Consider the following 72,089-nt stretch of genomic DNA (forward strand, 5'->3'; position numbering starts at 1 on the left):
TAAGCTTGCAGACATTGGCATTAAAATTCTATGATATTATATTAAATAACTGGGAATTGTTCCACAGATAATTAATAGAGCCATATTTAATATTCATGTCATACATATTTTACAGTTGTTATTAAATGTATATTCTCATTCATGCTTTTACATTCATCTAAGGGCTATTAGGGTCTATTAATTTTTATTTTTTTTCATATTGATTACATTTTTCAAACTATTAATTATATTAATGTATTAGTTTTCAAATTCATATCTATTGTGATTAAAATAGAATTAATTATACCGATATTGTGTAACATCATAGATTGGTTATAACTTGACAAAATTAATGTTATTTTCCTCTAAATATACCTATTATGTTTGGGATCCAAAGCTTCTTAGATCATTTAGTTATCATATAGATTGCCACATCATTTATATTATTATAATTCATTTACTAAGTGAAAAAGATAAAATTAAATATTAAAAGGGATGAGTGTTCAAATAAAGTGATTATTGAGTGTAATATTAGTGATTTGGTGAATAATCATAATGTTAATAATATAAATAATTATGATAACCATAGTCTGATAAATACTGTGACGTGAAAAAAATTATTGTGTTTGTCCAATGCAGAGTACTTCTAGTGATCAAAAGTGTCTAATTAAAAAAGTGTGTAAAATATAAATTATACCATAGTGTAACTCCTTATATAGTGATATTATCAATTTAATATGCTAATTGATAGTTTGTTATTCTCTCGAAATCTTTATTTTGTTGTTATTTTAAATTAAGTTAGAATAGGGCATTCATATACGGTTGACTTTAATCCCATCTATGATAAATACAATAAGCACTCAATTCAATGGACTCCATTTCATCATTCCGAACCCTCAGGGATGCAGAGGAACTATCCATCAATCTTCCGGTAAGTATTTGTTCTAACCATTTATTAATCATAATCCATATTTCAAATGTTCACTGTAGCTTTTGTTGAATTAGGTATTCTCAAAGAAAAACAGCATAATTAATATTTTTCGTTGAGACCATATGGTGCTACACTCCCCAAAAGGAATGTCCAATGGCATTCCCGTTTTAGAAGTTCTACTTTAATATTACCTCCTCTGATGTCAAAAGGTATTTTATGAATTCCAAAGGAATTCCAATATTGGTATGTCAGTTTGTATATATTTTAAAAAAATATAAATAAATACAGTTGTTTAAAAAATAAAGAGGACTTATTATATGATGGCAGTGTTTTAGTTACATGAAATTATATACATTTTAAGCTAGCTAAACCACTTGAAACCTAAAATGCTTGAAATTGTAAGCATGTTGGGGCAGTTCAGTCTGTCAAACTAATGTTGCCATAATATACTAGTTCCCCATGTGTGTTCTTTTTTTCAGTACTGTATGCTGTTGTTGACATTGAGTGGTATCAAATTAAACATTTCATAAACATTTATCATCATCATTTATTTATATAGCGCCACTGATTCCGCAGCGCTGAACTCATTCACATCAGTCCCTGCCCTATTGGAGCTTACAGTCTAAATTCCCTAACATACACACAGACAGAGACTAGGGTCAACTTTAATAGCACCCAATTAACCCACTAGTATGTTTTTGTAGTGTGGGTGGAAACCAGAGCACCCGGAGGAAACCCACGGAAACACAGGGAGAACATACAAACGCCACACAGATAAGGCCATGGTCGGGAATTGAACTCATGACCCCAGCGCTGTGAGCCAGAAGTGCTAACCACTAGGCCACCGTGCATGTAGACATAAACTTGTAATAGTAAATTCAAAACCTTTCTTATTTCTGTGTTACTACCTGTAGCTTCCTTCCTATAAGACTTCCTACTTGTCAAATGACAGCAATGACTCCCAGTTACACCTATGTAGCCAGAAGACATCTGTTAACCCAGATACATTACTACCTCTCGGGCAGTGCTTGATAGGTGGCTCCCCTTTTCAAGCCTATCCAGATGTTGGTTTTCAAAAACTTATCCTGCCTCTTGTGCTGATAGAATCCAATGGCAGGATTCACTTAGAAACTGCTTGGACTATGCTGCAGAAGACACAGCAGCCAGGACTTACTGTGATATATGGATAGACAGGATCCATGTGTAGGGATCAAAAAAGGATATGTGACTGTGCTGCTGCTTTTGTTAATGGTAACACTTCTGATAACCTTTATATAATATGGAGCCTATTCTGGTGGCAAGTGTACAAAACAAAGATAATTTTGGTAACCACAGCATACAGAGAACATTATGTTAATTAATATATCATAAAAAAACTTACACTATACTGGCTAATATACAATACAGACCCTTTTCTCAGGTGGGTTGTTTACAATATATACCCATTTTCTGGAACTTAATTTAGATTACAGTCCTCATTCTCTGGAGGCTAGAGTATAATACAGAACCATTTATATGATGGTTATAATACAATACAGAACTTATCCCAAGTGGATATTATACAATTCAGACACCCCCCTCCCCCATTCTCTAGTGGCTAGTATACAAAATAGACCTTATTTAGTATGCTTATCATACGGTTGTCATGCTAAAAGTCTGGAATAGAAGGACTCCGCTTTTTTGTTGTACTCAACATTGGCTTAGTCCCGGTTGCACTCATTGCTAGAGGAAGTGCTGGTGCCTTCATCACAATGAATATACATGAGATAATCTACCTTTCCTCCCCTGACCTATCTCCCACCCTCCTCTCTGTGTCCGACTACCTCTCTGCAATCTCCACCTGGATGACTGGACACTACCTCAAGCTCAACATATCCAAAACTGAGCTTATCATCTTTCCACTACCTAGAGTCACAACCCCTTCTCTGATCTCCTTTAAGGTTGATGGTGTCGTCCTCTCCCCTGTTCCCCACATATACTGCCTTGGGGTTGTCATTGACTCTTCTCTCAATTCCACTCCCCACATTCAGTCCCTTACCCATTCCTGTCACCTCCACCTTCGCAACATTGCCAAGATTTGCCCTTTCACTCCACCTCTATTGTTTCCATTGATTACCCTAATCCTCTTAATGTTAACTCTCACATGTTTAGCCATCTCTACCTGCTATCTCATCATCCTCTTTGTAATGTTTCCTTTGTACTAGTTGTGTATTCTTATGTAGTTTCTTTCTCTATACGCTCTTGTATTGATTTTCACTGATTCCATTGTTTCTCTTGTCCTTATCTGTATTTTTTTCTGTTTATTTTGTGTTGATTGTGCACCACTGTGGATTCTGTGGCGCCATATAAATTAATTAATATGATGATGAACTAGTACTTTATTTAACTCATAGCTTCATGCTGGAAACCGATTGTACTGTGGACTAGAATTGCCCCCCCCCCCTCCCAGAGATAATGTATATGTCGTCCAGGGCTCCAGTTCTGTTCACATTTTTATGACAGCACCAGTGCCTTCCTTTGACAGAAGTAGAGAGTAGACAGTTGTCACAGGTGAATTTGAATAAAATAAAAAACAGCTCAATCCATGCTTGGACACAGTCCCTAATATTGCTATAGCATTGCATTCACTGGTTTTCACTGCAATACAGCATACTTACCACCTTTTCTGATGTTCCCCTTTGGGAGGTTATGGGTGGAGGGGTTAGATGTGACTGGATCATTTATAAGGAACATATGGTATAAATTTATTTAAGGGAAATAGAGCAGGGCGCTTATTTATATAATTGCAAATGCACTTATTTTTTATATTATGTATATTTTGGTAAAGGAAATCTTTATTTTTCAGACCAGGGGAAGAAATGTGTTTGTTTTATCTTTGCTAGAGGAAATGCATGATTTCTGAGGTATATATCTGATACAGTAAGCCTTTGTGGAGGAAGTCTTTTGTGTATAGTGATGTGGAGAAATGACTTGTATGGGGTTTTGTACCTTTCTTTGGTAATGTGTATTCGGCGACTGTCTGAAGAAAGGACCCATGTTAATCTCATGTTAATTAGACCTTTTGATGTGTGAAGGGCCAGTACCTGAAGGCACAGGAAGGTTTAATTAAGACTAGATACTAGATTTCCTGCGTCTAAAAAAGAGATGCAGGAAATTACAGCAAGTTTGAGAATATCACAGATGAGTGTAAATATTGTTAGCTTTGCATTGCATGTAAATCCATGTTTGGGTAAACAAATTGCATCCTGAGTCTGAAAATAGCTCAGACCTCAGTGGGGTGGCTTACCCTGTTATGCTGTGTTCAAATCTGTATAAAAAACACTGTCTTGTATTGAAAATTGTTCTTTACGTTCCATCTGACCTGCTCCCCAGTACCTTCAACCAGGGTGAGCAAATAAACATCACTTGCTTCAAAGACGTGCTTGGAAACTTCTCTATCCCTGTGACCTACAGATTAAACTCAAAATCTAATCCGTTCCAGCTGTTTCTGAGGTTTGGATCCAGCATCCAGTACCACCGCTCTGCTGCTACTCAGCATTTCTGGCCAGTGTGATAGACCTGGGGGGATCCATCCACAGCATCCTGATCCATAGGAAGAGGTCAGGAGTACCAGCCCAGATACACCAGTAACGGGGTACACTCGTAGAGTCAGTTACCCAGAAGAAACCCGGTACTGGATGCCTGTAAGGAGTCCAGTGGTGGCAGTATTTGTAAGCCCCTCCTACTGTGGTGAGAGGGCGCGTTTGGGATACCGAAAGGGAACGGTGGCAAAGTAAGACCGGTCGGTTCCCAGCAGCAACAGACAGGGTTGATCTTAGCGAATTGCGTAATTTTTGGTCCTGCCCTGTGATGTTATGAAGTTTACGCGTCATTTTACAGCGGGGGCGTGGCCAAAATTCCCTGAGAATTGTGTCATGGTGGCTCTAATCCTGCCCACTTTATTAGGAAGGATTTCCTACTCTCCCAGGAGGCCTGAAGACCTACCTGGAATTCAGGAGTCGCCCGGACATTCCAGGAGTTGGCAAGTATGCAATACAGTGATGATACACAGTATCTCAGTTAGTAAAACAAACTTATCTAATGACTTTAATAATACAGTAAGCACACACAGAAACAAGATTTAAGTATTTTTTTCACTCTGCTCACACATATAACTAAACAATTGTTTTCAAGTACTGGGCAGACAAACTTGTCAAACTTGAATGACCATATTGCTGATTAAGATTATTAATTGTATGCTACACAATTAGTGACAATTGTGAGATCTAATCCAACATGACTTGAGAAAAAGAAATCTGTGTGTGTGTGATGGAGGGGGGAGGTACAACTCACTGGTGGGCTCATGTACTAACACTCCATTTACACTCTAGCAAATGTCTGATTGGTTATTTTGTATTCTGGTTTAGGCGAATGTTGCACCTATTGTAATTGAGCCCTATAGGCGATATCTACTGTATCTAGTGGGCTCTAGGCTGTAATTAGGGCTGTGCCATAGGGCTCTGAGTGGGCTTCATATGATCTGCATATCCATTTACACTTCAGCAAACGTCTGATTGGTTGTTAGGGTTTACCAGTGATGGCTAACCTGTGACAAGCCAGGTGTTGTGAAACTACAAGCCCCAGCATGCTTTGCCAGCTATCAGCTAGTTATCTACTGGCAAAGCATGCTGGGGCTTGTAGTTTCACAACACCTGGCGTGTCACAGGTTAGCCATCACTGGTTTAGGCGAATGTTGCACCTGTTGCAATTGCGCCCTATTGGCCATATCTACTGGGCCCCATATGATTTGCATACCTATCCCTGCTCAGCAGTGTCCATGAAGCCTGCATGCCCACTTTGACCAGTAATAACCACTGTGTGAGCAGTAAGATGTCTGCTATTACAATGGCAATATGTTGTTGTTGTTGTTGCTTTATTTAAATATCATACTGTGGCGTGGTATCATTGCACATTTATGATTATATGTATTACTATTACTTGAGCTCCCTCCAGGAAACAGATGCATAGGACTGCGCGTTCCCGCATCGCCATGGTAACAGTGGTAGGCCGGGGGCGCGCACGCCGCGTTGTAACGTCACTGGTTACGTAATGCCAAACCCTTAGCAGCGGCTGCACGTCACCGGGAAGCTGCCACCACCATCATCTGTTTCTGCTTGTGTGTGCTCGGCGGCAGTATGGAGGTGTCACCGGGGGGTAATAAGTGTTTACTGGCTGTCCTGCTCCTGTGCTCAGGCTGGTGCACCGCCTTTTATCTTCCGGGTCTGGCTCCTGTAAGTTTCTGTGAAGAAGATAAACAGACAGCTAACTGCAAGGTGAGAATGGAGGAGCACAGTGCTGGGATTACGGGGGGTAGACTCTGCTGCCTGACTCTTACTATAGGGCAGTGATGGCTAACCTGTGACACTCCAGGTGTTGTGAAACTACAAGCCCCAGCATGCTTTGCCAGTAGATAACTAGCTGATAGCTGGCAGAGCATGCTGGGACTTGTAGTTTCACAACACCTTGAGTGTCACAGGTTAGCCAACACTGCTATATTGTTTGTCAGCTGTTGTGGCACTACAAGTTCCTGAAAGCACTGGGAGGTCTGACACTTGTTATTCCACGACAGCTGAACCGTGGGACAGGTTGATGAGGTGGCCAGTCCGCAGGTCAGGTATAACTTAAAGCAGCAATTCCAGTTAGTGTTATATCTTGATAGTAGATCTATGGGAACTGTATCCTGAAACAGGTTTTTCCAGGGCCCCCTATGTTTCTGTAGTACAGCACTTACAAATGTTGCTTGATTACCATTAAAAAAAAAAAAAAAAATTGGTGTGAGCAGGATAGACAAATAAGAACCTGCAAGCACTGTGCTTGCGTCAGCTATTGGTCAACGTGGTCACTGACCAATAGCTGACGCAGACATGGAAGAGTGCTGGGTCAATGTGTTTAAGTTTTCCTGATGCTCCAGTAGGGAAGTCGCATATAGGGAAGCATTACATGATTACTGGGGTTGCAACTTTAAGCAAGTAAAACCATATTTGTCATTTATATATGTTGCTGTGTATTACTGAGCTGAACAACATGTGTGAAATAACTGGAGTGTTAATCCATAACTAAGTGCTATCTCAGTCTTCTGAAGCAGGTTACCATGTTAGGAGGGATGGTACTTCTCTAACTAACCAAGTAGACAGTGATTGACTGCTTCTATAATTCACTATGTGGACTGGTGGGCTTATACACGGGGTTACGGGCAGTAATGTCACAGCAGCTAAGTTGACTGCGTTCTGAACTTTTTGAGCTGCAACAGATCTCATTAGAATGCTTGTAAAGATATAGAAGGTGCTTCAGATGTTTATTGAGGGTGCACATCAAAAATTACTTTTTTTAACAGCTTTAGGAGAAATTTAGGTCAATGCTGAACAATGTATTTTACTATTATGGTTCATATTGGAAAATGTAGTTTTTGTGGTATAATGATCATTTAAACCTAGTGCTGATAGGGGTGATTGAAATTCTCTACAGTGATGTATTTCTACCTTATCTACTGCAAGTATTTACACACACGTCCTATCTGGTGTATTTTAAAGGATCCCAATATTCTGTTTTTACCATTTATATTTCAGTAGTGGTTATCTGTCTTTTTGTTTAATTCAGCACAGTTTACAGCAGCTGTCAAATAACTGTACAATGCATATCCAGAATATTACTACTTTCTTAAATCCTTCACATTGACCGTATTTCATTTCTATACAGCAGTTATATGGGATATGTAGGAATGGCGTGGATTAGCAATGACAATATGAGCCATAGGCAAACTGGTGCAAAGTGCCATAAGGAAGTTATAAGATCAGATAGGCGTAACTGTAAACTGTATCTATTTCAAAAAGTGACTAAAGAATATGGGTAGGCGGTGACTTCATTAACAAGGCAGGTATTTTTTGAACTTTGAGTATATCCTACCTGGATGTAGATAATTTCATGTGTGTGTATTATGGAAAAGAGAGTTGAACTTAGTGGACTGTGATTTAACAGTTAAATTAATTTATGGATCGTCAGTTAAGAGATGTGTAGATAAACTAAGATTAGGAACCAGGAAATACTAACAAGTATGTTGGTTTTATAATCTCTATAGTGTGATTGATTATCTCTGTCATGTTTTCTGTGCAGTTAGACTGGGTACACACTACAGGTTTTTCGCTCTATTGTGCCAATTACATGATAAACGACCGTTAGGTCTGATATTGCATTAGTGTGTATGCTCCCATGATCATGATTTATCGTTCCAAAGCACATCATATTGTTTGATTTTATAAACTAACTAAAAATCTCTATTAATGATGGAACAATGTTGTGCCAATTCTAAAGTGTGTATGCACTCACGACCAGCAGTGTAGGCAGATCTCCATGGAGATTGTGACTCAATCTATTCAGCCAATGGGTATGACAGATGAAGAGCGCAGATCTGAAGGTAAGGCTGGGTACCCACTACAAAATTTCTCCTGATGCAATATCCTTAACTATTTTAGCAATGACTGGGGGGAAAAAAAGCCAGATCAGATCTGTGCTCTTCATCTGTCATCATCATCTGCTGAAAAGATTGACTCTGCACACTCCATAGAGATCTATGGACACTGCCGGTCGTGAGTGCATACTCTCTGCAGAATTCAAACAACTTTGTTCCATTGTTGAACAAGATTTTAATGTGATACCTCATGTAGCATAGCAACTGTAGTTGACAACTTGGTTTATCCTATTATGCAGTTGTTTGCAATGTTTGTTCAGGAAAGCCATTTGATATTTAGTCTATAGTTGTATTTTTTGAGGCACCAAACACTTATGTTGGCTAAACACCCAATGATTTTTAATCATTATTTGATAAGATCATGAAATCCTCTTTTGTGTGGTGAAATGTGATTGAATGAGTTTAATAATTATCAGTTTCCTTTACATGAAAGTAATTGTATTGTTGATTGTGCGCCAGCTAAACAATAATAATTAAAGGGTATTTTTTTGTAGTTTTAATAGAATGTGTGGTTGAAGGTTTAAAAAATAAATAAACAAATGAAGAGTTATTTTTGCCACCCATAGCCTTCCTCTTTAGCAACTTTTCAAAGCCTCCTTGAGGACTCCCTCCATCAGGGGACTCCCTCTCGATGCCATGCAGTAATACGCATGGTATTCTGACAGTCTGGAAGCTGAGTGAAACTAATGCAGAGAGCATGGGCTTGTTGAATTCCCATGCATGCTTCTGCATGACAACCCCCAGTGTATTGGGGCACATGATAGAGAGATCCATAAAGGAGGCAGCTAATAAGCTGCTGAATAGACTGCTAAGAAGAGTAAGGATACTTATATTTATAAATCATTTCACCTATACAATCTGTCAAATAACTGTCTATAGTCATCTCCTTGATTAAGTTTTCATGCCCTCAATGAAGCCTGGTCATAGAAAATAAACATGGGTCCATTTAAAGTATTTTTTTTTTGCCAAGCTGGATAGAAGGATTTGCCGACCATGGACTCCTGGGATTAGCAGAGCGAGGATTGGTTCTATACTATTATGTACAGTATGTTTACTTTGAATTGTGTTTGCAAAGTGTCTGCTAACATAACTATACTATTCTCTTTTTGAGCTTATTATTTATTTATTTTTTTATTCTGATTATTTGCTGAATGGGTCGAGGACTACTGTTACCACTACTAGTAAGTTAGCGGACATTTTACTAAAGCGTGAAGTTGGCAAGTGTATAAGACAAAAAAAGAGAAAAGAAAACTGGTCACAGCACCACAAGCCAGCTGGAAAATTGGCGCTTCAAGTACTGAACTTAAATATTGGATTTCTAATATTTTTGTTTGCCTGCCCCTCTTTTCAGACTTGTGTGACACTATTTGGGCTACCTGTGGCTTTTTAGCTGCTGTAGGACTAGAGGTCCAAGCAAGCCATGTTTGACGCACAATTAGCTTTACTCTGAGCTGTTAGCTGAGGTGTGTAACCTATGGGTCCCAGATTCTCTTTTTGAAGTCCCCTAGTTGTCGGATATACAATGCATTCATTTGGGAACCATCTCTTTTAGCCCCCCAGGACAATGGCACACTTACAATTTGACTTGACATTGTCAGTGTCAAGTCTATAATCATATGTCGGACGGTCTGTACTTCTCGGTCAGCAGATGCTTTGTAGTTTTCACCTTGTGTAAAGTCCTTGGTAAATGCACTGAAGAACCGGAACGCTGGATAGAACTACTTGAACAGTGGCACACAGACAGCCAGCTGGGAAAAAAGAAAAGGTTGGCCCCTGGTGTAAATTAAGTGCCTTGCTCTGTTCTATAAATCCCTTTATTCTGTGTCTATTAAAACTAGCTCACTGGAAGTGATAGAGGCCTGCTTCATTAGCTGTGAGCAGAGAGGGTATTTAGTTACTAGAGAAACATTAAGTATGGAGAGATTTTACTTCACCTAGACCAGTGTAAGACAACTGAAGGACACAGAACGTCTCTGAGAAATGCATTAAATTATCATTACAAAGATAAAACATTGATAAAAGTAAAATAAATTATGATTAGAATTTCTGTGTATCTTCCCTTCTGTTAAAGAAATGTCGGGAGGTATGGTCTTAAAATGTGTTCTGTATTTAAGCTTGTTCTTGCAGGTAGGTGGCACGACATGCTATGGAGATTGTGTACCTTTAATGAAGCTTTGAATGTCTATGGTGCTCTGACAGGGAAGGAATATGTGTGTCCTGTTCTGTGGAGGAAACCTTATGTACATGGGACATATAAAGATCTCGTTGCATACATAACATAGGAAGGTGCAGGCATAAAAGTTGAACTAGTCACTGTAGCCATCCTAGGAGGCAGATTCAATTACCCACGATGTTCCGAGGCACATCGCGGCTGTGCACTTTTACCGTTTATACGGTAAAAAGTAACGCTCACTTTTTCTTGCATCTCTATGGGGCGCAAGTAAAGGTGAGCAGATATTTCACTAAAAAAAAATCGCTGTGTGGGGTGGAAGGAAATCTTTCTTTAAGCATGACATTTTATTAGGCGTAGGCACTTAGGTGGGCTTCAGCTCCCTTACTTTGAGACTTACTATGATTCCAGCATGCTTGGCAGAATACTTGACTAGATAAGGGCAAGAGCAGACAAGCAGTGGGTGTCAATAGAAGAATGGTCTCGCAAAAATCACTCTAATGTCATTCTTTGGCTTATGAGTTTACCAAACATTCAACACCCCATAATAAAACCTACTGTAGTTTGTTGGATCAAACTTTGGAAAGATACATACATCTCATCAAATTTTTCTCCCTTGACCCCACTGCTTGCCAACCAGTTCTTTCCTCCTGGAATTCAGGAAAAGGTCTCTGGTGGGGATCATTCCCACTGGCCCGCTGATGGGTCAATTCCCTTGATGCAGGCCAAGTGGAGCTTACCCAGCTCGGAGTTATAGGTTCTTCTTGAACGGCAGGCCCAGAGAAAGGGGTTTAGCTGTATTTATAAGAATAATCAAGGTGCTATTGGCAAACACCGCTATCTTATGCTCTCTCCTGCCTATGGTGATCCCTTATATGTATTAGTTTTGTCTAATTGATGCTACCAGAGTTGCTATAGCTAAAATAAAGTCTCTACCCAGTTCTAGCTCTAGCATTTCGCTACCAGGCATAAACCTACATAATACTATCAAAAGCAAATGCAGTAAAACATTGGGGCGCATACACTTGGCCATTCTTTTGAACATGGAAATATAAGACTTCATAAAATGACAGTAGAGAGATAGCTGTCAGATGTGACTAGGTGGTTGATTATTGCAACCCAGGCCATTGTAAAAAAATAAAATAAAACATTGATCTCTTATTTGGACAATGCAATAACAGAGTAAAATAACATAAAGATACTTGTATGACTGGAGCTAGTGTGGTTGCCTGATTATCATCTTGTTCTCCATATGGGTTAGAGCTAGAAAGTTTTGTGTCATCATAGTCTCTGGTTTCTGTAGTTTATTTGGTTTCATGTAGTTTTTTTTTTTTTTTTTTTTTAAGAAATTTCTGACTGAATTCTGTCACTCAGGAGACCGCTATAGATTATTTTGAGGGAAAATTTTGTTGATCATGAAACTCCATCTAGTGTCTTTCCTTAATGCGTTACAATTGGCTTGCTATATTAAGACATTTTGCTTTGGGATACAGTGCACCCTGTCAAGCAAGAATTCCATCTCGCTTATTCCTGGGAGTAAAGTTTTAACGAATGTGGTAATCTGTCGTTGGCTCAGCTTCAGCTATTTGTTGTTTGTGAAAAGTACGTACACCTCATGATCTTGTAGAACCACATTTAGCAACAATGACTTCAAGTAATTGTTTTCTGAATGAATGTATGGGTCTCTTTACATCGTATTTGAGAAATTTTAGACAACTTTTCCTTACAGCACTACTTTATTGCATAGATGTATAAGGGCATTTGTTTATGCACAATTCTCTTAAGATCCAATTTCAGCCAATCTTCAGTTGTCTGACAGATGACCTCATATTTCCTCTAGAATACACTGGTATAAAGGGCTGTTTAATGCCAATAAACTGGCCAGTATGAGCATGAGGAGCATCTGGTGGGAAGCTGTAGTAGAGAAGTGTGGCTGGGTAACGTGAAGGCTTTCTATATACATGTTGTTGCATACATTCTGGAAACTGGAAGGTATTGGCAGAGCAGACACTTTCTGGTTTGGTCACTTGAAGCTCAGTTCCAATAACATCTCTTCCCCTCCATTGGCCACCTTTTGAATTTTAATTTGCTTGAATATTGAAACTAGGCCTATGTTTTTTGTTTTGTTTCGCAGGTTTCTTATAAGCTTTTTTTCTCAATCATCCACTCTGGGGGACACTGCAACCATGGGGGTTATATGAGGGCGCATGTAGTTGGCACATAAATAGTTAACTAAACTTGCTGCTGACTCCTCCCCTATGCAACCCCTACAAGCCTCATTTTAATTTAAGTGCCCACGGGCTGCATATGGTACTGTTCTGCAGTATTTGCTGTATTGGATAGGTTTTTCTTTAAAACTTTTATTTTATTTGTAGCTATTTAGGAGTTATAAGTGCTGCTGGCCGCGCTTATATCTATAGGCTAAACAGAGCAGATCTCCGTGGTTTTCTACAAAGGGTCAACTGCAGCTGACATTGAAATCGATGTCGGCGATCCAGGAGGATTGGATGATGGTGACAACTGTGTGGGTCACGGCTCTCAATTACTGCTGGACTGTCGGGTCAGTGCTTCCATGGGCATAGAGTGTTGAGTCACGGTCAGGTGTGCAGTCATGTTGGGAGATACCAAATCCCCCTCTGATGCATAGGGGGGACTTGGATCTCATGCAGCCATTCTAACGAAAAGGAGGAGCGGTGACCAGTGTGTATGTTGGTGAATGCAATATAAGTTTTGACCTATAAGGGTCGATAAAGTGGTGATCCAGAGATGGTACTGGGGACGAGGTACTAAATAGACTTCCCCCACACACCTTGGTATTGTCTGGAGCGGGAGAATTTGCGACACAATCACCTTGTAGTGCAACAGAGATTTGGCACAGAAGCTCATACATGCTGGTACCCTGTCAGACTGGCATTTGTGTCTGACTCCCTTCCTGTCATCCTCCTGCAATTCTTTTGGGGCTTCACTCAGCTAAGTACCCCATGGGGGTTTTAATATTATAGACTACACGCTATATGCATAGATAGTAGTGATCGTCTATTTCATCTTATTAGCACTTAGAATTTTACTAGAATTCTCTACGCACTTTTAGGATAGTTCTTATTACAGAGTGCGAAGTCCTAAATATTCTATAACACATCTTGGTATATTACTGTTTTGGGGCTACTAGCCAGGGGGAAATCTAGTAATTGTATTGTTCTTATTCTCCCTGCGGTGTGATTGAACTATACTCTCTCTTCCTTATAAAAAAAACCAACAAAAAAAACATTTTTGTTTTACAATGTCTGACAAAGGGAAAAGTGCATGATGATGATGGGTTAAGTGTTATACCTGTTCTGTGTGTGCTGGAAAACTTCCTGTGGTTCAGCAGGACCAGGGGGCTGTTTGCATACAGTGTGAGGCGGTGGATGAACAGGCATCTGTATCCTCACTGGCACAGTCTGTATCCATATTCACTCTGCTAATTACTAGACAGGCAGAGTCCACAGTTATGACTGCGAGCCCCTCTACAAGTTCCACCCCGATAGCCTGTGTGGAGGAGACCTGACTCAGTCCGGTTCTCCCTTTTCTCAACCCGCACTTGCGGAACCCGCTTGGTCGTCTTCCCTAGGGAAGCACTTAGACTGCTTAAATAGGTTCCTGGATTCTTCTAGAAGATAAAGTAGTGGGCCACCTAGGGTTAAGAGGCTATGGTCCTCTCACCCATTGCTGGACCTGTCTGAATAAGAGGGTTCCTCTGAGGAAGAAGGAGAGGTGTTGGAAGAGTCAGACTCCACCCAATTAGGAAGTGGCAGTGGCTGGTATGAAAATATAAAGAACCAGGGAATTCAGGATCTGGTCATGGCGGTCAGACAGACCCTGGATTTGATTGAAACTGAGGATCAGGAATTCTCGGATCAAGGGCTATTTAAACAGAAAAAGGTCAAAACGGTTTGATTTCCTCCTTCTGCAGAATTCTCAGATATTGCAGAAGCAGCTTGGAAACAACCTGATAAGAGGTTTTCTATTCCTCGCAGGTTTGCTAACCTGTATCTCCTGCAGGAACAGGAGATCAAGCGTTGGGAACAGGTGCTCGGAGTGGGCACTCTGGTAGCTAGACTGGTCCGTTGGACCACTTTACAGGTACCTAGTTTGGCCGTCCTCCAGGACCCCACAGATGGTTTTGAGGAAACTCTCACTCTTTCTATCTTTTCTGCTGCTGGTACTTCTTTTAGACCCATGTTTTCTTCAGCATTGGTCGCAGGGATATGGAATCTTGGGCTGACCAGTTGGCAGCGGGGCTACAAGATTCAGAGTTTCTGCCATTAGCGTTGCACTTGAAGGAAACTGCTGGCTATTTATATGAAGGCGCCCAAAATGCGGTGTCTATTTCTTCTGCTGTTTCGGGATTGACTGTAGCTGCCAGGAGAACTCTCTGGCTTCGTTCTTGGGATGTGGAGTGTAATAAGTCTCTGGAGGCACTACCTTATTCCGGGTCTGTTCTATTTGGACAAGAATTGGGTACTATGATTAGTCAGGCCACTGGGAGGAGTACGCTTCTGCCATCTGTTTCCGCAGAATCTGGAGAAAAGTCGCCTAATGCTTTGGTCAGTCGCATCACTTTTTTCAGACGCTATGGTATGCAAGGTTCCAGAAACTTGGTGCCAACCTTTGAAACCATTTCATACAGTCTGTTTCATTCTCTTGCCTTCCAGTGCGGTCTTCTTTGGCAGTGGTCAGGGTCCCCTCTAATGTCGAATCCCAAAGGATAAGACTGTCTCCAGAAAACTGCATTACCCTTTGTTGGTGGCTGGATCAGACTGCTCTAACAATGTTGTCTCTAGGACTGTTTATTTACCTGGACTTGCCTCGTCTGGCTTTAATGGTGTGGCTGTTGTAGCCGGTTTCTGACGATCAAAGGGATTCTCTCACGCAGACGCTGATGTAGGCACGAAAACCATCTTCAGCACGGATCTATCACAGGGTTTGGTGAGCTTTTGTTAGCTGGTGTGAGAGTCGCTTGCTCAGGCAGGAATACTTCAATCTTTCTCGTTTTCTTGCATTCCTGCAAACAGGTTTGGAAGCAGGACTTAGATTCCCAAGTTCACTGAAGGTTCAGGTATCGGCTCACTCTTTGTTTATTCCATTGTAAACTAGATAATTTTACCTGATGTTCGCACTTCTCCAGGGAGTATTTAGGGTTCAACCTTCTTATGTCTCACCTTTGGCTCCCTGGAACCTCATTCTGGTTCTAAATGTTTTGAAGTTTTCTCCTTTTGAACTGCTTGATTCAGCAGAACTACGCCTTTTGACGTGGAAGGTGGTTTTTCTGCAGGCCATTGCGTTAGCACACAGGGTGTCAGAGCTTGCAGCCTTGTCATGCAGATCACCCAACTTGGTGTTCCATGAAGATAGGGCGGTCGTTAGGATGGTCCTTTGCTTTCTTCCAAAGGTGGTCTCCGGTTTCAACATAAATCAAGAAATTGTGGTTCCGGCCTTCAGGAAAGGGGCGTCCTCAGGGGGAACTTCCTCCTCGGCTTCGTTGGATGTAGTTGAGCTCTGCAAATCTGTGGATAGGATTTCGTCTTGTAGAAGGACAGATTCCCTTTTTGTCCTCTGAGTGTCAGAAAAGGGGCTGGCCGGCCACCAAGCAAACTATTGCTTGTTGGATTAGGGCTGTGATAAAACACGCTTATGTGAATTTGAACCGACCTGTGCCAGGGAGGATCACTGCTCACTCCACTTGTTTAGTGGGGGCCTCTTGGGCTGCGCTCCTACGGATCAGCTTTGCTGGGCGGCCACCGGGTCCTCTGTTAATACATTTACCAAGTTTTATCAATGTTAATCTTGTTGCATCATCTGACACAGGGTTTGGCTGCAGTGTCTTGCGGGTCGGGCTATCAGAGCGGTCCCTCCCTTAGGGGGCTGCTTTAGAAACTCCCCATGGTAGCAGTGTCCACCAGAGTGGATGATTGAGAAAAGAAGATTTATGTACTTACGTTAAATGTTTGAATCCATCTGGGGGACACTGCGTTCCCTCCCTTCTGCTCTTCTGCTGTGTGGTCTTGGTTATTTTGCTCTCTTCATTGGGACTTTAGTATTATACTGAGATTTGTAGGGGTTGCAGAGGGGAGAGGTCAGCAGCAAGTTTAGTTGTTAACTATTTATGTGCCAACTCCATGTGCCCTCATACAACCTCCTTGGTAGCAGTGTGCCCCAAATGGATTTGCAGAGAGATTTAACGTAAGTACATAAATCTTATTGTGTCTAAAATATTTTATAAAGCTTAGGGCTAGATTTACTAAGCTGCGGGTATGAAAAAGTGGGGATGTTGCCTATAGCAACCAATCAGATTCTAGCTATCATTTTGTAGAAGGTACTAAATAAATGAAAGCTAGAATCTGATTGGTTGCTATAGGCAACATCCCCACTTTTTTAAACCCGCAGTTTAGTAAATCTAGCCCTTAGTCTTTATAGGTCTTAATCACTGAACTTCTGAACAATGCACCAGGTAAGTGTCCAAACAAAATACCCCATCGCTGCTTTGTCAATGAGACAATTTTGTTGCGTGCATTAGCTTTTCTCATGATTGACCATTGTTCAGGGTCTTGTGTATTGCATTTTGCAAATGATAATATAGATTCTGCTCTATTTTGAAAGAATAAGCACGTTGTAAAGTCTAATATTTTTGTTACTTACTATATATTGTTTTTCTTTTAGAACGAAATTGAACTCTTTGTAAACCGACTAGATTCTGTTGAATCTGTTCTCCCATACGAGTATGATGCGTAAGTACCAATAATTTTCTTTGAAGACCTCATGCTATAATAAGATTTTACTTTTGTTATTTTCAGAATACAGGTATGCGATGTATTATCCAGAACCTTTAGGCTTGGGGCTTTCATGTAATTAGACCATCAAAGCATTTACTTGCTCTAAATTAGCAATTTGTGCATTGCAATTGCATTTCCCTTAATACCATTTATGAACAATTTATATCCTGACTAATTTCACTACTATGCTAAAAAGCAACATGAAAAATTCCTCTTCTGCTCACTGTTTTTACAGGTGCTTTTCATGTAGCCATTCAGGAAGAAGTGACGTTCTTCATTTGTAAATGGCTTAAATATAATACATTACCTAATTTCTAAATGTATGGTTTTTTGGTTTGTTCCTGTTCATGCAAATATCCCTATAGGCATAATTTTTTATTCTTGCACGAAAAAGTGAACATTTAGTTTATAACCTCTGTTCCAGCTAGGTTTTATCAGAGAATACTTTTTTTTTTTTTTGTTATGTTAAAACTTGAGTTATACGTCTAAATTTCATGTAGCGGTAGCTATGTGAAAAATAAAAATATTTGAATACATTGTCGTATTGAAAAGATCTGATAAATGAGGTTGACTACATGAATGTTGAGTTCACAAATAAAATATTGGTACTAATTCAGTCTTTCTACTATAGCTTTGACTTCTGCAAGGAAGAAATTGAGAGGCATCCTTCCGAAAATCTCGGGCAAGTGCTATTTGGAGAAAGAATTGCCTCATCCCCATATAAGGTTTATACTGTTAGCCTTTTAACAAAGTTGTCATTACAATTGTATTCATCATTTTACTTTTTAAATGAAAATTGTACCTAACAGGCTAAGTGAAAGTGATAATAGTGCCGAACGTTGAAGGTAAATGAGATACAAATGCAGGTTAAATACTGTGAACTTAGATGAATTAGTACAGTGGTGGGCAAACTACGGCCCGCGGGCCAGATCCGGCCCACTTAGAGGTTCTATCCGGCCCGCCAATATTTTAAAAAATTTCATTAAAATATACATAAAATTATTAGGGCCGACCCTGTGTGTCAGAACCTTCATTTTTATACCTTCCCAGCTATTTCCTCCATTACACTTCATCCTCCTTCCTAAAAGGACACTTCGTATGTCAATCACTCAAACACCTGCCCGCCCCCTAATGGCTGAAAGTCATGTGAGAAGAGATGGGCTGGCCCATATACTAAGGCGGATTTTGATTGGCTGCTGTGTTGTCAGTTAGTGGCTCACCAGAAAGACGGATCTGCAATAACCTACTGAAATAAGTGCTGTCTGTACGATCGCTGCACTTATAGAGGTAACGCTGCTATATAACACCCTCCCGTCCCATTCAAAAAATTTATATTATATATTTCGATATTTGAGTTTTGTAATAAATTATATTGGCCAGCCTAAAGTTTTTCGTTTTTATTTGGCCCATTCCTGAAAAAGTTTGCCCATCACTGAATTAGTGTGTGTGCGTATATATATATATATATATATATATATATATATATATATATATATATATATATATATATATATATATATATATATATATGATATAACCCCAGAATGCTTCTTAGCACGCTGTCAGCAGTGCTTTCTGAATAGCATAGGATCATTCAAATGAACCACGTCAATCTTAGAAATAAGCAGAGGCACAGAGCAGCCATTTGTGTGTAGTTCATTAAAAATTATTTTATTTAAACAAAGGATTAAAAAAAAGCCTTACAATAGGTAAAATCATACAAAGCTTATCGGGAGCTCTGCTTCGTTGGGGATTGGTGAGGTGACGTTGAGGTTATTCATACATTTCCGGCACTGATACCTCTGACCCTTGATTAGTGATGTAAATTGTAAAAGTGTAATCTAACTTGATTGTTATCAACTCTAATTCTTTGCACATGTCTAACTACTATGCTGACATGAGCCTGCTATTGTAAATAAATGACACTATATGCTGTAAGTCAGTGTATGTTGGTGTGTTTGGGATACCCTTATTTATTAATTTATTTATATAGAGCCTACTTATTACACAGTGCTTGTCAGAGAATATTTAACATTCACATCAATACCTGGCCCAGTGGAGCTTACACTCTATATTCCTTAAATCATGGACCCACACTAGCATTCATTTTGTCCAAAGCCATTTAAACTACTAGTATACCTTTTGGAGTGTGAGTGGAAGTCAGAACACCTGGAGGAAACCCACACAAACACGGGGAGAACATTACATTTCACATCCTTACAAAATGATGGGAATTCAGTTACACAAGACCATCAAATAACATCAGAGGCCCCAAGCTGCTAGATCGAAAAACTGCATGTTACAGTGTAACTTGCTCATTTTTATTTTTCTCACAACTTCCTTGTTTTTATTTGCCTTGTACCCTAGTCCCTCATTGGGCAGCGCGGTGGTTTAGGGGTTAGCACTTCTGCCTCAGAGCACTGGGGTCATGAATTTGATTCCTGACCATGGCCATATCAGTGTGGAGTTTGTATGTTCTCCCCGTGTTTGCGTGAGTTTCCTCTGGGTGCTCAGGTTTCCTGCCACAATCCAAAAACATACTGGTAGGTTAATTGGCTGCTATTAAAAAAAAATAAAAAATTGCTTTTGGTGTCTCTCGGTATTTGTATGTGTGTTTGGGAATTTAGACTGTAAGCACCAATGGGGCAGGGACTGATGTGAGCAATTTCTCTGTACAGCGCTGCGGAATTAGTTGCGCTATATAAATAGATGATTTTCCAATCCCTATGAAATCCCCAAATCCCACTTTTGTTTAACAAACTTTCTTAACTATCCCTCTGTGTCAATTATCTTTAGAATTACAACAGCCTTCATCACACCCCTTTATTCATATTGCACCCCCATTACTCCACCTCCCTCTAATTAAGCGTTCCTTAACTGCAATACATTCGGTCGGCACTAAATGAAACCTTTCTCTACCTCTCAGTAGTTCTGCATTTAGCAGCTAGTGATATCACCAAATCCATGTCCCCACAATGCCTGACGTACACTTCATTCTGATTCTGTACACTATATCCAGCAGTCCTCAGACCTATCACACTGTCCCTCTTTAAATCTGCATTTTGTAATGCGAGCTCTGTCTGTAACAAACCTCCATCCATGACTTCTTCCTCTCAAAAGCCTTAGCCTTCTGGCTAAAACAGAAACATGGCTCAGACAAGCAGACACTGCCCCGCCTGCAGCCCTTTCACATGGCGTTCTCCACTTTACCCCTACTCCTGGGAGAAGAAAAGGAGAGAGGGGATTGGATTACTTTCCCCAAGTCCATATTCATAGTCCTTCTGCACGTTCATTTACTCATGTTCCCAACTTCTGAAGTACATACAATCCAGGTCTTTAAATCCCTTTTCTCTAGGATTTGTTATTCTATAACCTCCTCTTGGGTCATCACAGCAATTCTTTGAACATTTCTCAGCCTGGCTTTCACATTTATTATCCTCTGACGTCCCATCATCATCTTGCATTATTTCAACATCGCGATTGATAATCCACCTTCTCCTCCGGCTTACAAACTACTCTCTCTAACCTCTTCTCACACCTCCTCTGAGGACCTTGTTTCCTGCTCATGGTAATGGCTACTATCTGATAGTGCTTTGTTCCATCTTTGTTCAGATTTTGAGTCCCTAGATCTTCAGGACACTGCCATCTCATGGTTCTCAAGCAACCTATCTAACTTCTCCTTTAGTGTTGATGTCTCTGGATCCATCTCCTCCACTTCCTTTAACAGTTGGCGTACCGCAAGGCCGAGTCCTAGGTCTACTGCCCTGCTCTTTATATATACAACTTCTCTCTGTAAAATAAACCGCTCTTCTTGGGTTTTAGTATGGCCTCTGCACAGATGACACCCAAAGATATCTATCCTTCACCCTCTGTGGTGAAGGATAGACTGAATGTCTTTGTCATTTTATCTTGGATATACTCTTGCCACTTTAAGCCATCTTCCAGAAACTAGTAAATAGTCAACGGAGACTATTTACCTAACATCTCTATTTCTGACTTTCCAGACTTTTGCTCGCAGAGGACATCTAGAGTGAAGATTAAAAGTTTTAGAAAAAAAATATAGAACTGTCAAATGTTTGACTCTCATTTTCTAGTAAAAACTGTAGAAAAAAATTATATTTAACAGTTTTTGAAAATGTATTTAAAGTTTTGCATAAAGTCACTGCTATTTTAATACAATAGATTCCATATTTCTCATTTTTTTTAATTTTTTTTTTTACAGTTCAAATTTAATAAAAATGAGAGCTGTAAAGGAGTTTGCAAAAAGACATACGACCCAAAATTGAATACCAATATTCTTGAATTCATTAAAAAAGGAATACAGCTAAATTATCAACATCACTGGTAAGTAAAAATCTTTTCAGTTGTTCTGTTTTGCTCGAGGGCTCTTTATATTGCTCCTGTGGATGAGACATTTGCCTTGTTTAAACATACATTTCATGGTAATAGCAAAGTATGTAGTTCAGCATTTTTAACAGCAGCAGTTACAAAATAAGACCCCCTAAACGTACAGCCTGAGCGACAAGCCGAGGTCATTCACTCGCACCTGATCTCAGATCTATTACTAGTTGTCTGACAGTTGTGGAAATCACACCTCTTCCCCCAAATGGTGTAAAACTTGTCTGGGCATCTTCAATTTTAGTTTGACTTCATCAGTCAGTAGAGTGTATATTGGTTTTTTTACTAGCTGCACCAAGCTGGTCACATTATGGAGAGTAGACATAGTGTGTAATAGCACTGGAGTGAAGTAGGCATGGTGGACACGAACAGCTAAATCTACTTGTTGGTTGCTGCCATAGAGACTTATGGCGTTTCGGAAATATTGACCCAGCCATCTTTATGATGAGTAAAGAACATTGCACAACGCTGCTGATTAATGTAAAGTGGACAGTGCATTTAAAAGTCCCTAAAAATATTGTGTCTTAGGTTCTCCAATGATTGGAAGGTTGGATGTAACAATCTATTTATGTTGAACTGGTCTTCCACACAGTGGAGCAACTGGAGATATCTATAGATATGATTATGGGAAATGTAACGTCTCCTGTATTTTTGTGCATGATAAAAATTATCTTAATAAAGATGTGTAATGAAGTGTTTTCCATATGTTTTGCCCATTATTGACTTTATCCAGCAGCTGGATTGATGGACTAGAAAGCTAAAAAGATTCCTCTCAATCATATAGTTTGTGTGGTACTGTGTTAGTACAGTTCCAGGATCAATTTCCTAGTACAAAAATCATAATGGTTTACAGATAATACATTTTAATTGCAGACTAATTTAGTAGAGTACTGGCTTACAGACGTGACATTTGGTTATGTACTAGAGAGATCCCCTCTGCAGCACCATTTATTAGACTGTCTGTCTGGTTTAGAGATCCTTTATGCACAATGTAAACCACTTTTACCCAATCACAAACTCAATTGGAGAGTGGTAGAATGACAAATGTCGGTTCACTTGGACATGTGCATAAGTGATCTTGCAGCTGAAGAGTCTCCTGATGAATAGACAAGTTACTGCATCAGGGACATAGGTTGCATTATAAAACTGCTCCCCCATTTCAATCTAGGCTGATACCTGACCTTTGTATCCACTGGGCACTAGGCTAGTAGGCACCAGTTGCCCTTGTGGTTCAGGACTGGTTGTCTCATTAGCAGTCAGGATCTTGTTACATACAGGAAAACCAACACTGAGAAAGCAAAGCTCTGATTTTTAGTCCTTATAAAGCTTGAGGAGCTTCAACTAACAGACTCGTGAGCAGAAAATGCCAGTCAGGTAAGGTTTACATCTTTCAAGTTGTGTTATGCCAGACCATTGTCTGTTCAGGCGTCTTGGTGCGGTTTTAATGCAAGAGATTGTGTGTTCTACTTTTAGGGACCCATTAAAAGGAGTTGACCTGAGGACTCCAACCATTGTCACAGTCTGCAGGAGGTTGCTTAGTATTACTTTTGCTAAGTAACAGAGATCAACTGACATTATTAATATCATCGTCATAATTACCACCACCAATTCAGCAGCGTTGAACAGAGAATATTTTGACACACACACACACACACACACACACACACACACACACGTTAATTTGTTAGCAGCCAATTAACCTACCAGTATGTTTTTGGAGTGTGGGAGGAAACTGGAGCACCTGAAGTAAACCCATGCAAACACGGGAAGAACATACAAACTCACGATGAGCCTTGGTTAGGAATAGACTCATGAACCCAGCGCTGTGAGGCAGAAGTGCTAACCACTAAGTGTACCAATATACATCTTTATTTCAACCTTTTTAAGTCAGATAACCTGGGCCAGTAGTTTCTGTTTGTGGATTGGGGTCTGAATTTCTTGTTTGAGATATCTGTTCCAACCATAATCCCAAAACCACAATTCTCACCTAATTGACACATTTAAAAATTGCGGTGGTCATTAGTTTTATGGTGTTCAAGAACAATGTGCCTTTCATTAGAGGCATCGGCAGTATAACCATGACCATTGTGGTTTTATTCTTTTTAGCTTTACAGATCAGCATGTTTTCAATTACTCTGGATGTTTATGCTTTTATAGGATCATTGATAATATGCCCGTGACCTGGTGTTATGATGTGGAGGATGGACAGAAATACTGCAGTCCAGGATTTCCAATAGGGTGCACTGTTACCTCCGATGGAAGAGTGAAAGATGCCTGCGTTATCAATGTAAGTTGTCACAATAAAATGTACATACATACCTACATTCCAGTTTTTTTGATCTGCCCCTGTAAAATCTGTTTGTCTACTTTTATGTAATACTTTTTATTTGCACTTAGCAATGGCCTGACACTGCAGATATGCCTGTTTAATATTGTGCAAATCGCACAGTATCCTAGCCAATAACAGTTCAGATAACTAATGTTATTTTATATGTAAGTGTTTTAAATCCTATTGCTGGTATATGCTTTCCACTATATTCATGATCTAACCAGTTTACACATTTGTGGGCAATGTTGCTTTATGTAAAATAAGTACCTTTATGTAGTGGCAGATCTACCGTGGTTTCAGGGGCTACAGTCGCTATGTAAGGGAGGTAATAGGGCCCGACAATGTTGGTGCTCTCCTCTCTGAATACATCACCCCTATGTCTACCGCTCTGTGCTGATAAGAGCGCAATGCTCCTCTGAAAGGGAAGCTCTGAGATGAGTCTGCACACAACAGATTTTAGTGGCAATGCAAATTGACGGGAATGCCCAACTAATGGAGCGTACACAATTTTCCTGTATTGATCCATCTTTGTTATATTAAAGTAATTTTATTGCTTACCAATAAAACATTGTCCAATGCGACTGTTGTGGTTCCAACGCACAAAAATATTTAATTGCAAAATATAGCAAGATTTACAGCAAGCCATTATTACACAATAAAGATGTTACAAATAAAGCAGGAAAGTATAAAAACATCGAATACATTGCATTTTCCTTATAGTGTTCACCCAGGCCCAGAGAATACAGTCATGCTCACATGTAGTCAGGATCAGAGAGTCAGAACAATGGGCAGCATGCTTATATGTAGCTTGAGTATAGAAAAAAAAACTACTGGAGATGTCGCTATGTACACAGATAACACTTAATGAGGTCTTCATTGGTCCAGGGTTAATGATATTCCAGTTGCTTGCTGGTCATAGGTCAGTTCATTTAATCCTTTCAAAGGGTGAGGGGCAACTTCCCCCAACTACTGAAAACATGTGCTTCTCAAGGAACTGACCCAAACCAGTTTCTAAACAAGCTTAAAAACAATGTCAAATTGATAATTCAATATTTTATCTTCCATAACTATTGATCGCAGGAAGCAATTGCAAAGCCGAAATTAGAGGCTGAGAGATGGTAATGTGCAGATCAAAATGACATTAAACATGATAGATTTCCTATATCCTGAGCCTTAGATACTTTTAAAGTGCTTTTAACAGTAATATATTTAACTGTTAACTCTATTACATTTGATTATAAACGAATGTGTGTTGGAACTATTTACAAGTGAATGTGTAAGTGTGTGTGTGCGTTATTTATCGTGCGATGCCATCATAACACGTGGCGTACTGATCGCAATTGCACGGTAAAACTATTGATCAATATACTTTCTTTCATCCAATTATTCAACTTTGACAGTTATTCAAAGTGCCGGAGTGTAAAGACCCTTCCCCCCCCTTCCCCCCTCCTTTTCTCCCCTACTCTGATCAATGTTCCCCTCCTCTATCATTTCAGAATGAATTTAACAAGAAAGATACTTTTTACCTCTTCAATCACGTTGATATAGTAATCACATATCACAGTGGTAAAGACGAAAATTGGGATGGTGCACGACTGGTTACTGCAAGGCTTGAGCCAAAAAGGTAAGTTGTCGTCTTTTTTGTTTCCTGTGTCTTGTTACAAAATACTGTCTATTTGGTGAACAAAATATAGATATGTAATTAGAGGATTTGTTTTTCCAGACTTTCAACGCTAAAAACCGCTCGTTTCAGTATTAAACTGTACAGAACAAATATATACTGAGAGAATGGTTTTAGCTGTTGAGCAAGGAATGACTGAAAACTATTAATTGGAATTAGACCTCCTTCCAGCTAATGAGATATGAAATATTTAGCTTATTTTGTTTTAAACTATATTTAAATGCAGGTTTAATACCAGAATTTAAAGGAGAAAGTCTTGCATATTGCACATATGTTGACAATATAGGTATGTGTGCACAGCAGAGAGCTTTACCACTTAAGGATTATGAAGGTACTATATGTCTTAACTGCAGGAGAACCACAGTTGCTCTTCAAAAAAATATGTATTCTTTTTAAACTGCCACCCTTTTTATTTTCATTCCACTTTCAGTATGCAAGACGCATTTTATTTATTTTTGCTATGGGTGAAACGCGGCACTTTTAAGCTTTGTAGTAATATTACTGCTGCAAGGATCGTTACCTGATCCAGCCAACTCTGATCATCTGACTAGTCTGCTCAAATACTGCAAATTCAAACTCTGCTTTAACTGAATTATTGAAACAAGGACTGGGTCTGAAAATAAAGGCGTTCTAGCCCTTCAAATGCCTTGTTCTGTTTAGGGAACCAGTATTTTTAAGTGCTGGCAATGCATACTCTCTGTACTACAATACCACAAGACTTTATTCATGCACCTGAAGAACAGAAAGAAGCCTCTCAAAATATTGTGCACTTTGGTATAACCCACTTGTCCAGGTAAAATAAATGTGTTCAGATGAGCATGTAAGAACTTGTCTGCAGTTGCTTAGCGAGAGTGTGTGATTCAGAGAGAACGGTATGTGAGGAAACCACCTGGTTAAGACCACCGCCGTCTCCAGTGAGAGATAACGGCGATTAAATATTGCAGTATAATTAGTATAGAAGTGTTGATAAATCTGCAGAAATGTAACATAATTTGCAAATCATTTTAACGATTGAGAGTTATTTTATTTTTAAAAATGGATTGACTGTATTGTGCATGTAGCAATATTTGTTCATTTCATTATAGTTATAAAAACACAAATGAGAAAGAATTAAAATGTGAAGGCCACCCGATGGAAATAGCTAAAGAATTAACTAGCAAATTGGATGTCATCTACACCTACTCCGTGACATTTCAAGTAAGCGTTTCCGATATGGTTCCTCTCATTCCTCTACATGCAGCCGTTTTACCACGGTGGGGAGGGAAGTTTGAGCATTAGGGCCAATTGCAAGCTGCCTTCCCCTTGGGCCCCCCTCCCCCCTACCTTCCCAATCACTGCCATTGTGGACCACTGCTTTGAAAGACTGGATTGTTTGACAAACAATTTTCTTAATTATTTGTTTGTGTAATGCAAGATTTTATTTACTTTACCAGTGACTTGTAAGGCAGCAGTGTGATCATTTCTAGAGTTTGACTGTAAGGTAAAGTAATAATGAAAGGGAAAGTATAACCAACCTGACTAGAGCAGAGCATTATGGGAGTTATAGTTACCCAGCTTACACTTGGTCATGTGTATTTTTAGACCTTGTACCATTATGTGTCCAGCTCTCTTGGCCTCCTTAACCACCCTTGCTTAAAGCAGACCTGTCACCAGGAGGTCCTGTATCGCTAGTTTTTGCTTTACTACATACTGCCATGTGCTCTATTCAGTAAGAGGGGGGGAGGGGAGCAGACCAAGTTGAGCTGTCAGCCTGAACTTTGCTTAATTACAACCGCATCTTATTACTGTGTACATTGTCCCAAATTATAGCACATAAATGAACTAGCACAACGTGTCTAAGGAGCTGGTTCGTGAGAGATCGGCTGGTTTTCCATATTGCCTAGTGAGGAATACTCCCCACACAGTCCTATTATACTTTAGATGTTCTTGTCCATAGTTATACAGTGCTGATAGGAATGTTATCACATTTGCAGTAGTATATTTTTCAAAATGTTGATTTTATTGTATAACACCATATTTATTTATTTTTTTAAGGAAAATAATACAATTAAATGGGCATCTCGTTGGGATTATATTTTGGAATCTATGCCGCACACAAATATCCAGTGGTTCAGGTGAGATAGTGGGTAAAAGCATTTCCAGTAAATGTTACAAGCGTTTATAAAATCAATATAGTCTGAGCTTGTGCTTCCTTATAGCAGCAGTTAGAATTGGCATCCACTTCTGCTATATACCTTAGTTGTTCCACGTTGGCTATGGTATGATATGACTGCAGATTGTAGAAACCCTGTGGGTCTTTGCTCATGTATAATTGACCTGAATCATTATAGTTTGTGTTTGACAAACGCTGCTGTTATATCTGTCTGGATGATGCATTTTAATTAAAAATGGTGGTACATATTGAACATTTATAGGCTTACAAAGTGAAAATTTATGGTAAAATATACATACATGAAGGGTTCCTTGGTACAGTAATAAAAAAACTATGGTGCCTTACACCATAGAAAGCCATCAATTCATTTTTTCAAAATCACTTTCTCAAATCATTAATTGCTTTTTTATTTATTTTTTTAAATCATTTTATTCGCCGCTGGAGGTGGAAGATGATGTGGGGGCATGTGAAGCAGTGCAGCTAAAGAGTAGGGTGCAAATGCTAGTCTTTCAATTTCAGGTGGACAAAAAAGGCTTGTTGGAGTAACCACTCCGAGGCGTAGCGGAACAAGGCAGAGAGTGCAAGGGGTAAATTTATCAAGCTGCGGGTTAGAAAAAGTGGAGATGTTGCTTATAGCAACCAATCAGATTCTAGTTATTTATGTAGTACATTCTACAAAATGTCATCTAGAATCTGATTGGTTGCTATAGGCAACATCTCGACTTTTCCAAAACTGCAGCTTGATATAATTTACCACCAAAGGTCACCACGTCTGGAAAACGAATGCCTCTCCGCTTTCTGTCAGGGTATAGTTTAGGTTTGGCAATTCTGGGTCTGCATTTGTTTCCAGAGAAATTATTTTATTGCTTTTAATTGCATTGATTCATGCAACAACAGAAATGTTACACTGGCTAAGTTGGAATCCATTGATTCCTATGGGCCTGTTCTCACATGCAGTTTAAAACACAGTCCATGAAACACATTACATGTATTTGAAAGAATAAATAAGACTATGCTGTCCTATGAAGAGTTCAACACTATGTAGGGCCAAATGCTGCTTTGTTTGAATACAGTTATAGTCCCCTCTTCCTACGAGCCATAAGTTTATAGACATCTCGTTTTTCTCTTTTTAGTATAATGAACTCGCTTGTAATTGTCCTTTTCCTGTCTGGCATGGTGGCCATGATTATGTTACGAACCCTTCACAAGGATATCGCCAGATACAACCAGATAGATTCTTCTGTAAGTATTCTCTAGAGGCACTCTACAAAATGTTCATATAGAGGGCTGCAAGTTTGGTTCATGTTAGTATTGCGGCTCCTATGGATTAAAGGGGTCAAGTTGAGACTATAAAAGATTTCAGGGGAGTAAAGAGACGCAAGACTTTTTGGAGTGCTCAATCCGATCCATGGTCCAACAGTTGTATACCCCTGATATATTGGATTCCAGCACAAAATGTCACAAAATCCAAATTATTTTGGCTATGTCTATTGTGATTCATTGATTTTTGTTAATTTATTTAACTTTTGTTGACGATGAGCTGTTACAAAAAGGTGATATAGAAAAACAGCATGCCACAACTCCAGACATATTTGATTGGATAACATATGTTTGTCCTTCAGTGAATCCACTTACCATTTACTTGTGGCGCTCTCTGACTTAAAACCGATTAGCCAAATCGCCCTTTAAGAGGAGACTGTATGTTCTCACCGGGGCAGGGACAAGAAAAGAACAGTTATCTTGGCTCTTAATTACAGACTGAGAGACGTTTTCCTATCTGTATTGGTGGGTTTTTTACGCATAAACCTAGCAGGAGAGTCTACTGTGGAACCTCATGGCTTATTGAATCGGCCACATTATGGTGCGTGTGTGTGTACATAGTGTTAATGATTCCTATTCTTCAATTATTACAGGAAGATGCTCAGGAGGAATTTGGCTGGAAGTTAGTACATGGCGATATATTCAGACCACCTAAAAAAGGGATGTTGCTGTCTGTTTTTCTGGGCCAAGGAACACAGATTTTCATTATGATGTTCATTACATTGTGTAAGTATCTATACATGTGATTCTTTCCCATTAGAAAACTGTTGTCCTCTAACACTACTTGGGGCTGTTGCACATACCTCTAGGTGTCTCACTGCTCCTGTTGCCCCCACAATTGTTGTGTCACTGGATTTGCTGCTGACACCAGTCACCCTGCAGCTGCAGACTGGGAAGGAGTGCATGTCTGTATGTTGTATGCTGCTGTCTTCCTCTGTCCTATGCTCACAGAGATGGCCTCTATGAAACGGTGCAAGAAATGTATTGTTTAATTTATTTATAGTTGGCATCCACTCTTTGTTTTATGTTTTGGGTTGTCTATTTTAGTTTTGATTTTAAAGATCTTAACATGATGAAAATGACAATGATATATATGGCTTTTTCATTCCTTTTTAGTCCTGGCTTGTCTTGGATTTCTGTCCCCTGCCAACAGAGGAGCACTGATGACTTGTGCGGTTGTGTTGTGGGTCCTACTGGGGACCCCTGCTGGCTATGTGTCTGCTCGGATGTATAAGAGTAAGTACCCATAGAAACATAGTTTGTCAGCAGAATCCTAGACATCTGCTATTTTAAAAAAATAAAACACACACACACACACACACCCTTTCTGTGCTCTATTGCTAATTTTTTTACACTTTGTCTAATTTTGTTATGCAGCATTTTAGTAGTCCTATTTTAAGAATGTGTGTCTTCAGAGTTTTTCCAGAACTGTATGTAGCAAGATGAAGTTTTCCCAGTGTCATATAAAGTACTAATATAAGCCTCCTGTTACTGATACTAATACATCTCCCTATTCCAGCAAATAGTGTTTTTATGTACTCTTAAATTAGAAAATGATCATTAATGATTGGCTACTTTAAAAACTTCATTCCTCTGTACTACATAGAGGTTAGTAAACTTATTCATCCTGTTACTTGCATGTAAATGAAAATGCTGTTTCTCAGGGCAATTTATATACGTGATCATTAACAAAGTATTAGTGTTTTTTGATATTCAACAGTTTTGTCACTGTAACTTCATTTTTTTCAGCATTTGGGGGGGAGAGGTGGAAATCCAACGTGTTACTGACGGCACTTCTGTGCCCTGGGTAAGTTGTGTGCACGTCTTCAAGCAGTTCATAGTTTAGATAAAAACCGCATGGTAACCTGTTTTATCATATCTTCTTTGTTGTTGTGGCGGGAACAGCGATACATTTGTTTAAATATCCTGTAAAAATTACTGTATTATGTTTATTGCTTTCCTCACATTATCTATGGAAACTGATTGCTTCATCGGCATGAAGTGATCTAGATTCAAATACAAATGATTTGCTATTTAGAAGAGTAGAAGTGAATGTGGTGTATTGTGCAGTGTATGCTGATGATATTGCAGTTTCATAGACAACCACTAGAGGGCTGCAGATTTAAACCATACTCTTGTACATATATTTATGTGGAAATATTTAGTAGGTTTTGTGAGTGGTAAGTTTTATATCCATTTCTTAAAGGAGCAATGCTGACCCAATAATGCTACAAACTCTTATGTCCCTCTTCTGTTTCTGCTGCTCACAGGATTATTTTTTCGGATTTCTTCATCATGAACGTTATTTTGTGGGCAAAAGGCTCTTCAGCTGCGATTCCTTTTGGGACACTGGTGGCTGTCCTGGCAATGTGGTTTGGCATTTCTGTCCCACTAACGTTTTTAGGGGCATACTTTGGATTTAAAGAGAGAGTAAGTTTTCTGTTTTGATCTTTAAGTTTACCTAAAGCTGCACTGTAAGTATGTAACAGAATAAAACATATTCTCAGCAAATAAATATGAGGGCAGATTAATAGTTTGTCATCCGCGGCGGAGCCGTGCGCGTCTCGCTCCGCGGCGGAGCCGTGCGCGTGTCGCTCCGCGGCGGAGCTGTTTCCCTGGGCGACAAGTATAAAAAAAACTCTGCTGGATGATATAAATACATAAGTAAAAATCACAGCAGTAAGCCAGGAAAGGAGGTATATGCAAGCAAATAAATGTCATTTGAAGGTGTTTTTAAATGTGATCTTCAGTACTGTAGTTTGTAGGAATGTAGGAAACATTGGGCTGAACTTGGACATTGTGGTATTGTTGCCTTGATATTCCATAATTTAGGAGACCTACTGACAAACTTTATTCGGACATTTTATGTTTTATACTTTTTTTGTGTGTGTTTTTTTTCTTAAAGCGTAAACCTGGGATACTCCCTTGTTAGAAATGCTTTTTTATAAGTTTATTGTTTGGTTATGCCACGCCACCATACAGAATATGGACACAAGGTGGCGCTGTTCTTTTGTTTATGGATGGAATTTTTTTTTTTCTCAACTTGTTTTATACAATATTTTCTGTTCATATTAATACGTATATGCAGAGACATATGGTTGCTATTACATGACTAATTATCTGAGTAGAAATTTATGCAAGATCAAAAATGTTGCAAATTACCACACAAAAAGTTACATGGAAGATGCAAGAAATGAATAAATTGGACATCTTGCAGCTACTTCAAAAAGCATATAATGAAAACAGTAGACATACTTTTAAAGCTGCAGTACGACATAAAAAAATCTTACTAAGCTTCTATCTGTTCTAGCCAGGCCACATTGAAATGTGCTGGGGGGGTGCTACATTTACAGTTTGAGACCTCACATTCTTCATCCTTCTCTTCTTACAGTCCATTGAACATCCAGTACGTACAAACCAGATTCCTCGTCAAATTCCCACTCAGTCCTTTTTCACAAAGCCATTCCCTGGCATTATTATGGGTGGTATTCTACCGTTTGGATGCATTTTTATTCAGCTATTTTTCATTCTCAACAGCATTTGGTAAGTGTTATGTGGTGGATGTTTTCTCTTCTGAAATGTTACAGATCTGTTGCATTGTACATTAGCAATAATAGTACAAATAAAAAAAGATGCCCTTTTATTCGATGTCTAAGACATTACTCTGCTTAAGGGTGATCAATATGTCAGTGGTATCTTGATTGTAAATTAAATTCAGTATAGTGTGTGTGGTTGGCATTTATGGAAACTGTTCTGCAGGTAACTGCAGAAAAACTGGTGCTGCCAATAACAACCGTTTTGATTCTAATTAATTTATCTTGCATGCTTTAGAAAATGAAAGCAAATGGGTACTTGCGGTGGGTTACAATATCTTTTCTACACATTTACGTTTGAAACCGTTTTCATAAATGTCTCCCTTTCACTCTGCTATTTTTCACTGACTGGATTTGTATATGAATCGTCATTTTGTGTTTCGGCACTTTCAGGAGATGTTAATAAGGCTCTGACCAGCTAATCTTGGTGGAGGCTAGTGACAGAGTTACACAAGTAGAGGTGGCTTAGAATTAATACCCATGATGCCATCCCTGGAAGGGTTCATCACTCTATGTAAAGTGTATTAGGAAAAATAAAAACACTGTCAATCTTTGTGTTTATTCTGTGGCTGCGACCCAAATCTGGGCAGAGGATACTGCAAAACAAAGTTAACAAGGACCTACTTTGTCCTCCGTTTCCCTTGTATAGAACAACTTCTCGCAAGCCTTCAGAAAAATATGCAAAAAAGGGTTTTATTGGATTTTTTAAAAGAACAAAAGTGTAGCATCATTACTTTTAATGTGAACATGCCTATGGAAATGTTATTCTTCTCCCACACTCCATACCATTTTGCTTTTTAAGGGTTTATTTACAAGTGAATTTTATTTCATGCAGATTCTTGTTGCACGGTATATGCAATGTAGTCACGATGCAGTTGTAGTGGACCTGTGGCCTACACACACTTGTAGGCTGAGCCAACATTCAGCCAACCAGTTGGACATCACTGAGGCACTGCTTGTCTAATATTCATAAGACTGAGCTATGTTCATCATCATCACTATTTATATAGCGCCACTGATTCCGCAGCGCTGTACAGAACTCATTCACATCTGTCCCTGCCCAATTAAGGCTTACAGTCTAAATTCCCTAACATACACACACACACACACACACACACAGACAGAGACAGACTAGGGTCAATTTTGATAGCAGCCAATTAACCTACCAGTATGGTTTTTGGAGTGTGGGAGAAAACCGGAGCACCCAGAGGAAACCCACACAAACACAGGGAGAACATACAAACTCCGCCAGAACGACCATGGCCTTATCTGTGAGGTTTCCTTTGAATTGATGGACTACATTTTCACAGATATTAGTGCAGCCCATACAATGGCTGCCACCACTGCACATACAGTCAGCACACTTTTAAAATAGTATATTTTAGACCTTGCCTATATATCTCAATGGTTTTTCAGATCTATGTCAAAGGTTAGTCATGATCTCCATGTCCAGCATTCAATGCATGATATAATATACATAATAATCGGAGATCTTTATTGCCCATTTATGATGACTCTTTTCTTTGTGCTTTTTAGTGGTCCGCACACGGTCTGTATTCTCAGAGTTCATGTCTGTCTGTTATATGCACATCCTCTAGTGGTTTCTTAGTCATAGCCTTGTTAGACATTCTTTTGTATGTTTCACTTCATGTATTTTGTTTTGTAGGTCTCATCAAATGTACTATATGTTCGGTTTCCTGTTTCTGGTATTCATAATTCTCCTGATAACTTGTTCAGAGGCTACCATCTTGCTTTGTTACTTCCATCTGTGTGCAGAGGTACTTATACACTTAGCACATCTTATACTACTGAAGGGTAATCCTTGCACTGAAGTTAGATTGGATAAAGATTGTTATGTTTTATTTGTTGTTTGTTGCACGTAAAAAAATTATTTTTTTTGCAAAATAACCTACATATAAGATGACTTTTCTTCATATGCTTAAAGCGGATTTGTCACCTACACAACGTACAGGGAGCCATTTTGTGTGCTGTCCAATATTCAGGCTATCAGTTCACTAAACACTAATTAAATGACAGAGGTGTGAGGGAATTATGCTCAATATTTTGCACACAATGGTTTACTTATTCTGTGTAAAGCTGACTGGTCCGCTTTAAAGAGAGAGGGAAAGTTGTTGGTTTAGTGTTTCAAGCAAATTATAGTTTTGTGTTGGGGCTATACTTCCATACAACCCATATCCAAAATGTACATGACAGCTAATTATGCATGTTCAGTTCCTACTGTGAAGTCCTTGTTGTGTTCTATCCAGGTCCTCTATGTGCGTGTGTTACAGGCACCAATAATGTACCCTGTAGAGGTCACAATGATAATGTGCCTTCTGACATAATGTATTCTCCTCAGAGGATAATGGAGCTGCCGTTTGGAGTGTTGGAAATGTATCAAGCTGCGAGTTTGCTCACAGCTTGATACATTTATCATCCGCTAATAATAAATGTTGCAGCATTTGATAATTCCCTAATGAATGCAGGCAACCTCCTATAGGTATGCAGGCTACACTTGTAAAAACATGGGCTTACTCTGGTAAAGCCCATTAATCTGCATGTACTGAAATAATGGAAAGCTATGTTTTAACACACTTGTGATATAACATACACTTGTACATTTAATAGGGACACTTATGTTGTATCTCATCTCTGAGTCGTTACTCCATATCCATTTTGTTCTGTGGCAGTGTAGTGGTGTTGACAAATTATGCTGTACTATAAAAGTGGAATTCCTGGTTACAAATGTCTTGTTGCTAAGTTGACATTATTAACTTCAGAGTTTCACTAAATTTGAATTATTTCCATTTTTGCTGAATTAATAGTAATATTAAACTGGCACTACATTTGTATTTCAGTGACTATGATGTGCATATTTTCTCTTTAATACATTATTTAAAAACCTTTAAACATAAATTCATATCTAGTTTGCTAAATGATGCTGTTTGTTTCCACTTGCAGGATTACCATTGGTGGTGGCGGTCTTTCCTAACGAGCGGATTCACCGCTGTTTACCTTTTTATCTATGCAGTTCATTATTTCTTCTCTAAGCTTCAAATCACAGGAACTGCCAGCACCATTTTGTACTTTGGGTACACAATGATCATGGTTTTAATTTTTTTCCTGTTTACAGGTAAGTAGTAATTATAGAGCCAATTCTCAGAACTGTTTGTCTTGTGTTTTTTATTTTTTTGTTATGTATCCTGGTCATAAAATAAGCTGATGCTCAAGGAACAGCCAAAGATATTTCTCACTCAAGATGGGGTGTTGGCTAGTTAAAGTGCGGTTTATCTCTCGCAATGCCATCAATACCTTCCCCACTCTTTGCAAAGCCATCAATGTAAATCCTACACAACTGATCGCTATGAGGGGACCGATCAGAAACACTGACATGGTCGCTGATTTTTCTTACATGAAATAGATTACCTGGGACTAGTAACACACGGATTATCTCTGGCACAAGCACGTGCATTTACATGCTCTGACAGACTAGTATGTGTCTATGAAAAACAAAACATACAAACATATTTTTGCGTATGCACTTGATTGGATGATTTGTGTATATTTCGGACCATAAATGCACTTAGACGCAGCTATCATCATCATCACCATTTATTTATATAGCGCCACTGATTCCGCAGCGTTGTACAGAGAACTCGCTCACATCAGTCCAAGCCCCAAATACAAATGGGTAGCAGGACACAGTATTGAATGGGTTTTGTTTTTACATGTTTTTGCATCATCTGTTAAGAAATGCAAGTCAGATGTAGCGTTTGTACGCCAGTGGGTAACAAGCCTTAAGGAACAGAAATGGAACATAAAGGGGAAATACCACAGCCTGTTTGTGGACTGACAATGCACTAGGCACCAATGCATCATGACTGTTAGTTAGGCCTCATGAATCCTAGTCAGCAGCCATTTTGTGGGCTGAACCAGTATTTTTTATAATGGCCTAAAAAAGAATCCATGACTACTGAACATGAAATGCATTAATACAATCAATTTTTCTTAGTGATTTCAAACTAGTGTTCGTGGCGCATGTTCCCAGTGAATTGTTCGTCTTTCTCCTGAATGCTGGTTCAGCATACCAAATTTCTAGCACCACTGTTTGTAGGCAACGTGCACTTTCCAGCCATTATTGAATTGAATGGAAGCATGGCGGAGGATACTGGTAATATATTCCATGTGATACACCTGCCATATGCAATTAATGAGAGAGGAGGTGGGTCTGGATTTTTCCAGAAGAGGGCAATTTGACATCTGGCTGCACTGAGAAATATGTGTGATGAGTTTTTGGGTATGTCTCAAGACTTTGGGAATGGAACAAAGGAATAAAGGGTAAGAGAGGGAGGGTGACCTGAGCGATGAAAATTAAGAGATGAACAGAGTCCCAGAAGAGTAGCATCTCAGACAGTGCCTCCAATTGTGGGACAGGGTGCCCTCATGTCTGCACCGACGCCAACACAGGCTAGAGGTGCTTGGGTATTTGAGGTGAAGGCTATGAGGGACCAGGTACCAGCGATAGAAAATCTTATGAGAGTTTTCGCTAATCTTTACACACATCGATGTCTTGGAGAGGTTTATGCGACTTTTATCCCAGTCTTCCGGGGTGAGTATCTCCCCCATGTCCTCCTCCTATTTAAGTTTGTGGTGGTCTTTAGGAGGGCGTAGGTGTACAGTGTCTTCATTGCAGGAAAGGTCTTCAGTTTCCCAAGCCTGGCAGTAGCCTTATTGAACTGGTTACATACTGGTGTTACGCTTGTACCAAAAAATGCCAAGTGCAAGCATCATGTGAAAAAGCATATAAATGCATGCGTTCGATGTGTGCTTCACATACAGTATACTTTGGAGACCTTTGCAAATGTGTAGAGTGCAAGCAGCACTGAGCTTTTCGCATGCATTTCAATAACCCATTCATTTCAGTGGGGTTTACAATGTGTAGACACATTGAAGTGAATGGGTCATTGAAATAAATGGGAGAAACTCTTCTAGAAAATAAATAATAAAAAATTGAACCATGGGAGCAGCAAGTGCAGAGCCCCCCTGCTACAGTGGAAACTAGTGCTAGACAGCCTGGGCTTGTTCCCACTATTAACAGGCAAACGCCCAGCATGAGGTCCCCTATCACAGTAGAACCAACCCAGCATACCCCCTCCATCCGACTCTTCCCAGTATCCCCTGGGCTATGGGTATTGGGGTAATAGAGAATTTTGGGGCCTCCTTGTCACGCTGCCCATTAAACAAATATTTTATTTAGTCTATGGTAATTTTCTAATACCTTGTCTGCATCAGTTATCAGTTCCTTAGACTGCATTATGAAAGTGCTATTTTTATTGTATGATATGTTGTTTTCCACTGTTTGTGTAAAAATTTGAATGCAGGTCTTTGTAGTAAGAGATTATTAGGGTTTATTCCTCCCCATGCCCAGTTTCACATTTCCTTGACAACTTTGTCGCTTTGCTTTCTTGCTTCTTTTCCACTTACTTACCCACTCTTATTCTGGGGATTTCAACATCCCCATGGATAGCCCTGCTGGTAGGGTTGCATCTACTAAACTCCTCATGCTTATTTCCTTCAGTGGACATCATCTCCCACCCGTTGTGAGGGACATTCCCTAGACCTTGTGGTCTTCTGTCTCTAACATCCCTGCTTCTTGAACTCTGCCTCCCCGCTCTCTGACCACAAACTTCCTTTCCTTCTACTTCGTCTTGCCTCCTGCATCCCCACCTGCACCCCAATCAGTGCGCACACAGTGACACACAAGGCCTTGTCCTATTACTTTTCTTAGCCTCACTTGAACCACTCCTATTTCTACCCTGTCCTGCCCTAATGCTGGTGCCTAATTCTACAACAATACTCGCTCTGCCCTAGGCAGTTCTAGCCATCACATTGTCTCAGACAATCCCAATCCTGGCTCTCAAAACAGACCCTCCTGTACCGCCATGCACCATTGGAGAAAAGCTTGTTCCAACACAGACATATTTTATTATAGCTGTATCCATCTTGCTTCTCTGCACACCCCCATCACTCTCCCTTCTTCCCTCACTCTGCATCACTTTGCCACCTACTTCAAAGGCAATACCATCCATCAGGAAATTTCCTGTCACCCGTTCAGTCACCCTACGCGCACCTTCTACTCCACTCTCACACCCAACCTCCATTCTCTCCTGTTACTGAAAACACGTTCTTCACACACTCTTTATCGTCCCCTTGATCCTGTTCTCTCCAAACTTCTCCCCCCCCCCCCCAAGCTTGCTTGCACCATGTTCACCTCTTCACTGGCACTTTCCCTTCTATTATGAGCTAATCTAATCCTCAAGGAACAATCTCTTGACCCTACATCTCTCTCCAGCTACCTCCCTATTTAAATCCAAACTACTTGACTCACTTTCTCTCCACTCACTCTTTTCAACCCTCCACAATCAGACTTCCACCTATTTCCCTCAACAGAGGCTGCCTTTGCTAAATTGACCAATGGTCTACAAATGGCTAATTGAAAAGGTCACTTCTACATACATATCTTCCTTGACCCTTCACTCCCTTGGCCTTCCAAGCACTGTTCTCGCCTCTTAGCTTTCTGCATGCTCCTTCAATGTCTCCACTACGGACTCCCACTCCACTCACTCCATCTATTGGGGTTCTTCAAGGCTTTGTTCTTGTCCATTTACTTTTGTATCTCTATACCTCTTCTCCTGATGAACTAGTACACACGCTCCTTTGGTCTCCTCTACCACATATATGCAGAAGACATACAAACCTATCCCTTCTATGCAAAGAGACAGTTTGAGACATGGGATAACAATCTCAACCTGGATATTCCAATGCTACCTAAAGCTCAGCATGTCCAAAACAGAGCTCATCATTTATTGCTTGGTACCCTTTCCAGGGTTTCCTGTACCATGGAGAAGATGTTGTCACTTTAATTTTTCCTTCCCAGGTCGGACCGTGTCCTTACTGAGATCTGTGGGAAACTTTCGTTTTTAACATATCTTAAACACATTTTTTACCATTATAGCCTTTAATTATGGCAAGCAAAGGTTTATTTACGCAAATAAGACCAGTTGTCTGTGCAAAGTAGTATTCTATATTTGAAATTGTGTTTAACTACTTAATAACCAGACTAATTTGTGTGTGCGTGTGTGTGTGTTCCTCTGGGCACACACCTTTTTATAGTCTAAATGTTTTATATGTATGTTTTTAGTATTTTTGTAACCTATTGGATTAAATATTTTTCTACTTTATTACCTTTATGGATAACAGAAAAGAATAGACATCTTCGTGATTCTTCCCAAAGACAATTAGTGCAACCCCAGAAATTTACCCCAAAATGCGACCAGCTGACACTTTCAGGGATACCAAATAAGTGTACTTTTGCAGAAAGTCCGATACAGTTATTGGACCCAGAAACAAGATGTACTGTTTAGTGTACATATCCTTAAGATGGGGTTAGGAGCGGGAGGCCAAAAATTGGGATGATGGCACTGAGAGTACTCTGGTGTCTGAGAGCTAAATACAGTGATTAAGGGCACAGTTATGGAACTGTCAGTGACAAAAAAAACACTGAATCAGCAGCCCCTTTTCTTGTAAGTGTAAATTGTATGTAATTCTTAATTTGAATTATTTTGAATCTGTCACGCTCTTGCCATTAGCCAGAGTAATGACACTGAAACAGTGTTTTGTTTTTCCATTTTACCCTCCTAGGAGCATAGGTGAATGTGCAGTGTCTCATTTTCCATAAACTATTCTGTAATGAAATGATAGATGTGCCCTACATGCGGCGGTTTTTTTTTTTTCTTTGTTTAAATTGCATACAAATATCAGTGTCTGATGTAAGCAGTGTGTCACAATGGATTATTTGTATTTTACCATAGATGTTTGAGAAATGTTGGTCTTTAATATTGGCGTGTTCATTAGACCATCTTTCTAACCTGTAATAGTCTGTACTTTGTTTTAGATTTCTCTGAACGCTGCTGAGTGGAGACGTGTTGGTTGTTGCCATTATAGAAATGCAGGGCCTGATTAAGGGTCACAGCCGCCCTAGGCCTGATCTGTGTGGAGTTTGTATGTTCTCCCTGTTTGCGTGGGTTAGACTGTAAGCTCCAATGGGGCAGGGACTGATGTGAATGAGTTCTCTGTGCAGCGCTGTGTAGTAGTTAATGGCACTATATAAATAACTGATGGTGATATATATCTCTTACCTGATCTTGCAACGTAGACTATCTGATGTTCTCCTTTGCTTGTTCTTGGAGCGTTCTCAGTTGGCTTTTGGAAACTTGAGTCCTGTATTTAAAATGTGCACAAATTGAATCATTTAGGGTTTGTTAAAATTTTGCACTATGATACAAACACATCATTCCATTATGACCATATGAAGCAACCCCCTAGGACAGATAGACAATAAAATATATGGAAATTATTTACAATCATATACTAACATCTACCAGCCCTTACTGTCTAGTATTTAGCATTCTAGTCACCACCACACACTACAGAGATAATGCCCCCCACAAGCTATTTCATCAGCTCCCCCCGCCAGCCACTACATTCCACCAGCCATTTTTATTGACCCCCACCATTCATTTCATCAACCACCCACTCATTTACTCACTCCCCCCACCCCCCCCCAGTCGCTTTATTAACCCCTCCTCAGTCGCTTCATTAACCCCTCCTCAGTCGCTTCATTAACCCCTCCTCAGTCGCTTCATTAACCCCTCCTCAGTCGCTTCATTAACCCCTCCTCAGTCGCTTCATTAACCCCTCCTCAGTCGCTTCATTAACCCCTCCTCAGTCGCTTCATTAACCCACTTAGTGTGGTCATGTGATCATCTCACATGCGCACACTAAGCTTAGCACAGCAGCTGCACTGATGGGGCAGCTAACCACATCAGATATGCTGTTAGCTGGCTGCATCAGTGTAATTAGATACACTGACAGCAGGGACCGCCACCTTGAGGCCAGGGGCGGGCAGATGGTCACTGAGGAGGCAGCGCCGAACATTTTAGGTAGTTAAAATGTTTTTTTTTGTTAAAGCTTACTAATTGTGCAGGCGCTGTGCCCCCTAGGGACCCAGTGCCCCAGGCTGCAGCCTGATCAGCCTAATGGTTGATCAGACCCTGTACAAATGGAATATTTTTAACCATGGGTCCAGGCTTATACTATAGAGATGGATAGCTTTCTTGGTTGGCTTATATGAGGTATTACAAAGCTTTCATGTTTAGTGATGTGGGGCATTACAATTGTCCTGGCTCGGCTGTGCGTGGGGCACGGCTATGGAAAGGGTGCCAATACAGGGCATTCATATTAAAGATGTTATCTGGATGTGTAGAGCCTCAGGCAATGTAGCAACACAGATTTTAATGCAAAAATATATTTTAGTGTACAGGAACAAGAATTGCATAGAGAGGGTTAATGGTTTGGTTTACTTTTCTTGATACAATTTTCAAAATGGTAAAACATGGGGGTCAGTATTCTTTCATGTTGTACAGCCCTTCCCTTCATACGTGCTTGTCACTGACAACAATAGGAAGATTTTCTTTTCCTTTTTCTCCTACTAAGCATCACCTGCAATGTTTATATAGGAGTGTTTTATCTAAAGGCAACAAGGTAGTAAAATTGCTTTAGTTGCTGTGACTACTGGTTCTTTTTTTAGAAGCACAGTAAATATTTGCATACACGGCCAATTTTGTCTGTGTAGCAGGCGGTTTATAAATTGCTGGCTGTCTACTACAGTACAGGAAAGCCCACTTCATGGAAAAATATTTAAATTAATTAATTCCAATCTGCTGTGAAAATGTAGAGGCAGTTGTCTGCGAGTGTGTGTTTTCACTTGCCTAATGTATGTTTAGACAGATCCAACCTTAAGTTCCTCTAATTTAGGGCTCTTTCTGCCAATGTTTTAAATTGAGTTGGAGACGTTTACAGAATTTGCTTTTATTACTGGAAAAGCGTGTAGATGAGTTTACTGCATTTTTTCAAGTTTAACCTGAACTGCAGCACTTAAAATAATTTGCCGTGATTTTAAATGTTTCTACCTATATGTCAAGTATAACTCTGTGATTGACACCTATAAGTATAGAGTGTTCATTGGCAATTTATAGCTTATTCTGTCTTTATAAGTATCAATCAGCCACAACATTAAAACCACTGAAAAGTGAATAACATTGATTATCTTGTTTCGATGTCACCTGTCAAGTGGTGGGATATATATGTATATTTTATTTCGGCAGTGAGTGAGCAGTCAGTGTGCTGGAAGCAAAAAAAATGAGCAAGTGCAAGGTTCTGAGTGACTTTGACAAGGGACAAATTGTGATGACTAGATGATTGGGTCAGAACAGTAGGTCTTGTGGTGTGTCCCTGGTATGCAGTGGTTAGTAACTGCCAAAAATGGTCCAAGAAAGGATAACCGGTGAACTGACGACAGGGTCATGGGAGCCCAAGGCTCATTGATGCACGTGGGGAGCGAAGGTTAGTCCATCTGGTCCAATCCCACAGAAGAGCTTTTGTAGCACAAATTGCTGAAAAAGTTAATGCTAAAGTAAAAGTAATAGACAGATGTCAAAAAGACACAGTGCATCGCAGCTTGCTGCATAGCCACAGACCGGTCAGAGTGCTGACCCCTGTCCACCACTAAAAGTGCCTACAGTGGACATGTAAGTGCCAGAACTGGTCAATGGCGCTTTGGAAGAAGGTGACCTGGTCGGATCAATCACGTTTTCTTTTATATTATGTGAACGGCACCGGGGGAGTGTGCATCATATACCTGGGGAAGAGATGGCACCAGGATGCATTCTGGGAAGAAGGCCATCTGGGGGAGGCATTGTGATGAGGCATCATTGGGCAAAGTTCTGCTGGGAAACCTTGAGTCCTAATATTCATGTGGATATAACTTTGACACGTACCACCTATCTAAACATGGTTTCATACCAAGTACATCCCTTCTTTGAAACGGTATTTCCTGATGGCAGTCGCCTCTTTTAGCTGGATATTGCACACTGTCATGTTCCTCAAACCATTGCTAAACAATTTTTGCAAAGAGTTCAAGGTGGTGACTTGGCCTCCAAATTCCCCAGAACTCAATCCGATTGATCATCTGTGGGATGCACTGGAAAAAAGTGTCCGAGCCATGGAGCCCCCATCTCGCAACTTACAGAACCTAAAGGATGTGCTGCTAACATCTTGGTGCCAGATACCACAGGATACCTTCAGTGGTCTTGTGGAGTCCATTCGTTGACTGATCCATGCATGGACTCGACATTGTAGAAATTGTAACAGATGATGATGCAACTGGAGCCTTATCAATTGCAGTACAAAATTACTTGTCGTAGAGCAAGACCACAAAATACTGTGGCTCAAAACACTTAGGACATTAATTTAAAGCTGCTTACATCGTTCATAATAGGTACAAGAGAGCCTTGCAATGACTTTACAGTGTTGTATCAAATGTACATAAAACTATCACAGTACACTTGTTATCATGCAGTTTTTCTCGTTTCACGATATGTAGAAAAAAATAAATCAATACTTTCTAGAATGCTGATGGCTCCAGTATACAAATGAAGCCTGAAACGCATTCCACCGCATTCTAGAAGTTTAGAAGGAGACGTAGCACCCATCAAATGATAAAACCAAAATGGAACGCATGTATTTCTTTTAATTTTTTTTAAACACTGAGTCTTTGAAGAACATAAGATTTGCAGTTTTACAGAAACCTGGAGTTTTTGGTAAGGTCACTTTATTTAACATAATTGTTTTTATGGTAATGGGGAAGGGAAACAGAAAAAATGAGGGGAATGGGAAGGGGTACATAGTGGGAAGACAAAACTGAGAATATCATGAGTTCACTTTATAATCTAAGTTATGTTTGTAAATGCAATTAAAACTTTTAAATGACTGAGTTAGGCCATACTCCACACCACTTTTCATGATGTAAACAATTACAGTTCTGTCAGGAGATACAATTTACATTCCATTAATACAATTATAAAGGTAAACAAAATTGTACTAATAGCTAAAGGAAAAATCATGTTAACATAACAAAAAACAATATTACCGGAGTTCTTAATATAAACTCAGTATAAGAAAAAATGTTATCATAGAACTGTGTAGCTCTATTATATATGTGGTATTATGTCTAAATAGTCATCCTGCTAGATCAAATTATAGCGCAATTAATACAAATGGGCATTTACTCCACATATTGGCACAATCAAAACTGTCAAGACAAAACAGTAAAAAGAAACAAATAAATATGTTCCATCTAATGCACTGTCCATGCAATTCAGTGTTTCCAATTCTCAGAAAACCACTATTCCAAAGCTGTCATATTATTGTGTTTGAACAAATTTGCTTGAATCATCCATGTGGATTCCTTTCATATTGTTTTCACACTCTTTACAAACAGTTTGTCATCCCCTCTCAGACGCTCTCACCAGCTTACAATGATCATGCTGTCGTCTTGAATATAATCACACAATGCTCCATATATCTTGTGCGGTCTCCACAAAAATGATTAGAGAGGGACGAAAAGCTTTGGATTGTAGACAAAAAAAAATAGTTATAATGGGGCATAGTATATGCACTCACATAGTGGTCTGTAGCCCAGCATCATTTTGAGTAGTTTTGATTGTGATTTATAATTGTGAAATAGATTTTCAGTCTCGCATTAATGCGCTGCTTTTGAGGTTGCAGGCTATTAATGTATTAATGACATTGTCAGTTTTATGGCTGAAAAGTGTTCTCAGTTCGTAGACACCAAATTATATTTGGGATAATGTATCCCTTACAGTAAATTATGTTCGCAGTCACTGTGGCTCTGTTCCTTGGTCAAGGACCTCTGAGATGACTGAAGTGATGACATCAGAACTTGCCCATTTTTACAGATATTAACATTGCTTGTTAAGATTTCTTATAATATATGTATATATGCAGTGTTCTACTCTGAAAATGTTGCCAGCCAGGTGGCATTAAGAAGTAGCTGGCTGAGGGGCAGTGTAATAATTTGCAGTAATATTAAAAACTTCTGGAGGTTATTGCCCACTCATGCCTGGACTGGTCAGACTGGTGGTCAGTCGTCCTACACATACTGCTGGCTGCAGTGCTCAGATAGTGCCTGTGCTAATAGGAGAAAGAATGGTTTATTCTACTATAATAGGACTCTGTAGGACGCCAAGAGCTGGGTGGCAAGTAAAAAGTTCCGGGTAGAGCACCTGCGTGTGTGTGTGTATATGTATATGTATGTATATATATATATATATATATATATATATATATATATGTGTGTGTATATGTATATGTGTGTGTGTATATGTATATGTGTGTGTGTATATGTGTGTGTGTGTGTGTGTATGTATGTGTGTGTGTGTGTGTATGTGTATATATATATATATATATATATATATATATATATATATATATATATATATATATATATATATATATATATATATTAGTGTGTGTGTATATTATAATATATACGTGTTTGTGTGCTGTATCTATTCTAAACGATGTTACAAAATGCAATGACATTGTTGTTTGTGTTATGAGATGCCTTTTAACATTTGATCCATGTGTAGTCTATAGACTTGGTGCATGTGTGTATAAAGATTTACACAGAGCTATATTTATACATTTAAAGATCAATTATTTAATTATTTGTTTTGTTTTATCTTAGGTACCATTGGGTTCTTTGCATGCTACTGGTTTGTCAGGAAGATTTACAGTGTTGTGAAGGTGGATTAATCAAGAATTTCTGCAGAGTTGACACAGAGGAGGATTACAACAGAGACCTGATAAAAATGAGGATATGCTACCATTTATGGACTTGGGATTGCAGCACATTTTGGGGTGGCACAAAGCAGAGACTTTCTGCTGAGATGAGAACCTCGGGAGACTGTTTACAGCATTCTGTCATGGCTTCTTTTTTGTTTTGTTTTCTTTTAAACTCATTTTTAAACAATTGTAAATACACAAGTGTGAGCTGCAGAATGTTGTTGGGCACATTCATTCAGCAGTGACTGGGTATATTTCCTGTTCTGCCCATGACTGGTGATTAAAGTCATGGTAGACCATGATGTTGTTTGATATCCCATAATGCTATAAGGCAGTGTAATATTTTGCAACCGTGCCTTCCAGATATTCTTATATGCAGAGGTTTATTTGTCCACATGCTCATTACATAGTCCATCCATACTGTTCTGAAAAGGTTGTAATTTTTTTTTAATTTAATATGATCTGTATATTTTATTGCTTATGTTTTTAACACATTATAGCAAGTGTGCACTAACTGCTCAGAGATTAATTGTTTGGCTCTTTATTGTATTAGTCTTTTCACCTGTATATAGCAAAAATAAGTGTTGCTTTCATATTCTTGTCAACCACTCTGGCTAAAAGATCTAGGTACTGGGCTCCAAAATTTCTAGAAATAACAAACCAAAACATGTGTATTTACAGCCTTGCCTATATCTTATCTTGTGCAATAAAAGCGCTAAGACAATAAACCTTTATTGTTTGCATTGTAGTTAATTGTGGGTGTTGCTCTTAGTATACACTGAGGAGGATGTCCTTGTTTATATTTTTATTCATTTTCCAGAGTATTTGCAAATAATGTGCATTTGTACTGTGGGGGTGATGTCATACAGGGCTACAAAATGCCATGGTTTTGTAGGTCCAAAAATGAATTGACTGTTGTGGTTCCTGGACCCATCATCGGATGTTGACGTTGAGGTCTGACGATGGAGGTCTGCACAGGAAGCTCCATGTTTGTATATGTTTGTCAATAGAACAAAATGTCACTTACATAAATGTCACAGGGTGTCCTTTATTAGAGCCATTTTCAGAGTTTGGCTACCTTTTATATATAACAGTTATAAGATGCATACATATACAATGACCCTTATTTGCAATGTGAAGTCTTGCTTAATATGTGGCACATAAACCATCTAAACCAGGGTTGTCCAACCCGCGGGCCGCATGCGGCCCAGCACGCCTGTAATTGTGGCCCAGAAGGAGTTTTAGTTGTGGCAAGGGGGCAGCACTGTTAATGGAAAAAAAAAATCCTGCAAAAAAAAGGAAAGAAAATACTTACCTTGCGGTCACGTCAGCTGGTACTCCGGCTCCCTCCCTTGTCTCCTCCTCCATGCGGTGCTCGCAGTGAATGTCGGGTGTGATGTCATCACGCCCAACATCCATTGCGGAGCGCAGCACCTAGGAGTCACCGGCGCGAGAAGAACAATCAGCAGCACAGAATTGGAGAAGAGAAGAGGACAGGAGAACAAGCCGATTAAAAGGTAAGTTAAGGGGGATTTCTTTTATTATTTCAAGGGACGCTGACCAGTGAATAAAAGTCACCTGGTCCTGGAGCATCATGGACCTTATCTCCCTGCTACATACTTCTACTTGTAATACTAATGGGGCATTATATATTATTCTCTTTGGCCCATTATAAGTTGTTATCCCTTAACTAACATAGTGGTGTAATTAGCAAAACAGGTCACAATTTGGGGTCACAGTGATGTATATGTCAAGTACCGCAGGCCTGGTCAGGGCACACTGATATACAATGCCTGGCTTAAATGCACTTTATTAATATTGCATCGAAACAATACAAAAAGTGATTATAGTATAATAACTAGAGAGGATTTTTTGAACAGGGCGATTGAAAGGTAAGTATAGGGGGATTTGGAAAAAAAGTGCTATATATATATATATATATATATATATATATATATATATATATATATATATATATATATATATATATATATATATATATATATATATAAAATCACACACACATATATATGTTTTTTGGATGATCAGCTATCGTTATTGTATCTTATGTGCGGCCCAAACCAACTCGTCGTCTTCCAATGTGGCCCAGGGAAGCTAAAAGGTTGGACACCCCTGATCTAAACTTATGTATGCAATTTAATACAAAACATTGTCCAGAAATGTAATTGTCCAAATGTGATTAATTAGATTGCCTAACACTTGTGAACAATTATATCTCTGAATGTGTGGACAGATTGATCGTAAATAAGTGTGTATGTATAATACCTTTTTTTTTTTTATTATAGAAAAAGCATATCACGATAAATGTTTTTGTAATCATTTCTTTGTGTTCTACTGTTTAATTCCGCACAATTGGCGAACACCATAAATACATCTAAAACAGCTATTTCTCTTGGTTATAGGGTAACTTCATAGTAGAGATGCTCAGGCTCGGTTTTCTGAAAACAGAGTCCACCCGCACTTAGGAGATCCGAGCTCGCGAGCCGGCTCGGTATCTCCGCGCGTCCTTAGATCTGAATCGAGGCAAAACATCATCGTTGCGTTGTCAGATCTCGCGGGTTTTGGATTCCATAAGTACCTCCCTCCCCAGGAGATCCAGCGCCATTGCTCACACAGAAACAGGGGTTGCAGTGTTCTTGTCACTTGACAAAAATTGACTGGAAATGATTGGAAATTAATGTTATTGAGGTTAATAATGTAGGGATAAAAAAAGAGCCAAATTATGTGATTTTAGAAAAAAATCGGGAAAGAAAACATGCGAGGGTGGTTTTGCCAAAACATAAAGTTTAATTCAGATCCAAAACCAAAACACGGGGGTCAGTGAACATCTCTACTTCATAGTAGAGGGTTCAGAATAAAAATGTGTTTTGGTTTTTTTTTTGCTTATCCTTTTCAAGCCCACCACTACTTGAATGGGGTTCCATATAGTTTGCATGCAATGTTTTAATGCATAGCTGACATGAGCTGCTGTTAGATTCAGGTTACACTGAATCTGTTTCTGCAGTGAAAACGAGACCTGATCTAACTCTCCCCATAACCCCAGCGCTCAATGTTTGACACATTGAAATGAATGGGCAATACTTATACCCTGTCACATGAGTGATTACACTGAAGACTGCATGCAATTTTTTTTTCTGATTACAATTTATAGATTGTTGGGAGGATACATTTGTCATGGTACCATTGACAATGTTACTGGCAAATGGATAGTTCTCTGTAACATTATTTCAGGGGATTAGACTATGAATGTAAAGCACAAATCTCCAAGGCCGTGTTTTCTGAAATGCTACTTGTGAGGTAACTGAGTGGCTGAAGTTGTGGGAAGGGATTTTTGGGTTCTTTGAAAATGGGGGAAGAGGGTGAAGGGGTTAGGAAAGGTGATCGTAAGTGACCATAAAAATGGCAAATGTATGGTAACAAATGGCAGTAATCTTCCAGACAAAATAATTGAACTAGAATTAATGATATTGGAGTAGAATTATGATATAGTGGGTAGATACACTTGGAGAAAGACACAACTAAAACACAGAGTGGGGTTTGTGATAAGCCAATACATGATTGCACTGAAATGTAATTACTAAAACAAATTCAATGGGTTGCAAGGAAAAAATGTGTTTTCTTATTTAATAACTTGGATATAAATTTTGACAATGAAACTTGTGTTTCTGGAATGTGATGTCAATTTATTATCTTTGTTTGAAAAACTACTTTTCATAAGTTGTAGAAGTAGAACTCTGCTGGATCTGGTACTGTCTAATCAAACAATATATAAAATGTCATTAACGCATAAGTGATCACAACATGATAGCATCTGACTGGTTTCATTAAAATGTTTTGTAAGGCAACTACATTTAAAACGGGAAAGTTTAATCCTCTCTAAACCACGGAAGCTTGTAGACATGGGAAAGATTATTCTTAAGCAACAGTATGTAGCTCAAACGGGACATTTTATAAAAATAATGGTGCATGTACATGTAGGGGGGTATTCAATTGTTTGTTTTAACGCGCTAAAACCCAAAAAAACGAGAGCTCTAAAAAAAACTTCATATTATACGGTAATTTTGCGCGCGTAAACAGTTAATACGGTACTGACTCGCTGCCAGCGGGCTGAATTTCAGCTCGCTGCTCAGGGAGCTGCGAGATGAAATTTAGCGAGTAATTACCGTATTAACGGTAATATTTTTAGAGCGCTCGTTTTTTTTTGTTTTAGCGCGTTAAAAGAAACAATTGAATACCCCCCGTAGTGTGGCAACAACATTTCTAATAATAAAAAACTACTGATGTGCTTAAAAATATTGGTGAGCTGATAAGGGAGGAGGGTTTATTTGTTAAAACTGGAAGGGATTGGAAATTCAGTATGCAAATACAAGTAATGTAGCACATTCAGAAAAATGAATTCAGGTTAACAAAAGACAGGAGCTGACAAATGGATTGCTAAAATTAGCAAGTGTAATTCAAAAATGTTTTGCAAGTACATAAATGGCAAGAAGACTACACCACTCATACTAGACCACTGAAAGATAATCTAGGAGAAGAACTGTAGATAGAGGAAGCTGATCTCTGGAATATGTATGTTGAGGGAATTTGGCTGTGAAGGTGTAAAAATGCCAGGATGTAGGTTCATCATCATCATTATCATTATTTATTTATATAGCGCCACTAATTCCGCAGCGCTGTACAGAGAACTCGCACATCAGTCCCTGCCCCATTGGGGCTTACAGTCTAAATTCCCTAACACACACACACGGGTTAATTTGTTAGCAGCCAATTAACCTACCAGTATGTTTTTGGAGTGTGGGAGGAAACCAGAGCACCCGGAGGAAACCCACGCAAACATGGGGAGAACATACAAACTTCTCACACATCTCTGTGCCATGGTCGGGAATTGAACTAATAAGTCCTTATTAGTGGTTTAAGAATCAGAGCTTTACTTTTTCAGATATAATTTTATATTTTTAAATGTACAGGTATTATTTATCTGTTAAAGTTGTTTAGACTTTATAACATTAGATTTTTATTTATTTTTGTTAGTACCATATTTATATTCACTTGGGGCTGCTAACCTTTGTGTGAGGAACCACATTAGAAGTCCATATACACATAAGCCTACTGCGATTCCCTCTGGTACACAGATAAAGAACCTTTGCTTGATCTATTAACATACTAAATTATTCTGCTTTCTTTTTTGGTATCTGTTTCACACCCATTGTGGTCACCGAGTACCAAGAGAGGAACCACATTTAATTTTGGGTTCACAACCTATATAATTAGGTTAAGATATTTTCTGGATACAGTAACATACTATACCTTAAGTGTACCCACTCCTGTTCTATTTACTTACACCATTAACACCTGCCAAGAACCAGTCCATTCAAGAGAAAACTAACCTCATGCTCAAGAGGGAGTGACTGTATCATAAATCAGCTTTCATGTTTTCCCTGGTGAAAATTGGCGCTAATATATCCTTGCACTACAACCTCATTTGAACCTTACTAGCACTACATATCGACCTTTTTATGTAGTGCCGTCTTCCTCACAATGCTTCTTTGGATTAGATAGAGAATTTATTGAAAGATAGAAAAGAAAACATAGTTATAAACCTATTCAGACTGGACTACTTTAGAGGTGTACCTGAAGAACCCAGTATTGACCTTTGCCCTGTTCAATCTTTGTATTAATGACCACATAGATGAAAAAGAAAGTAAGGAGTCCATATTTACTGATGACATTGAACTATGTAGGATTATTAACATGAACGGAAACTTTCTTTAGAAGGTTTTTTTTTTTTTTTTTTTCATTATTCCTTCCAATAAAATGCTTCCCTGTAAGAAGGACATGAGGGAACTTGAAGGGGCTAGGTTAGGCAACCTCATTCATAAAAGTAATGGAAGGGTTAAATTATATAGGGGTTACAAACTTTGCTTTTGGTCTGAGGCAAGATTTGTCTAACTTACTTTTCACACCAACAACGAGCGATCGGACCACGGGTCATCAGTTGTGAATGGAAGGAAGAAGTTTTCATATTAAGCATAGGAAGGGGTTCTTTACGGTAAGGGTAGTCAGGCTGTGGGATTACTTAACACTGACCATTACTTAATCAGGAGAAAAACATATCCGATGCCTTTCTTACACAAAGGGGCATATTCAATTAGCTTTTCTGTCTGCAATTACCCAAGTCCCAATACCGCAACATCGCAGATTTCCATGTGCACCCCATAGAGTTGCGAAGGGAAATCCACGATGCGGCGGTACCGTATTGTCACTTTACACACGCAGACGCGGATGGAGAAGCTAATTGAATATGCCCCAAAATGTTATTTGTACATATAGCAGCAGACATTATGGTAGTGTTAGAGCCAGGAAAATTTATCCTATTACCATTTTTTGAGGTCGGGAATTTTTTTTGTTCTGTGAGGCTAAATTGCCAGCTGTCATATTGGAGGTTTTGTGTTGTCTTCCTCTGGAATCAATATTTGTCTTTTATTTATTTTATTATTTATTTTTATTTATTTATTTATTCTTGCTATCTATTGGCTGTGAATTATTATTATTGGTAGTTGCCCCCTGCATTTACTTCTGTAGTCCTACTGCCATCTCTCAGCCCTCTAAAGTGGTGTGGTATGGCAGGTACTATTAGATAATGGTGTGGGCCACATTTATTAATTAGATAGACAATCCCTGTACAAGTGATACAATCCCCCAGAGTCTGATCCTGTATTATTCATGTACAAACTGGAGTTAAGGAGAGAATACATCATCTATAAAGCATACTGCTTTATTTTAAAATTCACAGTGATGTTGTATTTGTCATCTCTGTAGCATTTCCTCCCAGTTTCTGGAAGGTAACCGAGTGATGTCACACATTCAGAACAGTGTAAGATCACTTGAGTCCAGATATGCCAATGTATGGACAGTTTAAGATTAGCGGATGTGTAAGAGTAATAAAACATAATTTTACCTTGACAGGCCTACCTAGGATGGCTGTTATCATAGAGGTCATTGGCCCTTATGTTTTATCCATATTAACTGGAATAGTAGACAAATCAAAAAATGGTACATGCTGTTTTTCATATGTGGCCAAACACTTTAGATTTAACTAGTGGTACAAAATGCTAATGGAACACCGTTTTGGTGCCTGGTCTAAATTTGAGGATGGATTTACTGTAGATATCTACAGTCCCTATGATAACAAGTGGTCAAGCTCTGTCCCTGTAAATGGAATAGCATCTCACAAAGAAGGAGGAATATCTAGAAGCCTATATTATCACATACATTTAATTCCGTATTGTTCATTTTTGTCGGGGTACATATACTCTGGCATGAGAACAGTGTCATAAACGTGATTGATGTGTATGGTAAATGCAGTGCCAGTGCAAACACACAAATACAATTGCAGTATTGCTATAATACAATTCTCCTTGAAGGGAGCATGTAGTAAGTATGCATACACACTCACTACCTGAGCCTGTTGTCACATTACATACATTGAACATATATTCATGATTGGTACTGTGCCTTTTAAAAGATGTTTTGGAACATTTTAATATTCTACATTTGATGTGGAATATTGGCTTGAAGTTTAGTGATCACCTTGTTTCCAAGACAAATGATGAAAGCCGTCTAATAGCCTTTCCTAGAAATCAGAAAGGCTGTACATAATTTCCATGAATCTCATTTGCAAAAATAAATCTCGGGCACTGGGCATTTCAGGGTCATTCTACGTCATTGGATAAAACAGTAATTGGCTGATTTTTTTTTTGGGATACAGTTTTTCTTGGTTGTTATCTTAATTAGTAACTCTAATTATAATACAAGCCAATTATATTCAGTTTTAGCTCAATTAAACACATCCTGCTGCAGTGAAATTTTCATGTCTCCAGTCTGAATACATGACAAATTCTCTGGCACACAGGAGGAAAATATAAATGATTGTAGCCCACAGCAACCAATGAAACATTTTCTTTAATTTTTCAAATAGTTTTAGAGAACTGACACTATCTGATGGGTTGCTATGGGTTACAACACATTTTACTTGTGCACTAGTCTTACTAAATGTCCACACAAGAATATAAATGAGGTAGACCACACAATATTAAAAAATGATGTCATAGAAAGCCGGCTAGTTATCTCTATATGTATCCTGCTTGCATTCTTAACACGCACATGTGTATCATCTTTAACTGGTACATTATTGCTGATGGATTTGTTCATTATTATCTACTGTGGCCTTTTAGGCTCTTGCTTCATTTGTGTATGTAGCGTGAATTTATAAATAAAGTTGTTTAAAAAAAAGATGTCACACAGTAGAGTCTATGAAGAATGAATGAAGCATTTGCTTCCATTATCTAAACATTTCTAGAAAATTGAAAGAATAGGATTCTTTACACCGGGTTTCATATATTTCTTTCTAAGCATTTATATGAAGTGGACTGCCGGCTATTAAAATATTATGTCGTGCAATAAAGTCTATTGACATCTGTTAGAGATGGTGGTGACAATAAACCTTCTATCAGATATAAGATGACAGCAGTGCTTCACATACATATCAAAACCAATATATGTCTAATAACATAAATAACAAGGACACCTCAAATGATTTTAGTAGTCCATGAATACACAGACGAACCATCTTCCCAGCACCGCCCATTGAGAAGTTGTAGTGGGAATGAGCTCAGTGTTTCTCTGTAACACAGGGGAGTCGATCATATGGTTAAATATGGAAGGTGTCGGACAAAGAAAACAAAAAACATTCAATAAATCGAGTGTATTCAATCTTTATATATCCCTCTGTGATGCCCTATAAATATATAATATTAATACTAATAGCGCCTTTCTTCCAACAGAACTCAAAGCGCTTTACATTGTGGAAGGTGATGCAACTATCTTGGGTAAGCTGGGCTGCTATTCTATGTAGTCCTTTCCATCAGTCTCTGCACCATTGGAGTTTAGAGTCTAAATTCTCTACCAAACACACACTAGGGTCCATTTTCGTCAGAAGCCAATAAGCTTACTGTCACGCGTTACCGCTGCGGCGACTCGTCTCCTTCAACTAGGGGCTGCTTCCCGGGTGTTGCCCTGACAGCCGGGACATCACTTCCAGAATCTGCATCCCGGCTCTCACCAGAGCATCAGCTGGGACGCTCCCTCCTTCACCGCCACGGCTTGGCAAAATCTGACAGCCGGGCATGTGTGCGTTACAAGATAATTAACAACCTTATGTGGCTGATTTACCTTCCTGTGCCTCCCATTTATGATTGGGTGCTCTATGTATTTAAGGCAGGATGGCCTTAGCCTCCCTGACGTTTATAGCGTTCCGTGCATGTCCAACATTGCTGACCAGCTCTTACTGTGATACTCTGCCGGACTACTTCTTGATTACTTGTTGTGACCCTTGGATTGACTTTGGGCCCTGCTTGAATTCTGATAGCCCTGGACCTCTGCCTGATTATTCTTTTCTTGCTTTGAGCCCTGACCTTTTGCCTGTCCCTGTTTATCCTGCTCGCTGCCCACCCTTGACCTTTGGACTGTTCTTGGTATTTGCCTCCTGTTTTCCGGTTACCCTTATCCTGCACTACGGTTACCCTTGATAAATTTATACCACACTAGAGTGAAGTCCTTGGGGCATCTGAGTACCTCCGAACATAACTAGTTCTACAGGAAAGGCGGCTGCCATAGGTGAAGACCTCTATTCCTGCATTGTTTTAAACGTTTATCTAGGTAGCTGTTAGCCCTAACACTTACCAGTATGTTTTTGGACTGTGTGAGAGGAAACCCGAATACCCCGAGGAAACAAACGCAAAACGGGGGGTGGACATACAAACGCCACACAGATAGGGCCATGATAGGAATCACCAGCAGCGCTACCCACTGCACCACATTGCTGGAAGAATTATAAACTTGTACTCTCAAAATAGTTTATTAATAATCGTAGTTGGAGCATTTACAATCAGAATGCCCCACACCACACCAAACAGCTTATTCTAGTTGACCAGAAAGCACTATTAACGCATTTTGAGGAATGACCTCTTCTACAGGCTTTAGGAAGAAATGTGGATGAGAAAAGAGAGCGACCTTATAAAGGTCATATAATTACCTTAATGAATATATGATTAATTAAAGCCAAATATCATAATGAGATAAAACACCCAAATCTTTTATGGAACACAGTAAAAAGCACATTCCATCATTAAGAGAAGGTGGTGACCACAATCTTAAGCTGGGTACACACTACAGGGTTTTTGTCCAATAATCGGCTCAACCAGCCGACATACGACCGCTCGTTCGAAAGTCGGGTCAGTGTGTGTAGTGACACGATGGTCAAAAGTCTGCCCAAATGGACGATTGTCGCCTCATTTGGTTGGTCGTACCGTTCAATATTTTCGTTCCAATCTCGTTTCCGATGTGTAGTGTGTATAAACTTACGACCGATCCACGACAATCATCCGATACTTCCTCGACCTGGGGGGGCGTGTGTATGTAAATTTGTGATGCCTGTACCAGTCCCACATGGTGCGGTAACCGCACATCACTGACTTGTGTTTTGTATAGATGTGTATTGCACCTGTCTGGCTGCAGACCATTACACTTGTATAAAGCACCTGTGTTATTACTCTTTGCATCTATATTAGGAACCTATTCATATTTACTCTTTATAAACTTATACCTTTATAAACTATTGAACTTATAAAGTCATATTAACCTTTATTAACTAATATTTGTAAAATACCCAGAATAAACCACACAGTGTTAATACAACAGTTTTATTGCAGGAAAAAGTACAATTTTTTTTATTGCAGAATATGACAAGTGAAAAAAATAGTATTACACTTCAAAGGTGCTACTGGTTTGTGGCAGAACAGTTCCAAACAGCATATACATTTCAACAAAAGTATTCTTTCATTTCTTTAAAATAATCCTGGAGCTTTAGAACGTTTTTTTTCTCCCTCAGAACTTTCATCAGATATGACGATGGTCTCTAGGAAACAAGAAAATAAAAAATGTTTACCATTAAACTTCTATGTCTGTAATAAAGTTAATAAAAGTCTTAATCCAACACCAGAAATAGTCTCATTTGCTCACCTTGCACACTGCTTGAGATCAGTTTGTGTTGTGGTCCCTCTGGCACAATCATAACAAAAGCGTCTCCACCTCTCTTGGGCTCATTGACTTTGCTGTTGTAACTGCAGTAAATTTTATTTCTTCGTCTTCTTGAACATCTCCATCCCCCACTTTAACTTTTTTAAAAAATTTTGGCCCTTCCAGTACCATCTCTGACTGGGTCTCCTTCTCCATAGCTGTAACCCCCACTAAAACCTTCTCCTCACCCGCCATCTTCTACATTCCTCGACGCCAGACAGTCTCCTCTGTAATTTTATACACTCGGACATGGGCGTTCGTTTCTGCTGTGTACCAATCAGTGATGATGCCCGCAGAGAATGGAGCATTGTGGGTGATGCCTATTCATGTGTAATAACCTTGTGTATGGAGATTGTTTGCTATAACTTTAACCCGTACAGGACCATTACATACAAAGGGATTTTACGATCTTTTTTAGCTGTACATTCATTCACTTATACGGTAAGTTCTTTCTGATAGGTGCATACATGCTTTATTGTACACCACTGATGTAAAATATGTTTATTTTTATTGTAGCCAAACAGAACACAATGGCTTACGAAAGAAATGCTGAACTAATGAAGGATTTTATTGAGACCTACAGGGCTCACCCATGTTTGTGGAAAGCCAAATCCAAAGATTATTCAAACAGAATGATGCGTAACATGGCGAAGCAAGAGCTTGTAAAAGCCTGTCTGCCACATCACCCTGGAGCAACTGTTGAATGGGCAAAGAGCAAGATCCAGAACCTTAGGACTGTGTATAAAAAATAATTAAATAAATTTGATGCCGCCAAAAAATCAGGAGCTGCAACTGAAGACGTGTATATGCCAAAGCTATGGTACTTTGATCTTTTACACTTTGTGAGGGACCAAGAAACACCCGGTACGTCCACTAGCAGCATGCCCACAGACAGCAGTTCATCCACAGAGGTAGAGCAAGCATATGATATTCCTGCAAGTGGCACAGTAAGTACAGTACATTATGATGTTGTCATGTAACAGGTTTATTCATGTTAAAAGAATCAACAAAACAATGGAAATACATAACATGTATATAAACACTTGTCATAAGCAATCATTCTGCCATGGCACAACATCATCCCCGTTAAATACGTAAGGTACGCCTCCCGATTTAATTTAGCCAATGTACTACTATTTCTAGAGTGTCCATACTCTAATGGTGTCAAGCCCACTACCTCCATGTCCTCGGCATTAGTGTCCACATAGACCTGAGTGGTACGTCCACCGTTGCTTTTATGCCGGAGAAAGTTATGCAGAACACAACAGGCCATTACTACTTTGTCCAAATGCAGGTTTGTCCCAGAATGAAAAACTCGGAACCTGTTACTTAGAATCCTAAAGGCATTTTCAACTACACGCCGAAGACGTGACAGTCTGTAATTAAATATACGCCTTTCAATGCTCAGATTTCTTTGTGGGTATGGTTTTAATACATCATTGTGCAATGCATAGGCGTCATCTGCCACAAACACAAAGTTTAGTCCATATTTTGTGCTACTCCGCGATGGAAGGTTTAGGGCATTGTTTTGTAGTTTGTTATGGAAGGCAGTATGCTCCGATGCACCTCCATCTGAGACTCTTCCATTTTTTCCAATGTCCACAAATAAGAATTCATAGTTCGCATCCACTATGGCCATTAAAATAATGCTAAAAAATCCTTTATAATTGAAGTAGAAAGATCCACTGTTGGCATAATTCTGACATGTTTGTCATCAATTTCACCAACGCAATTTGGAAAATTCCATAGCCTCTCAAAGTCTTCGGCTATCACTTTCCAGTCTTCCTCTGTCGATGGAAACTGAAACATTAAGACGTGTAAATAGGTTACATTTCAATATGCATGCAGTTGCATACTCTCATTATTTTTATTTTGCTATTTTTCAGCCTGCACTCCTGTCTGAAGGCCTCTTGCTGGATGCTGCAGGCCAGGAAGCTACAACAAGTAATAGCACTGCACGTGAAAGCCAGCCAACTGCTGATGGCCAGGACGTGACCCAAGCTGGTACACTAGCAAAAAAACATTCAGAAGCGAAAGAGACGTAAAATAAGGTAAATACAAGAAAGTGATGCACTAACAGAAAAGATGATTGATTGTGCTAACACTTTGATGACAAAAAGAAAGAAACAGAACACATTTGATTTCCTGGGAGCAACAATAGCTAGCAAAATGAGAAGTAGTAGCAAGCACATACAAGATGGAATGGAGCGGCTGCTGTGCAACCTCATGTGTAGGGCTACCGCTGAAGATTTGTGGTCGGACACCGTTGAAGCTACTAGAACAGAGTAATTCTCAGGTAGATTCACCCAATTGTTTACTGAACAACATTATTCATTCAAGATTACTTTTAATGCAAGAAGATGGTGAATGATCTGTGTCTGTGTGACAGCCTATGACGGTTATAGTGGTGATTAGGCTACGGGGATGCATCTACATATACTGTAATTCTAAAAAACTATGAAATCATTTGTAGAAATTGAACTAACTCTATAGATAGCACCTCCCAATCAATCTAAAAGTCTGGAAATAATCATAAAATGTAAAGCATATACTCTGAAAACTAGATGGACAAATCACCATTTGTATGTAACTGACAGCAGTACAATATTACTTTTAAAAAAAATAAAACCAAATATAAAACCAGATTTCTAATTTAATCCACAAATTGTTTCTTATAAGCCAAATTGCTATATGTTTGGATGAATCTCAATTTCTAAAAATCGCTTTTCTTCTCTGCAAAAGTTGTACTAAATTCCTCCTCTGCTGACTCTAGAAGAGATTTGTATCTAGCTGTTATTGTGGAGACTTGGACATTAAAATACTGTACATGGTACTGATAGGGAAGAACGCCAAACAAAATACTTTCCAGATGTAACGTGGTGGAGTAAAAGTGATTGATTGGTGCTTGATTGCCAGGAACACAGATTAGCATCACACTTTGGGCAAGATGTCCGATGACTGAATCATCTCGGTTGAATCTGAGCACATGTCGATGTCAGTGAAGCATCTAATATATAAATGTCTAGTGGCGTGTGTTAGTCTGTCTGTCTGTGTGTGTGTGTGTGTGTGTGTGTGTGTGTGTGGAAAAAATAAAACCAAGCTGCAGCGCCACCTGCTGGGCAGAGTTATACACTGACCTACTAAATTCTTAGGGCTAGATTTACTAAGCTGCGGGTTTGAAAAAGTGGGGATGTTGCCTATAGCAACCAATCAGATTCTAGCTGTCATTTATTTAGTACCTTCTACAAAATGACAGCTAGAATCTGATTGGTTGCTATAGGCAACATCCCCACTTTTTCAAACCCGCAGCTTAGTAAATCTAGCCCTTAGTGTGTGTGTAAAAAAAAATTCAGAAAGGGCTGAAATTTGGTATACTAAGATGTTTTTAATTTGTTAATTTAATTTGTTAATTGTTAAAAGTGTTTATAAAGATTTTAAAAATATATATATTTCTTGAAGGAGAAGTGACAGTTGGGAGTGGTTGGTGGTTGCCGGGGGTGACAGTGGGGAGTGGTTGGTGGTTGCCGGGGGTGACAGTGGGAAGTGGTTGGTGGTTGCCAGGGGTGACAGTGGGGAGTGGTTGGTGGTTGAGGCCTGGGCTATAGCCCAAATGCATGACAAGAACCTTTTTAACACCTTAAGTAGCTTGATTTGACTAGAATGCATGAGTATCATGCACGGGTTAACTTGTATTCATATAATGCCGTTATGGTTGAAGAGATTGGAAGAAACATAAAAAAACAAAAACAAAAGCCACAGATACATTGAAATACAGTCAAAATATATAAAATATTCTCACTATTTACTTATAGATGCATACAAAAAAGTCAACTTTATTTTACTATATAATATAATGGTATATCAGAGAAGGGGAGGGTTCATTGTTATAACTGATTGGATCTTAAATACATTGTAACCTCCACAAGGTTATGTTCTTCATTGTGTCTAGCACAGGAGAATGTATATAATAGACATAGGTTTACTTTATCCTTCTGTGCAAGCTATGAGCAAACTTAGGGAACTTGGTCTGCTACCCGTTACCATGTTCTCTGCCATATTTTCAGTTCTTTTTGGACCTTACCATGCTCCCAATGACTTCATACACATTATTTGTCATTAAACCATGTCCCCCTAAGCTATTGTACTTTGAGAGGATTATCACACCTCAATAACAGTGACTGGAGAGCTCTGGGAGAAGAGATTATGAGGAAAAGGGAAACAATGGCATCTGTGCTGAATGGGGAGATCTGCAAACAGAATTAATAGTATCATCACAGACATTAGGTAAAGTCTTGTAACAATAATATGTGTATACATTCATCCCTTCACTCTTTTACAGTCAGGGTCCATGCCAAATTTGCACTGGAGGCCAAACCTTTTATTTTACCTTTGTTGAGATTACATTTAAATTGTTTTACGCTATAGGATTAGAGTGCCTTTAACCTTTTTTGTCCGGAGCCCAAATTATGTCTGAGACACATTGACGTACAGGACACACGCTCCTTCTCTGTGACATTAGAGTGATGAAGATATAAAGACGCTGCATACTGCATTTTTAGGTCTATTTCCTCTTCACTATAGCAGTGGTTCATCTCCTATCAGCACTAAGCTTTTCTAGCAGGAAGGGCACAGCCTTTTAGTCTTGCCATCATCATCATCATTTATGTATCAGAAGCCACAGATTCCGCAGCGCCGTAAAGTCAACATAATACAAATCAATATTGGAGCAAGAGAACATTTTTAGAATATAGAGAAACTTTTACAAAAGGACAAGTAGGTGAGGACAGGTAGAGAGCGCCTTGCTAGCAAGAGCTAACATTCTAGAGTTTAAAGTAAACAAATGTAGACAATGGGGATGGTGGGAAAAGGATGGAATGGGCAATTAAAACGTGAGGATGGGGGTTGTCTTAGGATGGGTCAAGGTAGACAAGCCATGTAACACAACCTTTAGTATTCCTATGAATCCCATACCGAATCCTAGTGTAGCCCTAGTTTTAATATTACTAATTTGCATAAGCATCCAATTTGATCTTCATTATGTTTTTTTAACAATAATATATACAATTTGTAGATAAGAGTAAAGCAAGTAAAAGGTAGCACTTTATTGATGAAAAACTGAGCAATGATGTGTCTGTTTAGTCTGAAATACCTGGGGGTATATTTACTAAACTTCGGGTTTAAATAAGTGGAGTTGTTGCCTATAGCAACCAATCAGATTCTAGTTATCATTTATTTAGTACATTCTACAAAATGAAAGCTAGAATCTGATTGGTTGCTAAAGGCAACATCTCCACTTTATCAAACTCGCAGTTTAGTAAATATACCCCCTGCAGTGTGTCTTAATTCAATAAGCTCACTTAAAGTTATAAATATTGCATCAAATTTTAAGTGGTCCTTTCTTGGTTGCCAGATTGGACTCAGCATTTATGTGTTACCAAATTATACTTAAAGCATTTTATATTTCTCATCAGAATAGACTAAGCATTACATATTTGCTACCAGTTGGAGTTCAGCATTGCATATTTCTCATCTGATTGGGCTCAGCATTGCATATTTCTCATCTGATTGGGCTCAGCATTGCATATTTCTCATCTGATTGGGCTCAGCATTGCATATTTCTCATCTGATTGGGCTCAGCATTGCATATATCTCGGGCTCAGCGTTGTATATTCGTCACCGGGTAGAAGCAAGCTCACAGTACAAGTTCCTGCAAAGCGAGTTTTGCAGTGGAACACACTGTTTACAGAAGATTCAGCAATACCATCTTTGAATTCCACTTTTACGCCACCATTCTGTACTGTATTTGTAAATTTGCATTTCAGAGAATTTGTAGCTTGGTAAGAGCTGGAAAAGTGACAGTGAATTCAATCTGCTCTTGTGTCTGTGTATGTGTGTGTTAGGGAATTTAGACTGTAAGCTCCAATGGGGCAGGGACTGATGTGAGTTCTCTGTACAGTGCTGCGGAATTAGTGGCGCTATATAAATACCTGATGATGATGATGATGAAGGTGTGGTTGGGGTAGGGACAGGCCAAATTCTGCTGGTGAAATGAGAGACATTTCATTGCCAAATGTTAGGTTTGTTTTTTTTTCCCTCATTCTTCTCTGGGCTCAGCGCTGTAATATCTCATCACAATTGGCTGACGTTGCATATTTACCACCAGATTGGGGAGAGCATATCTGTCATCCTGTCAGCATCTTATATTTGTCACTGGATAGTGTTCAGCTTTGAATACAAGTCATGATAGCAGCAGCTATGATCTTTAAGTCAGTCCAGAAACTTTGAAATATAATACAGACTCAGCGCTTGCTTATGGTCTTCAGTACAGTGTTTGTTTTATGTCTAAAGAACTCACAATAAATATATTTGACTGGTGAGGGTTCTATGTCACTCAAATCTGCTTTGGAATTGAATGTTAAACACAATATTAGTATGGCTTAAACTACCATGCAGTCATGCATGCTACATAGCTATGTAATAAAGAGTTAGAGTTATAGTAAAGACCTTACTGTAAAATAACGTTAAACATTGACGGATAAACACAATAAAAATAGCAGCCACTCGAGTGCTGCTTATATATGGCAGCAGAAGTTCATCAGTGTAATTGATCACAAACAAATGTCCAGAGAAATGAGAGTCAGGGTTGTGGCTCAAATACTTGGAGTAACAAAGTGCAGGAAGTCTTCCTCCATATGGGTATGTGATCCTGGGATGTTGCAGAGTGAAGGTACCTTCCTCTGTTGCAGGTGTACAGGCTCGAACAACACATCAATGTTTATTGTTATTTTACATTAATCCCTGTATATGCATTCCTTTGTTTACTAGTGTTAAATCTAAAATTCTGACCCAAGTCAGCCTGTGGTGTCAAGTATATCTGGAAGCGCTTCAATCAGCTGGAGAGAATTGACACAGACCAAGTTCTGTATGCAAGGAATATTCTCTAGTTTATTGATACAAAGATACAGGTTTTTATAGGCTACTGAATAAATGAATCCTACGTCATATGCATACAATAGTTTATACCACTAGTTTATGAGAAGCGCTACTGATTAACTTTCTCACGTATTCTTGAGGTGTTTACTTTTCTCCCCCTTCTAAGGACAGATGAGCCTATTATTTCTTATCTCAAGGGGAGTTGGAGATATGCTATGTGCAACACCATGGATACAGCTCCCATACTACCAGCTGGATATGAAGCTCATTATTGTTTTCATAACTGGTTACATTCTTCAGGTGTTCTCTATTAGTTCAACTTCAAGGCCATAGGCTCACATATTGCAAAACTGCAAGTTAACAGAAAAATGAATAATCTCTTCTAGCAAATAATATTTCTATACAAGTTACAATAAAATGGCTGAACAAAGGCCTTATGAGGCGTTAACAAAAAATCATATTTAACATTTCCCATCTTTTATTCAATTTTCGACCCTTTCTCCTCCTACCTACCTAATCCTATCTATAGAACCACATTCTTAATAAGCAGGTACTTATACACATGTAGGAGGCCACATGCATAGAGTTGGTCCCCTTAGGAATCTGTCAACTCATCCCCCACTAATAAGCCTGTGATCCTCCCTGTCCTAACTTGATTTATGAGGAGATGCATTTTGGCAAATGTCCATGTCTAGAAAAGATGGTTTCTTAGAAGATGGTTTCTTAAAAGATGGTTTCTTAAAAGATAGTTAATGAGTCTATAGTAGTTCAGCAGGCCTTGCATGTCCTTTGTTCAATCTTCAGTAGTTTCTTGTTGCAAACTCTGCAGTTCTTTGGCTTTGCTAGTCCAAATAATTCATGACACTCATAGTCTGGTCAGGTTTCAGAAGTAATTTCTGTGATCATCAGAGGTTCGGGATTTTCAGTGGTTCCCTTTTTGGAGAGACAACAATCAAGTGTCAGTAACTTCTTAATCAGCCATATATTTAGTTTCATTATCACCTATACGATCAACAGGATTGCTAAACCATTTGCTACTAATGCCAATATTTCCAATATCCAACATGAATCATTACTGACAACTTTACCAATGAGGTTATGCATCTGCACAAAGACATTTTCAGAGTTTACTCTACTATGAGTGCAAATTGTTGAGCACTCCTTCCCATATGTTTCTCACAGTGGCATAGGCAATATGTCACTTAACTGTCTGTTTCATACTGGGTTAGGGAGGCCTTAATCCCTACTTCAGTCACAATTATTCTGGCAAGACATATCAATACAATGAGACAGTCATTTCTATTTATCAGAACAAGACTCCCCTGATTTGAAGACTTTGCAGTGTTATGCGTGAATCCAGGTGTCTCTTTCCTGTACTTTCACTGCCATGGGAGTCGTCAACAGGACTTGATAAGGACCCTTGTATCTGGGTTCAAGACTTCTCCTGATGTGCTTTCTCACCACCACCCAGCCCCCCAGGGTGCAGTTTATGGGTACCTGTATCAAAATTAGGGTTTGCAATGGAGGAGAATATTTGACCATGTATTTCAGTTAGTTGTTTCTATAATAAGGCAACATAATTCAACAAATCACTATATACATGGTGTAGTTGCTATGGAAAATAACAGCCTGTTCTGTTTGCTGTGCCAAACAATATCTCATATGGTGTTAAACCTGTGTCTTTCCTAGCAGTATTTTTTACTGAGTGCAGGTAAACATGAGATCCATGGCAGACCTGTTTCAGCCATTATTTTCTGCATTTTCAATTTCAGTGTACCATTAAGGCGCTCCATACATCCTGAACTTTGGGATCTGTAGGGGGTGTGATAGTTTCTGGAATCCTTGCCCCGTAAAGTGTATCCCTCTGTCACTTACAATGACCTCTGGTACACCATATCATCAGATTACCTCATTCGCAATTTTCTTGGCTAATGCTTTAGCATTTGCTTTTCTATACAGCCATGTCTCCAGCCAGTGACTAAAGAAGTTGACACAGACAAGCACATTCTCAAAGCCCGAGCATTTGGGAAGTTATAAAGTCTATCTGTATCCTCTTATAGGGATATTATGTCTGGGGTGTGCTTTTCCATAGGACAGACTTACTCGGGTTACTTTGTGCACAGACTAGGCATTCTGCCACTAACGACTGTGCTGCTTGGGCGAACCCTGGTACTATCCATAAGCTGCTAGTGAGTACAACCATAGCATCTTTTCCCAGATGCACTTTCTCGTGTGCTATATTGGCCATAATGGGATAAACTACTTTTGGCAGACACAAACGCTGACCTTTACACCACTCCTTGCACTTCTAGTGCTCCATGTATTGCCCAAGTCTTTTTCTTATTTTCTGTTGCTTGTCTTTCCATAAGTTGGAGTGTGCTCTGGTCAAACAGGGGTCAGGGGGTCACCATGTAAATAGACTCCCCTTGGGGTACTGGGGCTATGGCGGCTTCTCGTGCGGCCTGGTCTATTTCACTTAGCTTCGGGGGTAGTATCTCTGTGTGTGTCTTCATCTTCATCACTGTTTGGAGGACAGCTGGAATGAAGTGAACAATGCCCTGGTATGTTCATCATATTGACTGGTTTGCTTGCTGAACCCATAAGGTCCCTACTTTTCCATACAGGGCCATAATCATGCGCAATTACAAATGCATAACTTGAATCAGTGTAAATATTTACTCTTTGTCCTTTTGCATATATGCATGCAAGTGTCAGGGCCTTTAGTTCAGCTTCTTGTGCTGACATGTGACTCGGTAGAGTCTGTTGAATCACTATTTCTGTGTGTGTGGTTACAGCACACCCTGTATACGGGACAGGATCTATGTGATAGTGTGAACCATCTACAAAAAGAGTGATGTCTGCATCTGGTAATGGTTTATCTTTAATGTGAGATAAAACCAGAGATTCTTGTTTCATTAGTTCTATGCAATCATGTTCAGAAAAATTTTGTTTGCATTTTTTTTTTTCCTTTCTTTCTGTTCAAGCTGGAATGGAATTCCCCCAAATCCCTAGGGTAACCCCAATATATACAGGTACTTCTCCCATCTTTTGAAACTTGCTGCAATAAGGCAGCAGGATTCAACATTGTGCACTGCTTAAGTGTAACGTTACTGGGAGTAAGCAGTGCTACTTCATTAGGATAGGCTTCAGTAAGGAGCATGTGGAATCCAAGGAAAAGGTTCTTGGTTTCTGAGTTCCACAAAGTTTACACTCATTAGATGGAGTGTACAGTACAACGGTTAAGACAGATGTGGTAACTTTAATTCTTCTGGAAGAGAAACACTTAGCTTAAATAACCTGTTAATAAGCCACATCATCAGTTCTATTAGTGTATATAATAATGTGTTGGGCCACAATACTCACAAACACATTCCTGCATTGGGTGTAAACCCCTGTAGTCATGGGTTGCTCTTTTCTTTATTTGGTTGGGTTAAACTTTCATATTAGAATTTTCTAATTATGTATAATGATCTATACATTACTATGGGCCTGAGTCTGGTTCTTCCAAACTTGGCTTTCCTTTCTAGTCTAGTACACATCTACAGCGCACAGCAAAGGAAAATAACGTGCAATCTATATTCCTCCTGCTAATATCAATGAACTCCCCTCTCTGGTCTCCCTTGGACCTTTAAAAAACTTAAAATACAGTTTACTCAGATTCCCCTTGTCTGAAGGTCTTAACATATATCTGTGAACATGAGAGGCTCTGGGGCCTCTTGTGCTTCCTTTTTTTTTTTTTTTTTTTTTTTCTTCTAATAAAAAAGGAAAGGGAGGAAGAAAATACACAGTGCGCTCGGCAAGTGTTATATGTCACTCATTTCACAATAGGAGGGAATGTCCTTTGTGCTGTATATCTTCATACTTAGTAAATCTGGCCGGTAACAAATGTTTTGCTTGTGCTTGGTTTCTGTCACAACGTACGATACCGTTAAGGTAACTGGGTGTCCTAGCACAATATCTATACTCTTTTCAAGCACTAAAGCGGAGTAGTATGCAAGTGACCTTAGCTTGCGACCATGTATTTGTGTCAGTACTCCTTGTACATGTGCACTGACTTCATAACAAAATAATGTGAAAGGCTTGTCATAATCTGGCAAAGCCAGTGCTGGCGCTGAAGTTATTTCAGCTTAAAATTGGTTAAACATTTGGTTCTGCTCAGAGGAGAGTATAAATGGCTTGCTATGATCCAGAAGTGCTAATGCAGGAGCACATACAATTGCTCTTAAAGTCTTAAATCTTTTTCATTTCTGTAAAAATATAGAATTCCCATCAATGCATTACCATACCCACAATAAAAAGAATTATTTACAGTATATGACAATTATAGCACAGTAAATAAGGGCAGTAAATGTCTTTACAAACACTGATTTACTCAAAACTGTAATGAGGATACAAATAAAAACCTTTTGCTTTCTGCACATACAGAAAAACCACCTAGTTCATGCATTTGCTATGTGAATAGCACATAAACTCTAATATCTCTTCCAAAACAAGGTAATCATTACTCAGAAGAGTTTACGTTATTTAAATCCTTCATTAGTTTATACTTATGTTTGTTGTGGTGCAAAGATGGTGCATTGGAAGTTAAATCAATGCAATCTGGATTGCCTAATGGGTCTTTGCAGCTGGAGACCTGTGAATAAAAAAACTTTTGCATAGAGATTAACATTTATTTACTAGGAATTACTGTAACTGTAACATGCGTGTATACTGTTATCAGGTAACCAGTGAACAGCTGCTAAAAGCTTAACTGTGACGCTATGCGTTCCATGCCTTGATTTCCTCAAAGGGGCAGTCCCTAATTTCACAAATAGAGAATGTCAAAGTGACGAGACCTGGGCGAGTGTTCAAAGCCACTCCTTTCTTATCATCTCTTAGTACAGCCCTTTTAAATGACACTAATTAAATTTCCGGGTTTAGAAACATTCAATCTGGAATCTTGGTTCCAAGTATTCAACCATTTTAAAAGCAGCACTGTCTCATAAATCAGAGTACTCTCGTTAGACACAATACATTGTGTCTGTAAATCATTCAACATTTTCTCAACAAAATCTCTCTCCCGTGACCAAATATTCACACATATTTCTAGATTCTGTGATTTTCGTGTTCAAAGTAAAAATATATTCACTTAAGTCTCGCTCACAGACGACATTTTATCTCGTAACATTTCTTTAAAGGCATAACAAACCCTCCTGATTTCTGAGAACATTCATCAGCGCCATTTTAACACAGATAAAAACAGCATGTAAGCTCACTCCCACAATTCTCAACTTCATTAAAGAGAAAGCTATATTTCTGAACTTCAGAAACAAAATTATTTTGTTCAAATACAGAAACGGCTTGTTGGATCCCAGCCAGCTTTGTTCTGACACTAGTACTTATAGTGATAATGTACATTATTTACAATCTTGTCCGTGCAATCGGACCAAACATTTTAAAACTTCTTTTGTATCTTTTTAAAAGCTTATCATTAAGCAATGAATGTACAACTTTTTCAACCTTGAAACATGTCTCTTGTAAAAAACGGACAAGACAGACAAACATTGTGATTTAAAGTAAATCAAACATCTCCCTTATAGAGCACTAAGACAGAGAACAAACAATGTGAATTATCACGGATCTCTCTCACACGCAGTAAGACGGAGACAAAACTCACATACAGAGAAAGAAAACTTAACTGACATCTTCCAGCCTACTGCTGTGGAACTACAAGTCCCAGCATTACACTAAATACAAGTTAGCTTCAACATGTTATCATCAATCAGCACTCCGGACACATTTTTTTAATTTTACATACATTGTCAAAAAACAAAAAAAAAAACAGTGTGCTTCTTATCTCAACACACTGAAATCATTTACACAGAATAAGGGAGGGGCACATTTCACTTATTCAGCTGCACAGGATCAAACATACATTTATAATATACAACCTACTTGATTCATTATTCAGCTTCCGATGCATTTAGCATATCCACATATATTTCGACTTTTCAGATCTCTTAACTTTCCTGTGCCACCTCAAACAATCTCTTGGGGTTTGATCTCAATACCCCTTTGTTCTTGTCACATTACCACTTGCAACACCTTTGTTTCTCCATCCACACATATCTTTGGCTATCCCCGCTTTCTTGAAAAATTCCCTGCAGACCTTCTACTCCCCCATTTCCTTAAGTCTTTGTGCATCATATCTATGAGGGAGCTGCTGTCATTTGTTTACTATCTATATTACTCGTATTGACAGTATTCTGTTGAGTCCAAATCGGGACTCTTATCTAGTTTCTGTGGGTTGTCCTTGCACTGGACGTCCCGTTCTGTGGACTCCTTGTACTGGATGTCCGTGCTAAATAGCTTCTTTGACAGTATCTGGGACGAAGGTCTTTTGGAAATCTCTCTTACATAATTTGGGCAGATTACAGAATCTCCCTTCTTTGATATACCTCTGGGGATGGTGTCTAAAATGTTCACTCAATGTTCAAAACAATAACTCTCTAAATCCCTCTATTCCATTACATGCTTCTTTGATCAATGTCTTATGTGACTTTTATGCTTTATACATCATACATAGGTACAAACACATGCACTCAAAATTCAATCATCTTTCAAAAATCTAATCAACAATACAATTACAGTAAACAAATTGGGTTAATACTGTATTATATTAATCAGATGATACTTGAGACTCACAAATTCGCGTGTCAGGTGCCTCAGACAGACATGAGGTGACCCAGACTAGGAAGACCAACGAGTAGAAATCTACTGACCGCGGATGTTGGGGTTCAATGTGCTGGGAAACCTCCGTTGTCTGTCTTGTAGCCTGCTGGACAGCGAATCTCTGTGGCGACCTCCAAGTTGTTAAATCTAAAATTCTGACCCAAGTCAGCCTGTGGTGTCAAGTATATCTGGAAGCGCTTCAATCAGCTGGAGAGAATTGACACAGACCAAGTTCTGTATGCAAGGAATATTCTCTAGTTTATTGATACAAAGATACAGGTTTTTATAGGCTACTGAATAAATGAATCCTACGTCATATGCATACAATAGTTTATACCACTAGTTTATGAGAAGCGCTACTGATTAACTTTCTCACGTATTCTTGAGGTGTTTACTTTTCTCCCCCTTCTAAGGACAGATGAGCCTATTATTTCTTATCTCAAGGGGAGTTGGAGATATGCTATGTGCAACACCATGGATACAGCTCCCATACTACCAGCTGGATATGAAGCTCATTATTGTTTTCATAACTGGTTACATTCTTCAGGTGTTCTCTATTAGTTCAACTTCAAGGCCATAGGCTCACATATTGCAAAACTGCAAGTTAACAGAAAAATGAATAATCTCTTCTAGCAAATAATATTTCTATACA

General features: G+C 39.0%; 1 protein-coding gene and 1 long non-coding RNA gene across 2 annotated transcripts; one reads left to right on the forward strand and one right to left on the reverse strand.

The window, feature by feature from the left end:
- Positions 1-6,003: 6,003 nt before the first annotated feature.
- On the forward strand, positions 6,004-47,364 carry LOC142102413 (transmembrane 9 superfamily member 2-like). The gene is made up of 17 exons (XM_075187299.1): positions 6,004-6,222; positions 17,284-17,351; positions 18,028-18,121; positions 21,619-21,740; positions 23,952-24,081; positions 25,620-25,747; positions 26,890-27,001; positions 27,839-27,918; positions 29,090-29,198; positions 29,870-30,002; positions 30,393-30,512; positions 31,026-31,083; positions 31,547-31,706; positions 32,668-32,819; positions 34,536-34,647; positions 35,831-36,002; positions 46,539-47,364. The coding sequence occupies exons 1-17, from the start codon at positions 6,085-6,087 to the stop codon at positions 46,604-46,606; spliced, it is 1,956 nt and encodes a 651-aa protein (XP_075043400.1). The 5' UTR covers positions 6,004-6,084; the 3' UTR covers positions 46,607-47,364.
- Positions 47,365-64,711: 17,347 nt separating this feature from the next.
- Positions 64,712-70,653, reverse strand: LOC142102414 (uncharacterized). The gene is made up of 2 exons (XR_012679261.1): positions 68,729-70,653; positions 64,712-68,008 (listed from the first exon to the last, which is right to left on the reverse strand). It is a non-coding gene; the product is annotated as an uncharacterized LOC142102414 (long non-coding RNA).
- Between the last annotated feature and the right edge of the window lie 1,436 nt (positions 70,654-72,089).

The sequence above is a fragment of the Mixophyes fleayi genome, chromosome 9 (assembly GCF_038048845.1).
Source record: "Mixophyes fleayi isolate aMixFle1 chromosome 9, aMixFle1.hap1, whole genome shotgun sequence".
NCBI classification, from domain to species: domain Eukaryota; kingdom Metazoa; phylum Chordata; class Amphibia; order Anura; family Limnodynastidae; genus Mixophyes; species Mixophyes fleayi.

What these genes read in the sequence shown, in the direction of transcription:
- LOC142102413 (XM_075187299.1), top strand. Translation starts at nt 6,085, where the DNA reads ATGGAGGTGTCACCGGGGGGTAATAAGTGTTTACTGGCTGTCCTGCTC. An exon ending in CTAAATTATCAACATCACTG is followed by an intron (nt 21,741 to 23,951) that starts GTAAGTAAAAAT and finishes ATGCTTTTATAG; the next exon opens with GATCATTGATAATATGCCCG. An exon ending in ACAAATATCCAGTGGTTCAG is followed by an intron (nt 27,919 to 29,089) that starts GTGAGATAGTGG and finishes TTCTCTTTTTAG; the next exon opens with TATAATGAACTCGCTTGTAA.